At 32.4% G+C, this 72,089-nt stretch overlaps 3 protein-coding genes across 3 annotated transcripts; 1 reads left to right on the top strand and 2 right to left on the bottom strand.

Annotated features, from left to right (window-relative positions):
- The first annotated feature begins 30,879 nt into the window (after positions 1-30,879).
- On the top strand, positions 30,880-34,141 carry LOC110709421 (trihelix transcription factor PTL-like). The gene is made up of 2 exons (XM_021887646.1): positions 30,880-31,529; positions 32,362-34,141. Exons 1-2 carry the CDS (start codon positions 31,021-31,023, stop codon positions 33,749-33,751), a joined length of 1,899 nt encoding a protein of 632 aa, XP_021743338.1. The 5' UTR covers positions 30,880-31,020; the 3' UTR covers positions 33,752-34,141.
- Positions 34,142-43,569: 9,428 nt separating this feature from the next.
- Positions 43,570-46,278, bottom strand: LOC110709420 (fructose-bisphosphate aldolase, cytoplasmic isozyme-like). The gene is made up of 3 exons (XM_021887645.1): positions 46,121-46,278; positions 44,795-45,022; positions 43,570-44,676 (listed from the first exon to the last, which is right to left on the bottom strand). The coding sequence occupies exons 1-3, from the start codon at positions 46,146-46,148 to the stop codon at positions 43,859-43,861; spliced, it is 1,074 nt and encodes a 357-aa protein (XP_021743337.1). The 5' UTR covers positions 46,149-46,278; the 3' UTR covers positions 43,570-43,858.
- An 11,636-nt stretch (positions 46,279-57,914) lies between these two features.
- On the bottom strand, positions 57,915-60,676 carry LOC110709419 (laccase-4-like). The gene is made up of 6 exons (XM_021887643.1): positions 60,457-60,676; positions 60,061-60,212; positions 59,727-59,971; positions 59,514-59,642; positions 58,438-59,397; positions 57,915-58,334 (listed from the first exon to the last, which is right to left on the bottom strand). Exons 1-6 carry the CDS (start codon positions 60,589-60,591, stop codon positions 58,204-58,206), a joined length of 1,752 nt encoding a protein of 583 aa, XP_021743335.1. The 5' UTR covers positions 60,592-60,676; the 3' UTR covers positions 57,915-58,203.
- Positions 60,677-72,089: the final 11,413 nt, after the last annotated feature.

Raw genomic sequence — 72,089 nt, 5'->3', positions numbered from 1 at the left:
ATTGAAGTCCAATATTGATTTATATACTCTAGCTATCAAATATGTTATTATTGCCTCTATTAATTTTATAAGTTTTAATTGGAATTTTTAACTAATTCATGAAATATATTTATTTGACAATTTTATTTTCTACACTTCAAACCATAATTACGTGAATTCATGCGAGCTAGAATATGTACACTACAAGAAATAACATATTTTGCGACAGCCAAAATCTGTCACCAAAAAATAGCAAAAATTGTCGCAAAAAATAGTTGCGACATTCAATTGTCGTAACCCGTTTGTTGTAATCGTCGTAAACATTTTAATTTTGCGACAGTTTGACTGTCGCAAACTTTTTTTACGACGGTTTTACTAATTTTAACGACAGTTTCATTTTTGTCTCTATAATTAATCCGCAACAACTTAAAACCGTCACAAATTACGACGGCCATGAAAATTTTCGCAAAAACCAACTTTATCGACACTAGCCGTTGCAAAAAAACCGTCACAAAAAAATTTTTAAAAATTAAAAAAAAAACGAAATACCCTAACCCAGCCATATCATCCCTCCTTTAACCCTTTCATCCACAGTAGCCCAACCTCACAAGCCGTAACCACCACCAACCACCATCACAAACCACCTATCGCCGCCACACACTTTCCACCAACACCCAAAACCACCAAATGAAACCCAGAAAACACATAAACACCCACAAACAACCCTAAATCTGAAATTAAACCAAAAAAATAAAAAAAATCCAACAACTCCTCCTTACCAGTTAACACCACCACCAACAAGTCGACAACCCTCTAACCTTGCACAAAAGAAATAAAAAGATCTAAAAATTAAACCCCAACAAACTAAAAGTCAAGAAAACCCAACATAATAAAGAAAGGTGAATGAAAATATAAAACAAAAATACATATATATATAACATCAAACAAGAAATACAAATATATATCAAATAATCAAAAACCAAGAAAAATTCAAACAAAAATTAAAGTTAATGAAATAACATAAATTATCAAAAAATAGTATAAAATTCAAACAAAAATGCCACAAAAAATCAAACGAAAATAAACAACAAGGTCAAACAAGTTAAACAAAGTTAATGAAATAACATAAATTATCAAAAAATAGTATAAAATTCAAACAAAAATGCCACAAAAAATCAAACGAAAATAAACAACAAGGTCAAACAAGTTAAACAAAAATAAAACGAAGATGAACAAAACTAATTAACATACCTTCAAAAATTTCCTCTTCTTTGGGTTTTAAGGGTCAAATTCGACCATATAAACTCTAGATTTTGAATTTTATGGTCAAATTTGACTCGACATCACGAAATTGAACCTCAATACATGAATTTTGCTAGCCACCTTCGTCATTTTTATAAACGAGAAAGAGTGGAAAGAAGGAAAACGAGAAAGAGAAGAAAGAAGGATGATGAGAGAAGAAAGAAGAAGGACGAGAATGAGAGAGGAGAAAGAAAAAGAGATCAGGAAAGAGAGGAGGAGAAGAGGGGAAATAAATCTGAGAAAGAAAGAAGAGAGGAACTAAGGGAAGGTGGATCGGAGAAGAGGAGAGCAAAACAGAGAAAAAGAGAGGGGAGGAGAGGAGAGAGAAACTGAGGGAAATAGAGAGGAGAAAGAATCAGATGTGATGAAACGGCGGAAGAGGGTTTAGGGTTTGGTGTGGGCTTGTTAAATTGGGTATTCAAATACCATTATTTAAAATTTAAATAAAAATCAACTCTATGACAGCCATAAGCTGTCGCAAATTGCGATAGTTTTGAAAACCATCGTAAGTTGCGACAGTATATAGTTGTCGTAAATATTTTTACATATATATTTTTAGTATCTATTGCGACAGTTTATTGGCTAAAAATTGTCGTAACTCAACGACAATTTAAAAGATCGTCGTAATATTACAACAGTTACAAAAACCATCGTAGAATTAAAATATTACAGCAGTATTTTTAGCTGTCGTAGAAAAACTGTCCTTATTTGCCCGGATTCTAGTAGTGGATATTTTTGTTAGATATTTTGACAGCCAAATTGTAATTGAAAACGATGCAAAAGGCAAATATAAGACAAATAAAAACAACAACAAGAATATTTGAACTTCTTCTATTCCACAAATATTGCAACAAGAATGAAATTATGCATTTTAAAAACATATTTATATGTTTAATATTTTTAATTATATAAGACTAAAAATTATATAAAGTTTATATCATGAAAGTATTTTCTAAAACGAATCTAACAAGACCCCACATGATTACAGTTTACTTTACGTATAAATCATAATATGTGGTCAAACAAGCGTGATGAATAGTGTAAAAGTCCAGTTGTTGCAATATTACTAGAACGGAAGAAGTATATGTTTTCATCTTTAAAAACTCTATCAAATAAGTACTTTTCGTTCACACACTTTATTATACACTAGTATGTACCCTGGATGGCTCGGGCTCCCTATTGTAATACCCCTCATAATAGCTTTAAAGAGATTTAATATACTACTAATACTAACAAGATGCATCTTTCGTTTAGGGAGCTCATATGCTAAGATAGTTCTCAGTTAAGCATGCTTGGTTGGGATGGGTGACCTCTTGGGATGTTTTCCCACGGTGTGCATGCGTGAGGACATAACATGCCAGAAGGACTTGTGTTCGTCTGCGAGGACAACTGTTGATCCTTGATTCGCATTTTGTGACAGTAGGCCCTCCCTAATTTGTTTGGGGTCGGGAGTGTTATAGCTACTTCCCTCCATAATATTTATATTCTTATGTTTTTAAAAATCCTTACATTAATTGGCTACTTATAAAATAATTACAATGACTAATTATTTTCTCAAAGGCATTATCACTAATGTCTAAATTTATCCACGTTAATTTGAAACATTATTTGCATTAAATGGTCATAATCAGATGAGTAATATAATTTTATGTTCCAATGATATTTAATAATTTGAGTATTCCTAGTCGCTATTCAAACGCTCAGTTTGAAAGTAAGTCTTCGGCTCCTAGAGTCTTAGGATTTTATTTTTGTAAAAAAATTGCATATTGGTGGCAATGTCCGATTTGTTAATTGAATTTTTAAATAAATTTTTTATCTATACGCCAAATTCTAAAACACATCATTGATATAAACATTGTTATGTATGTAAGAGGTGTATATCCCTTTGGATTTGGGATATTTTGACGTAGAGAATATATCATAGAAACATACATTATATATATGAGAAAAAATTTTATGTTATTCGAATTTTCTACTCATGAAATAATAATCATTTAACAATCAAACTTGTGAAATAAAAAATATAGTACCAACGATCATAAAGTTATGGGTTATAATTTTTAAAGTATATCATCATAAATGGATTTATTTTGAAATACTTTTTAACATAAATAATATGATATAAAAATAACAAATTATTAAGATAATAATTATTGAAAGTTATAATTTCATTTTTTTTTAAAAGGGTTATAGTTTAATTTGTACACATTAAATATTGATATTTTATCGAAATAAAGCTCTAAATAAGCAATTTTATCCTCAAATTTATCCAAATTTTATTGAAAATAAAACTCTAAACTAAATATTTATCTTAAAAAATCTATCTAAATACGTGCCATACTAATGATTATATGTTGCCTAAGCAGCACAACAATTGTCAAAAAGTTAAAACGCCAAGTGTTGTTGTCTCTTAATCTGACTAAAAGTTTAGTTTTATATATTATTTACTAGTTTAATGCCCGGGTGATGCGTTGATGGTTCATAAAATTTTAGTATAAACCCTTTGGCTTGAATATTAAATATGGTCATATAATCCTTTTTAAATGTAGGATATTTAGACATACGATATCATATTGTTTATTTATATAATAGTATACTTTTAAAAAATATATATTTAATTTATCAAAAAGGATTTTTAAATAGTATAAAATAAGATATCTATGTCGTTATGGAACTAAAATTATTTTTATTGAACTTAAATTATTTTTCTGAAATGAAAATATTTTTACCAAACTAAATTTATTTTTACGGATTAAAACTGATTTTTACTAATTCTCTTTTAATTTTTAAAATAAATATATTATAAATAGATCTTATTTTTAAAAAAAAAATTAAAATGAATTCTATGATGGAAATAGAACTGTGTTATTGTAGGGAATATTTCAAGCGTTAAAACCTAGCTTGAACCCCACTGTGATCATACACTAAAGTACGGTGGCGTCCAAAGGGAAAGAAGATAGAGCAAAAGAGTCGCCAACAAGTTTTAGGAACTTGTGAACCGTTCACGAGGTGAAGGTTATACCCCTTAACGATCCAGGAGATCGTCAACTCCATAAGGTCTTGAACCAAATAGGGTTCGGGGATGAAGGTACAAATCTAACCTAAAAGAGATTGAACCTGCCCTAATAATGGGCCTCTACTTTATTCTGATCGTATTCATGTGCGCTTTCTGACTAACATGCAATCAATATGATTAACCCTAAACCTATTTAATCTATGTTGGTTGAATATTAATGCACAAATAAAAATATTATTTGCGATCACTTGAATTAAAATCATAATTAACCCTAAACAAGATTATTAATTATCTTATTAAGCGTGATTACAAGTACAAATTCCCTTTAAACATGCATAAAAGGCGTGATCAAGCAATAAAAAATAATAAGTATCAAGCAACATAATAATAATCATAAAAATCATAACTATAACAATTATAATCATAAAAATAATCATGTTAATAATAAAGCATAATAATAGCAAGATCCTAGGCATGATACTAACAAGATTAATAACAAACCCTAGCATGTCACTAAACAATAAAAATCAAAGCTTTAACCCTAACATGATACTAACATGCTATTAGGAAAGAATATAGGAAGCATCATAACAATCATACTTAGTATTAAATTTACCCTAGACAAGATACTAGGAATATCATAAAAATAACCTAAGCATGAACTCTATATCATAATATCAATAAAAACCATTAAAGTACTTACTTTGATGCCTCGTACCTCTTTCTAATAACAAAATACACACGTTAGTAACTTCAAGGAAAATAATAATTAAAACAATTAAGTTAAATAATGGAAAGAGAGATTTGGGACCAAACCTTCAAAAATTAAAACCTTTCACGTCTAGGGTGAAGGCAACTTCGAATATGGCTAGGTGTATCTAAATCTAATGAATGCGGAATTTTTATATTTGAGAGAAGGCTGGTTTAGAAAAGAGAGAGAGAGTAATCAAGAAAATCTTGATGAGAGTTGGTGAATGAAAACGAAGTTTTTACGACATTATTTATAGAGAAAATCAGCCAAAAAGATAAAACATCAAAACAGAGTTCTGACGCAAAAAGCCAGATTAGCGCCAAACGCTGACCTTAGCGCCTGTTAGCGCCAGGCGCTAAGGCTAGCGCCAGGGGCCAAGCGTAGCGTCTGGCGCTACAGCTGGCGTTTGGCGCTGACTCAGAAATTCACGCGTTTTCTTAAAATCAGATAGAAATTGTCGTACAGGAGGATAAAATCGTATTTTCCTCAAAAACGTTATTTGATCTTAATTAAAACTCTGAAAAGTCAACAAAAATCAATTTATCAATGCTAATTGAATTAGGAATGAAAAGAACCTTCTAGAAGAATCTAGAAGACTAAAAGCATTCCTAATTGCATTAGGAATGATAAATCCATATTAGGCCCTCCTCTAGATCATTGGGCCGCATATAAGGCTCAAACCGGGCCCAGTTCAGTAAATTGGCCATAACTTCCTCAATATTCATCGGAATTGGGCTCATAATATATCGTTGGAAAGCTCTTTCCAAGCCCCATCCAACTACACTATTATTGGACCCATATCATTGACCAACCAAACTGGATTGGATGTTTTCTTAAAATAGGTTTTCAAAAACAGAGAGAAGAGAAAAGAAATTAAAACTTTCCGCAACACTAAACTTTCCACACTTTCACTTCATTAGATTATGATTCGACGTGAAAGATACTCATCACTGGGTTTGGTTTTGGGGAGACACAAATGGGTGTCTACAGTTATAGGATATTTATTAAAATTTATAATTAATTTTGTATATATGAAATATTAGAAGTATATCGATAATAAAACTCTACACAACAATAATATCTAAAAAAATATATCAAAAACTCACTTACTTAGAATATGTATGTGTTACAATAAAACCTATTTGTCGTCTATGTGGCTCAACACATGGTGAAAAAGCAAAATACCAAGTGTCATTGTCTCGTGGCCTTGCTCCAAGATCAGACCGATTTATTTATTAATGATATGATAAGTTAAAACTACTTTTATTAATTGGAAAAAGCTAACGAACATCCGGGGGGACTTGGATAAGCTAGCTAAAAGTAGAAGAATAAAATTAAAAATTAACATTAATTACACCGATCGACGCGTGATTTTGTCAATTTTTTTCCAAATTAATACCATTTTAGGTAATATTTTAAATGCTTATCCAACGCCCCGTGGGTGTCCGTTAACAAAATCCTTATTAATTATAAGTTTCAAAAAATTAAGAAAGATTAATAAGTGAAATAAACTGTAATAAATTAAAAATATTTTCATTTTTACAAAAAATTAGATGAGAAGAATGCCACACAAATTTGTTTTATTCAATACAAGTAAATGTTTTAATTTGATTGTTTCCCCATGCTTGCAATATTCTGAGGACTTTCAATAATACCAAGGGAGCATTTATATCTTTTATACTTCCTCTGTTTTTCTTTTATTGCACCATAAGGACTTTTACACTATTCGCTTAATCTTCTTTGACCATCTTTTGTGATTTATCCATTAGGAAAAATATAGTCATGTGGGATCTAGTTACATTCGTCTCGAAATCTACTTTTTAAATATCAAATTTTTTTATAGTATTTACAAAAGTATAATTAAAGATATTAATAGCAAAAGTAATGCATTGGCAAGCGTGAAACCCCTTATGATGCAATAAAAAAAGAACGGAGGAAGTATTAAAAGTTTAAAAAAAAAAATTATCAAGTAATAATGGAGGACATAAATTTTCTATAAATTTTGTAAACTTGATAAAACAAAATTCAGTCCGAACCAGTCTATTCCGAGTTTTGGACTGATTTTTTCAGTCAGGTCCAATTATGGTCCTAGCTTAATTGGTTCGGTCTTTGGTTCTTGAAATTCAATTTTTCGATCCCCGGTCAGGTCCAGTCTTGGACCAATGAATAGCCTTAATTACACCCATTTCAGGATAAGATAGTTTTTAAGGTCAATTTTATTGTCAAAATTAATACTTTCTAGGAAAAAAAAATACATAGATAATTAGCTAATTGATCTAACTCAAAGCATAATCAAATACACTCATCAAAGCAACAACAAAAGCTGAAACTCAAAGTCGTTTAAGACCTAAGCAATTTTAACAGCTTTCAAGGGTACGGTCCTAATCTATTTAAATTTTATACACCACCTTGCATTGTTTTTCCAATACTTATCCCATGGCATTTTAAGTGGGTGCAACTCCTATTGAAATTAGGTTGTGATCTAATAATTGGAACAAATTTGAAAATACTCTCAAAGTTAAATTATCTTTTTCAATGCGCACATAATTAAAATCTCCTCTTATTTTAAATTTGTATTCAATATAATGATTTTAAAGAAGAAAACAACTCCTTTTAAACTTGGAGTTCAAATTGTGTCGAAATAATCTTTTAATGGACATACTTATAATGTTCCTTTAATTTAGTTCCTTGTTCTTTTGAGTTGTTTTGCTCTGCTCTGCTCTGCTGAAATGTGTTGTGCCTTGCTATGTCTTGCTGTTCTCTGCTTAAATCTACTCTTTTCTGCTTTATAGTGTGTTGGAAACACTGCTCTGTTTTGTCTAAATTTATTAAAATCTGCTATAATCTGCCCAGAAACTAAAAAAAAAAAGATGTATTGAGAATCAATTAACCGAAGCATTATATTGGGATAATTTATAAAGATTTGTATGTCCTAAATGAGAGGAAAAAGGGGGATTGTATTGGGCCAAGAGCAATAAAAAGAAGAAAAAAGGGGGTCCATAATACGAGAGAAGCAGCACCTGGTCAGCGTGGATTCTGGGCCGCTCGTGCAAATATCGACTGATGGAAAGGGAAAATTAATGAATTTGGTACGTAAAAAGATGCTGCATTTGCATGGATGTAACGTTTGTTGCCTCTATTTATTTATTTACTCATATAAATTATTTAGTTTGTTTTATGTTTGTGTTTTATGTGTGAAAATAAAATCGATCTACGAGTATTGAAATAAGTTAGCTACTTCCAATGCAAGACATCAGAATTTCTGTTAAGGCTATGTATAGTACGTACTGTCATCACTTCTCTGATTACCATAATATACACTCTTACATTTCCCACTTTTACTTAGTGTGCTTTTTGACCATCTTTATTGTCTATGTTATTGGGGTACTACATTCGTTTCTTGCTAAGCTACTTGCTCCATTATGTTTCTAGACGATCAGCTAGTGTAATTTGTACGGAGTAATGGTTATACCTTTTTTGTCCTTTGATTTACAATCTGCATTTTGAAAAGGAGGGTGATTTATCAATCTAATGCGATGAGAAGAGAAATAAAGAGAGCTCACCAGAATTGTTACGCATAATCAATTTTAAGATAAAAAAGACTTTTCTTATCAATTTTGTCAACAATTTGATAATTCTTAGACCTAAAATATGTTCACATTTACTTAACTAAACTGAACTAAACTAATTGGAGCTTAACTGAACTGAATTTAACTAAAATTAAGCTAAAGTGAACAGACCCTTAATTTTAGTGCAAGCTAAGTTCATATATTTTGGTGAATTATCCAAGTATAGTTGTTTACTACGGAGTATGCATATGTTCACTATTTCACAAACTATTGGGTGCGGATCAGCGGACGTCCTCACCCAACAGTTCGTGCGTCCGTACCATTTTGCCTAATCTTTCTCTCTGCTATGCTCCTTGTTTCTAGATCTAAATTAAAATTATAAATATACATAAATTGCATAAACAATTATAATTAATCCAAGGGGGTATTGTTTCCAAATTTTCTATTGAATCAAAATTGATGATAGCTCTGTTTGAAAGTAGATGACGGATGCGGAGGTGGAGGCGTTCACCGGTGGTGGTGACGTTCGCTGCCTGGGTGCAAATTGCTGGAGGTAGTGGTGTTCGCTGGTGGTGGTCACATTTAAGGAGGTGGTGTTTTTAACTAGTGGTGGTGATGTTTGCGGAGGTGGAGTTATTTGCTTGTGGTGCGAATCACTGCTGGTTTGCCTAGCTGAGCAGCTGGGCTCCAGCGTGGATGCGGCAGGAAGAAGAGAGAGTGTGGTGGTCAGTGGGAGCTGCGACAGGAAGAAGAGAGAGTGTGGTTGGTTGTGTTGGTGGTGGGTGGGGGTTGCGACAGGAAGGAGAGAGAGTGTGGTGGTGGGTGGGGGCTACAACTAGGAGAGAGAGTGTGGTGATGGTTGTGTTGGTGGTGATAGAATTTGAAGAGAGGGAAAGGAACCTTGTCTTATATAATTTCGCCCATGATTTTATGAAGAAGAGTGAGGAGTAGAAAGAAAGTGAGAAGGAAATAAATATTTCTTGTATCATATGACTATGAGCCATTAAAACGAACATATCAGCCAATCGATGTTTGATATAAATCAATATTATGGACTTATATATTAGACATTAATAAAAATGTATCATCCAACAAGAGGAACCTATAAGCCAACAAAAGATACATATCAACCAACAAGAATAATATATCAACCAATAAAAGGTACTTATCAATCAAGAGACTGAACATATCATCCAATAAAAGAAGTATCTCAGCCAACAAAAGCTTGAAATCAGCAAACAAAGGGTACTAATAAGTCAACAAAAGGAACATATCAGCCAACAATAGAAGCATATCAACCAATAAAGGGATGAAATCAGCAAATAAAAGCAACAGGTAAGCCAACAAAATAAACATATCAGCCAACAAATGAAACATTTAAGCCAACAATTAAAATAATACCTCTGTTTTATATTATTTGCTACGAATTGACATAAAGTAGAGAGAAAAATGTCTAATCGTTGCAAATAATATGAAACCGAAGTAGTATACATATTACCCAAATAAATAAATATATTAGCCAACGAAATAAACATATAAGTCAAATGATGTCTGATATGATCGGCCAACAAAAGGGATAAGAACATCAGCCAACAAAAGGAATATATTAGCTAACAAAAGGATTATATTAGCCAACACAAAAATCATATCAGCCAACAAATGAAACATACCAGCCAACACATGAAACATATCAGCCAACAAGTAAATATATCAGCCAACAAGTAAATATATCAGCCAATGCAAACCTCTCGCACCAAATTTATGTGCGGACGTCCGCACCCAATACCTTCTCTCATTGTTCTTAGGGCCTATTCTCATACGATTATTTTCACTTCAGTTCAGTTCAGTTCAGCTCTAATAAGTATATATAGTTTAGTCCAGTTCAGTTCAATTCAGTTCAACTCCTAATTTCCTTCTCTTATAAAATATTAATTTCAGTTTAGTTCAGCTCCTAATTTCCTTCTCTTATAAAAATGTTCATTTAGTTCAGTTCAGTTCAGCTCTAATAAGTTCAGTTTAGTTTAGTTCAGTTTAGTTTAGCTGAGTTCAGTCTATGAGAACACGCCCTTATTATCTATTTGCTCCTTTTTTTATTTTATTTTTTTTGAAAAAATCTATTTGCTACTTTTAATTCAATAAGCAAATCGGCTTATTCCAGTATGACCAACAATTGTTGCGGCTATACCTTTTTCGTCCTTTAATACTTATGTAGTGAATTAAGCATATTAAGATAGATTATCAATTTTTTTTGGGAGCGTGTAGCTCGTGTTAAATATGATTAATTAACATATTTTACTAAATCAAGATTTAATTGTTATTTCTCCTTTCTCTCTCCAAAACCCTAGCCTCCATTGTTAAATTTTGAAGGGGCTTCCATCGATTTTAATCGGTGGAAAGCCCCAATCCTTGTTTCTTTATTGTTTTTTAGGTTTATAATAATACTTCCTCCTTTTGGGAAGAACTTTTCTCCCTCGAAAGAAAGGGTTTCCGATTTCCTTTGAAAGACAAAGGTTTTTTGACCTCCTTCGAAAGACAAGGTTTATCTCCTCTTTTCGAGGGAGAAATTTCTTAGTTTTGAATCCATTGTAGCAGATCTAATGGATTGTCGTGAAATTATTTCGTTGGTGAAAAAGTTATCAAGTTTTCGAATACGAACAGATGAATCAGAAGGAAATCATCATCACGGCTACAAAGGATCGTTAGATTGTCTCTCCAACTAGGTTATAATTTTCAGCGATATTAGCGGGAGATGCTCCGCAGTGCAAGATCTACTCGACAATCGTAGTTTTTATGAAGGAAAATTCTATTTGATTCAATATCTTATGTATTTGTTAACGTCGAATCTCTATTGTAGATGTCGTATGACTTTTAATTAATGAAATATTTTTGCTATTAAAAAAAAACATATATTTTACTAAGAGTTAGTTTGGTAAGTGTTTCAATATATGTTCTTAAGATCCAATAATTTGCCCGTCAAAAAAAAAAAAAAAAAAAAAAGATCCAATAATTTGAGCATGGCTTTAATTACGCAATTGAGGGGTATAATACTGTATACCTAAACGTATAATCCTGCTTGTATATGAAACATAAATAATATATGAATGTAAAGACCCGTATTAGAGTAAGCTCTATCATAATCTAGACAAGTAGTAATATGAATGATGGAAATGTAATCAAAAGAGAGCTCACTACAAGCGAAAATCAAGAAGAAATTTATATAAAGATTAAAGACTATGTAATGATTAAAAAGAGAAAAAAGCTAAGTTTGCAATAAACTTTATATATGCATCATCCATATAAATGAATAGAAGTTTATTCAATCATAATAGATTAATAGTTCATGTTCATCATCATCATAAGTAAAGTTTATTCAATAAAAAATAGTTCATGTTCTTCATCCTCATTCTCAATTTGTAAATTTACAATTAATTTTGTCATTTTTGGATGATTTGAAATTTTTAGGAAAAGACAATTATTGTTTGACGTTGATATGTTTTTTGTAGAACTTGTTATTTAGGTCAGTTATAGACTATATTATTTTTCTTTTTTAACAAAAGGTAGCTATTGTAGTGGTACCTATTTTATAATGTACAATTAGTGTGCAAGTTTTTATTTTGTTATTCTTTCGTCATAATAATATGTATTAGTTAACTTTGACCTTATTTGTATATTTAAGAAGGAAAAAAAAAATCATATGAAATGAGACTTAATTTGATACAATATGATTTTGTTTTATCTATCATTTATGTTTTAAGCAAATATTTGCTTGGATTGAATAGGTTGAATTGAACATAACCTTACTGATCAAGGTAAGGATTACTACAATAATTGGAAGGGGGAGATAAAGAAGAACCATTGTACATATTACTACAACTCGTCCCTTGATGTAAACCCTCACTTTTTGCTTGTTAAACTATAGTTTTTCTAGTTATCTTTAATTCTCGACATTCTGTTAAATGCTTCAATGAATTCTTTGGTTTTTAGCAAGACGTAAAAGAAGGTAAAAAGACTTTAAATTCGAAATAAATGTATTTATAATTTGATAAATATATAAATTAAAATTGAAGAAGGGTTATATATAGGTTGGGAAATGAGCTAATTATCCTATGAAGGTTTGTATAACACTTAGGAGTAATCTATGAAAATAAAAAAAAATTATAGAAGCTAGGATTGGATCTAATACCTATGCTCTGATACCATGTTAGATAATATGAAACTCCTTCATATCCAGGTGTACCATACAACAATAAGTGTTTTGTCTCATTTTGATGATTTTTATTATTATTTAATCATCAAATGAAGAGAAAAAACTAACCTTGGGTTAGTTGGGTGTACGGTGCACCCGACCACTGGGGTGTATATAACAAATTCTACCATTGGAGTGTATTCTATTGATTCATATATATAGAGTTACAAAGATGAATTCTAATTACGTTAGGAAATCTCAAGAAATAATTACAAAATAATATTCACAAAATATCCTTTTATAATCAAATATCTACCTTATCATATAACTAATATATAAAGCTAAACTTTTAGCCACGTCACAACGATAGATATAATTCTCATCCAAATCCTAGCTTTTGACTAAGCCACTGTGGTATGTCGCAACACGTTGGATAGATTTAAATAAACTTCATAAGATAAAAAAAAGTTAATTTAGAATTCTATTTGGATAAAATTTTAAGTTTAGAATTTTATTTTCGATAAAATACCAATATTTCAGATATACAAATTGAATTATAATTCTAAAAAATTATCATATAAATTTATTTTTCATGTCATAATATTTTTTTTGGAGTGAAATAATTAGTTTAAAGCGTAAAACATCTATTTATAATATATAATAATAGGTTAAAATAATATACTTTACAACCAATAGGATTTTATTACTACATAAACCTGTCAATTAGGATCGGGTCATGAATCATCTCGGATTGAGTTCACTTTAGGTTACGAGTCAAGAAATGTTCAACCCTTGCCCAAAGATTTTGGTTCTGGTCAACCCAACGAACTTTGAACATTTATCTGATTTAATTTATTATTTGTTTTTTTAATGTATTAAATCGAACATTTCCACCAATATTATTATTAGTCATTACATGCCTACTAGATAGTAAATCGTCACAAAAGCACATCAATAAATTAATTTTTTATCAATGGTATATTTTAAAATTTGACATATAGATTAAAAAACTTATCTTTAAATTCAATAAACAACCCGGACATCGCACAGGCACAAAACTAGTATTCTATGAAAGACAAAGTAGAGGGATGCATTAATGCATTATGTTTCTCGTGGATTCAACAACTCAACTTGGGGTTTATATATTATATTCGCTAGTATTATGTGGGAAAACTTGTCTCGTAAGTTTTGTATTTATATTATATACAATTATAATTGACCTAAACCTTACCAAAAGCCAAGTCAATGATCTTTGTTATCGATAGCTTGGTCATCACCTGTCCTTCCGTTCCCATAGCATAATTACTTATTTAATTTACTTAAACTATTTAGCAATTTTGACATTATTGGCTTAAATGTACATAGTGCATTAAACAAAGAGCGTATACAGAAACAATACAAGATTTAATTAGGATTCTGTCAAAACCCTCACACAATATTTATTTTACTATATTGAGCTCTATTAGCTCTTACAAGAGTTACAACCCATTACAAACACAAAACAAAAATTGTACATTTAGTACACTTTTTGTATCTTGGCCCTCAATTGTGTGATGGAGTTTTCATGCCCATCCCATTCATGTTCCTTAAAAGTAGCCAATGAATGCTAAGAAGAGCCCGTCTAAAACTCGTGGAAAAAAAAATGTTAAAGAAAAAAAATAACAAATAAAAAGGAAGACAATCAACCAAAAGTTTGTTTTTTGACATAATATCACAATTGTCATTGTCTTGTTGTTAAACCTTGATTTGCTCATATACAAAGTATTTTTATTCCATTGTATTTTGTTGCTCTTTCTTTAACAAATCATAACCATTTAAACATGAAGTATTTTGGAACTATAAACATTATTTAGCTTGTCACTTGGTGGAGGCGACCTATCGCATTAAGCTATGTTTGGTTCACTTTATTCAAACACCTTATTTAGAATCAAATAATAAAAAATGAGTAAAAATGAGGGAAAAAAAGTTCATACCATACTTTATCTTTATATGTGAGATTATTTTTTACTTAATATCCTTGATTTCGTAGTGAAAAAATTGTGAATATTACATATTTTGAAATAACACATTAATGCAAATCTTATCATAGCTCATTTGATAAATTTATTCTTAATGAATTAGCGTACACAAAGTTTAGTCAAATTCGACTAACAAATAGAATTAGGAAAAGGAAATTCAGATTCGATCAAATCAGGAAAAAAAAAGTTCAAATTGAATTATATAAGCAAGACAAGTTGAACTAAACATAGCCTTGGTTATTTAGCTCACACGTGTATGTTTTTATTCTTATTAATGAATGATTAAAAGTATTAATGGTCAAAAGTGTGTTGTCAATTATACTACAAGTAACCTTACAAAAATAAGGGTAAAAATAATAGTTTTATTAGGTTACGTTATTTTAACATTAAAAAAAAATTAAAAAAAAAAACACCTTCATCGAGCTCGGCAGCATTTAGTTCAAGTTATGGACCCAAAAGTTAGCTTTATATATATGCACTTTTCGAGTTGGTGAGCTTCATGTACGTTGCACCATGCTTTATATTGTAAACTAGTCCAAAACAAAAACCACAGTGTAATTCCACACACATTGATAACTCATAAAGTAGTGAAACCATGCATAATTTATGTCTCATACTCTTATAAGTATTGTGGGGCAATCACAAGACAAAAAGTGTACAATGTACAACAACAGCTGCGGTTGTTAATAGCAATCTAGCTGTACATGTTAAATGAGAAATTGAACGAGGCCGACTAAGTCTATTAGTCTAAGCCCTAGCATCATTTATTTTTTTTGACATCGGCTTAATTATACATTAATCAAATATAGTTACAAGTCGTAGTATTGTACCGTGACACTACACGTTTATTAGTACCTTTTCATTTGTGTCAATCTTTAGCATGGCCTCTTACACAGGATTACCAATTTATAGCTTCATGTAGGTTCATTATCACATGGGTCGTTGGTCATATGTCATATATACACAGTGTCAAAGAAGAAGCATAAAGCTTTTGTTTTTACTTGCAATCTTAGAATTCTATCGTTTTATCATCATGTTAGAACCTCCTCAACTACCAGTTTTCATATGAATATAGTACGATTCCAATTATTGGCATTCTAAGAATATAGACATTTAGTGTTAGGTTTTGAAGGCTTAATAGAAACTGGGCCATCAGCATTGAATATATGTCGAAGTTTTTCATTAGATGCTCAAATCTTATTCAAAGAAGTTCATTAGGGGTTAGGGATATGAGATTTTAGAAATCAACAAGGTAGGGGCCGACTAAGGAGCTGCACATCATGTTCTTAGCGCACATGTACTTAACCGGCTAAACATTTTTGTTGATTGAGGGGAGGTAAGGGAATTCCCTCCCCTAATTGTCACTAGTGAGGACTGAATCTGGCTTTCAACCTTAAGGTGTAGTGGTTTCCTACCCACTAGACTAAACTTAGTTTCGTATTTGTTATAAATGATCATAGATTAATTAGAAAGTACATCATACATGCTCCATTTACATACATGAGACTAATAAGCAAGGTATTCTAGTCATAACATAATCTATTTCATTACATCTACTAGTTGGCTCTAACAAGATTGTGGTTCTAACAAACTTAAATAGAGTAATTAACATCTTGATTTCAAAGAACTAACTAATACTTTCCCTGTTCCGATCCCCTAATATGGAAACAAGGGTATATATATATATATATATATATATATATATATATATATATATAATTTAAGAATAGGAGAGATAGAGAGAAATAAAATAGAGATCCGTGTGATAAAGAGAGATCGATATACAGAGAAAGCATGTGTGTATATGGTAAAATATTACAATATTTGTGAAACTTAGTAAAATGATAATTGTTGCAATATTAGGGGAACAAAGGAAGTGTTTTATTATGAATAGTGTTAGTGGTACGTGTAGGGTTTGCTGGCATGTGTTGATGTTCATATATCGTTGTGAGGTTATGAGCTTAGCTTCCTCTAGTACCCTTATTGATACATTGTGCACAGATATTCCACCCTTGAAGTTAAAAATTGAGGTTCAATTGTTCCAAAACTTGGAAGAGTTTAGAATGATGAGGGCCGGGTAAAAGAGGCTTCGTAACGACATTGGTTCATTGCTCTGTGATAGGCATGTAAGGCCCAGTTCTTTTGAGCTTTTGGGCAGGGCAGAGTAGAGCAGATTGAAGCAGAGCAGAGTCTGCAGAGCCTAGCCGAGCCGAGCAGAGCAGATTTCATTATTATTATTATTATTATTATTATTAAATATTTTTAATATTATTTTTAATATTAAATATTATTTAATTATTATTTTTGTTTTTATTATTAAAAATTAATAATTAGTATTATATTTAAATATTAGTTATTATCTTTAAATATAAATTTTTGTTATAAAAAATCTATTATTATTATTATTATTATTATTATTACTATTATTAAGTATTATTATAACTATTATTATCATTATTTTTTTGAGAAAATATTATTATTATTATTATTATTATTACTATTACTATTACTATTACTATTATTATTATTATTATTATTATTAAATATTATTAATATTATAATTATTAAATATTATTTATAATAATTATTATTAATATGATAATTTTTAAATATTAATTATAATAATAATTATTAATAATAAATATTAATTATTTATTATTATTATTAAATATTAATTTTAAATAATAATATTATTATTAATATTAATTATTATTATTATTATTATTATTATAAAATATTAATTTTTCTTCTTATTATTATTTAACATTAATTTTTTATTATTGTTATTATTAAATATAAATTATTATTATAATAATTCAATATTAATTATTATTATTATTAAATATGAATATTATTATTATTATAATAATTCAATATTAAATATTGTTATTATTATTATTATTTAATATTAATTATTTATTTTAATTATTAAATATTAATTATTATTATAATAATTCAATATTAAGTACTTCATCCATTCTTTTATTATTGCACAACTTGCCTTTTTAGGAAGTTTCACAAATATTGCACCATTTCCTCTTTAGGAAAAAAATTATTTGTGTTCACACTATAAATACCCAACATACCCAACAATATTTGTGAAACTTAGTAAAATGATAATTGTTGCAATATTAGGGGAACAAAGGAAGTGTTTTATTATGAATAGTGTTAGTAGTGTAGGGTTTGCTGGCAGTGTTGATGTTCATATATCGCTGTGAGGTTATGAGCTTAGCTTCTTCTAGTACCCTTATTGATACATTGTGCACAGATATTCCACCCTTGAAGTTAAAAATTGAGGTTCAATTGTCCCAAAACTTGGAAATGAGTTTAGAATGATGAGGGCCGGGTAAAAGAGGCTTCGTAACGACATTGGTTCATTGCTCTGTGATAGGCATGTAAGGCTCAGTTCTTTTGAGCTTTTGGGCAGGGCAGAGCAGAGCAGATTGAAGCATAGCAGAGTCTGCAGAGCCGAGCCAAGCCGAGCAGAGCAGATTATTATTATTATTAAATATTTTTAATAATTATTTTTAATATTAAATATTATTTCATTATTATTTTTGTTTTTATTATTAAAAATTAATAATTAGTATTATATTTAAATATTAGTTATTACCTTTAAATATAAATTTTTGTTATAAAAATTCTATTATTATTATTATTATTATTATTACTATTATTAAGTATTATTATAACTATTATTATCAATATTTTTTTGAGAAAATGTTATTATTATTATTATTATTACTATTACATTATTATTATTATTATGATTATTATTATTATTATTATTTTTAAATATTAATATTATTATAATTATTAAATATTAAATATTATTTATAATAATTAATATTAATATGATAATTATTAAATATTAATTATAATAATTATTATTATTAATAAATATTAATTATTTATTATTATTATTATTATTATTAAATATTAATTTTAAATAATAATATTATTATTAATATTAATTATTATTATTATTATTATTAAATATTAATTTTTCTTATTATTATTATTATTTAACATTAATTTTTTATTATTATTGTTATTATTAAATATAAATTATTATTATAATAATTCAATATTAATTATTATTATTATTAAATATGAATTATTATTATTATTATAATAATTCAATATTAATTATTGTTATTATTATTATTATTTAATATTAATTATTTATTTTTATTATTAAATATTAATTATTATTATAATAATTCAATATTAAGTACTTCATCCGTTATTTTATTATTGCACAACTTGCCTTTTTAGGAAGTTTCACAAATATTGCACCATTTCCTCTTTAGGAAAAAAATTATTTGTGTTCACACTATAAATACCCAACATACCCTTGCTTTTTCACACTTACTTTTTAATTTATCAATATGTTACATGGGCAATTTTGTATTTTTACCTTTCTCTCTCTTACTTTTTTCCACTACCAAAATATTTGTCTCCAACCCCTATGGTGCAATAATAAAAAAAACAGGGGAAGTATTATTTTTAAGCAGAATAGAACAGAGCAGAGCAAGGCAGAGCAGAGCAGATTGAAGCAAAGAAGATTAAATCAGAGCACATTTCAGCAGAGCAGAGCACATTTCACCAAAGCACGACAGAGCAAATCTAAAGAACAGGGCCTAACTAAGCTATTAAAAAAACCTTTCAATAATTTTCCCTAGTTATTCAATGCGACAATTCAATTCAAATTGTTCTTTCATGAAACTATGGTTTCTTGCCAATGCGAAAAACACTTTGATTGCCACAATATAGTCACAAGGTTTAAATTTGTAATTATATGACAATCCATTTGAATTCTGAAGATGCAATCCTCGTGGTTGTATGCTTTGTTACAATTGAAGACTAAGAGACGGTAGACTGATTCTTAGATATTTAGGACATTTTTGAATTGTCCAACAACAATGTTAGGTAGTCAATTCAAGTCTCACATGGAAAGATTAAAGGATGATCTTTAGAAGTGAAGGCATATTTCATAGTATGAGACCTTTCGACAAGGAGCCTAGGAAAAATATATGTGGGTTCAACCTAAAGTGAGCAATATCATATTAGTGTGGAATGAAAGTGTGCATGTTACAAATAAGTTGGGTAATTTGGCCTATATATATATAGGCCTGGTAGAAGGTTCATTGGTTAGGATGGGACTACACATACAACATGAAACCCAATGGCTAATTTGGTGCATGCTTGAATGCAAGGGTGTACTGGTGTAGAGTGGTGTGGCTCAATGACAAGAGTATAAGTCTTTGTCAGTGTTTTGTGCCAGACCCTCAATGTGACCTCGCAATTGTTAGGTGGCAAGTCTTATGGGTGATAACAGCGGTGCAAGATGTATGGTTTTTCTTGAAGCACAAATGATAAGTGAATTTCACTTCACATAACATATTTTCACACTAATTATTTGTAGAGATCAAAATGAACTTTGACCCTAAAAATGCTCATCAATGGCCCGATATGCTAGCTCAATCTAATACATCGATCAAACAATTTGAAGTATGGCTTAGGTGCACTAAGCACCCTAAACTTTGCATAGTAGCCAAAACACCACCAAGAACTAGTAGAAAAATAGCATTAGGCACCCCCCATATGGCACCGGTTCAGGCCAAACCGGTGCCAAAAATCGGCCCAAAATTGGGCGGGTTTTTAAACAAAGGGAAAAGGCATCGGTTCAACTCAAACCGGTGCCAAAAACATAAAGGCCACCGGTTTGAACCGGTGCCTTTGTGAACCGAATCTTTTAATTATTAAAAAAAACCGGCCTTATATCTCCCTTTAATTAAAACCCTAAAATCTAAGCTTGCTCCTTCTCTCTCTTCTCAGTCCGCCTCTTTCACTCTCTCCTCTCCCTTCTCTCTCTACTCTCCCTTCTCTCTCCTCAGCTCTTCTGGCCTTCTCGATCTCTCCGTCCCAATCACTTCTCTTTCTCTACAACAACAACAACACCACCGCAACAACAACAACACCACCACCGCAACAACAACACCACCACCGCAACAACAACAACACCACCACCGCAACAACAACAACAACAACAACACCACCACCGTAACAACAACAACAACAACATTAAGGGTTTTTTGTTTCAATTTTTTTGCGTTTCTGGGTTTCAACATTAAAGGTTTTTTGTTTCAATTTTTTTGCGTTTCTCGGTTTTTGTTTCACTTCTCTTTCAATTTTTTTTGTTTTCTGGGTTTTTGTCGATTAAAATCCAAGTAGTAAGGGTTTTGTTCGATTTCAGTTTTTGTTTTCAGATTGGGTTTCTGGATTTTTGTTTTCATATTGGGTTTTTGTTTTTGCGTTTCTAGGTTGTTGTTTTCAGATTGGGTTTTTCACATTTGGGTTTTTTTGCGTTTCTGGGTTTTTGTTTTCAGATTGGGTTTTTGTTTTTGTGTTTATGGGTTTCTAAGTTTCGATTTCAGTTTTTTTGCGTTTTAATTTTTTTTCAATTTTTGGGATTAAATTCTGGGTTTTTTTTTTCGAAGCTTAATTGTATTAATGTTTTTTTATTTTTTTATTTTTTATAATTGGTGCAGATATGTTATTCAGATATGAAATCGAAGAAGCAAGATACAAGAATGAATGGTGTTTTTGTTTTTTATTTTTTTGATTAACAACATCGTAATTTTTTTTTTAAAATTTATATTGTAATTTTTTTTTGTATTTATATGTTGTAATTTTTTTTTGATTATGTATTGCAAATTTTCAATGATATTGATGTTGCAAATTTTCGATGATATTGATGTTGTTTTAATCGATATTCGATTTATGTTACGTTTTGATGTTGCTATGTATTTTAGACTATTTAATTTTTAAATGAAAAAAAAATGGCACTTTTGGCACCGGTTAACCGGTGCCAAAACAACAAAATTATTATTTTTGGCCATTTTTGGCACCGGTTAACCGGTGCCAATTCCGAGATTTGGCACCGATGTGAACCGGTGCCTTTTTAAACCCTTTTTGGCACCCCCCACATTGGCACCGGTTCAAACCGGTGCCTTAGGCCGGGTTTGAACCGGTGCCAAATTCATTTTTTCACGTAGTGAAGTATGATTTTAGGTGCAACTTTTGCCTTAAATGAAAATTTTCGGCACTTATTTCACCGAGAGGAGGTGAATCTTCACTATCTAGAACGATTATGTATTCTTCCATCTACTTAGCACACATGGATTTACCTCCTCCGATGAAATAAGTGGCCGAAAATTTTCATTTAAGGTATGCATCGCACTTAACACTATAGTTGGTGGTGTTTTGGCTACTAAGCATAGTTCAGGATGCTCATTGCACCTAAGCCATACTTAGGGTGTTGTGGCCAATTTTGCCTATAATTTATATCTTAATCTGAAAAAAATAATTTGATATTAACACAACAACAATTTAAAATACTTTATGTCTGTAAGAAATTACATGTGATTAGAGGTATTATATATATAAATAGTGTAAAATTTCATTAAAGAAAAAACCTTGGAGATGGGGTATATAAAACTTGTAGCTATATATGGGGATGGATCAGTCGTCGTTGAGGAGCAATAATGGAATTGGTTAGTAAGTAAGAGTGAGCTTTGTGCGGGTGCTAAATTTGTGCAAGTGAGTTTAGTGAGATTTTGTGAGTTTGAGAAATGCAAGAGAGAGAACTCAAATAATCTCATTTAATTTGTGGCTTCCAGTGAATGTATTTAATACTTCATCCGTTTATTTTTTTATATATATGTATAGTTGCAATAGTTTGACTTTTACATTGTTCATGTGTGTCACTTTAATTTGATTAGCTTTAACGATTTATACTCAAGTAAAAATATAGTTATATGGGATCTTGTTAGATTCATATTGATTTATAAAATTTTAATATCAAATGTTTATAATTTTTACGTATTGGTAATTAAAGATATAAAAGATTGAAAACATGCATCGACATTCGTGAAAAGAGAAGTGTTGTAAGTACAAAAAAAAAAAAAACAGAGGAAGTAATTTGTAACCTACATCCTAACATGTTGTTCACTATCAAGTGAAGAAATTAAACTATATTAGTGAGCATTCGATTTATGTAAATCATGGTAGTAGCCTACACCTCTATCTGCAGCCTTTGCTATCAGCTTGTTTACATACTGTAAATATCGACTGGTGGAGTAACTATAGTACTAAGTATTTCCACCATTAATTAGTTGGCCATACAACAACGAAACATTATTGTAGGGAACATTTCAAACATCAACTTTGAGCCTCACTGTGATCATGCTTTAGGCTTGGTGGCGTCCAAATGGAAGTAAGCTAGAGATGGAGTTGCCAACAAGTTTTAAGAACTTGTGGGGTGTGAAAGTTACACCTCATTAACGATCATGAAGATCGCTAACTCCATAGTGGTCCGAAACCATGACTAGATATTCGGAGATGATGGTACGAATCCAACCTAAAAGAGATTGAACCCGCCCTATATCAGCCTCTACTTAATTCTTATGATATTCATGTGCACTTTTCGATCAACATACATACAATAAATTAGTCCTAAGCATATTTTTAATCTATGTTGGTTGATTATTATTAATACACAAATAAATCTATTATTGGTGATCACTTGAATTAAAATTATATTAGTCTAAATCAAATTATTAATTATCTTATTAAGAATGATTTCAGGTACAAATTCTCTTTACACCTACAAGAAGGGCCGTGATCAAGCAATAAGAATAAATCATGAATAATCAAGCAATGTATAATTATTGACATAACAATCATCATCATTAATATTAGGAAATTTTGAATTTTGGTACCTCGAAAATAAACCCAATTGAATTTTCATACCGTTTAAAATTTATTTATTTTAGTACCCATCAAAATCACAAAATATAGGTTTTGGTACATCCGTCCAATTTCTGTTAAACTTTCCATTAGTGGGGCCCATTAGTTAATTATTTAATAATTTAATATATTAAAAAAAACTTTAGAAAAACTTTGAAAAGAAAAAAAAATAGCCACTGCCATCCCTCCCTGTTAGCCACCCTTCCCCCTCCCCATATGTCGGCTGCCAATGCCAAAACATTCCCCCGGCGCCGGCGAGCCTACTTCCTCCCTTTCCCTCCTCCGATATCAGACGCAATAGCCCACTTCCTCCCTTTTCCCTCCTTCGATCTCAGCTGCAACAGCCCTCCAACACAACCACCGCTCGCTGAAACAACCCCCCTCTCCTGTTCTCCGGCCCCCTCCCTCCCTGAAACAACCACCCCCCCTTTTTGCGCAGCCCTTGAAACCCTAAAATCCACTTGAAACAACCTGTAAAACCAAACCCGTTTAGGGGTTTTAAAAAACCCAGAAAACGGGTGATTTTCTGTGTTGTTTCAGGTGGGTTTCCAGCTATTGTAATCCCCCATAATTTCAACATAATTATAATGTATTAGTTTATTATTTATACAAATATTTCTATTTTTTATTTTATAACCATGAATTATTTTGAGGTAAAGTAATGAGATTTTAATTATTTTCAAATTAAAACTACTAAGTTTTTATTAAAATTATAACCCTTTCCTTAACTTAGTGGCCCAATTATTTAATTCCTACCCAAAACCCACTCCTAATAAAACTAGGAGAATAAAACCCAAATAAAATAAAACCCTCATACATTCTCCTCTCTTTCACGTGAAATTGGAAAAAAAAAACAAACAAACAAAACAAAACCCTCTTCTCTCTTTTCCTCCTCCTTGTTTCACGTACAAGAAGAAAAAAAATCTCAAACCCTTGCTTCCACCGCCTGACCGCCGCGCCACCGACTGACAGTCGCGCCACCCCTGCACCGCCAGCCACCCCAGCAGTTCGCCCCTCCTCTCTTCTCCTTCCTCTTGTTTTCTCTTCCTTTACTTTTGTTATTTTGATTAAAGCTTCAATTTTTGTTTGATTTCAATTATAAAGTTATTGTTATTAGGCTTTAATAGTATGTTTAAATTACAAAAGATTATAAATTTATGGGTTTAGTATGTCTAAGTTATTAAATAAAATTTCAGATTATGTATTTTGTATATTTTAGGGTTTAAACCTTAATTTTTTTCATGTTTTAGGGCTTGAAAACGTGTTAATCAAGTTATCTAATTATACTATGCTTAAATTTTGTTAAAGTATAATTATTTTGATCATATATAAATTTTCAGATTATTAAAGTTTCAATTTTTATGAGCAAGTTATGTTAGTTTCATGTTTTTATGCTTCTAAACCTATAAAATAATTATTGTGGCTATGTTATGATTAAAAAAGCTTTGAACTTTAAATTCTAATTTTAAAAATAATTTTCAGATTTAATACTTTTTATTTTGAAGCCTCTAATTGCATTGAATTGATATATTTTTTTTCGGTTTTTAACACACTAACTTGCTATATAATGATTATTTCAAGTAATTATGCTTATGGGGTTATTTTATATACTTAAAACAAATTTTCAGATTTATTTACTTACTTTAAAGTTGCTGTAATTTGATATTAAACACTATATTTTCATAATTCTAACATATGAACTTATAGTTGGGATGTTATATTATTAACTTTGACTATTGGGGAAAATTTAAAGGCTTTATTTGATGATTTAAGAGGTTTTAAAGTAGTTTAGTATTGCTGTAAATTTATTTGCTTTGGTATTGATTTATTGCTAATTGTTTGGTTTAGGAGAGGACTTTGTAGAAGGCGACTTCTAGTTTTAAAGTGGCCAGCCGGATTGTTTACAAGGTACGTACAAGTTACGAAACCTTACTTGTAGGTGCATGTTTAAGGACGGATCGAGAACTTAGTATCATGTATAGGATTGACTGGGTTAAATTGTTTGGTTATACATTGTGAATTTCAAATGATGTGCACTAGTTTTAATGCAAGTATTATTTGTGCTCTAATTATGCAAGGTGCGCTTAAAGGCAAAGGTATGTGATTGGTGTAAGGATTAAATTATTACTCATTCATGATTATGCAAACAGGATGCAATGAGTAAAGGAGAAATTCAAGTCTTGTAAGACGAGGTTAAGGTTTTTGGGTGTCTTATGCACTCAAGGTGTTAATACACCGAGGTAGTAAAGGAATAATTAATAAATGTTGTTTGTCGCTAATAAATCAAGAATTTAAATTGGGAATTTGCCATGTTTGGTTGAATTGTGTTTGGAATGTTTGTATTGTAATGTATACGAGTCATCGCCAAGTCTAAACCTGTAAATCACGTAAAGTGCAAGATGGATCAGCAATAAAACTCTGGATCGGTGCACATCTAGAGTAATGACAATCAGGGGTTGGGGTACATGGGGTATTAGTCGTGTACTTTTATCGAGGTCGTCTAATCTACGAGTCTCCTATTTCAATTATTATTTTTAAAACTAGGAGTTAGGTGAGATCTCATACTAACTACGGTCACGGAGTCGCGACCGTGGTCGTTGGATGTTTATTGATGTTTCCGAAAGGAGGCATGGGGTTTTTCTTTTATTGATGTTCCAAATGGGACATGGGTTGGACAGCCTTGTCTATTGCTAAATCCAATTAAATAAATAAATGAGTCAGTTAATATCAATTAGTGAGGTCTTAATAAATTTGATAATTGAGTCATGAATTGAGTCTGTATTTAATGATGCTTATGCTTGATTATTAGTAGCATGTTAGGTATTTTCTTAATTTATTTCGCAGCTTGTATGTACTCAGCTTTGCTGATTTCGTGCTTTTGTGTGTGTCTTTCTTAGGTCATGGCCTTCGCCTTTCAATGACCATGTGATGATCCAATTTTTACACTTGTAATATTGGGGAGCAGAATAACCACAGGTTCTTACACATGCAGCATTCATCTTGTGGGATCTTGAGTAGGGAATTGGTTGTTTGCAGTTTATTTCTTTTGCAAGTTTGAATTTATTTTAATTCGATTTTATTCGACACTATTTCTTTGGGTTTGAATTTATTTGAACACTGGATTTAATCACTTACTACTTTTATTGGGTTTTGAATAAGGGCCTTAATGGTTCCAACTTGTAATACTTATTTTGAATTAATTCTTTTGTTTTGAAGTTTATTTATAACTGTTTCAGTTTTCCGCTGCTAATTTCTGAGATAGCCTTAACGTTTGAACACGTGGCGGTAGCACGCCAGTAATTCTCTTGACATTGTTCAGGTTTCTCACAGATTTTTAAGAGAGAATTATTGGGGTGTTACAATTGTGTGTGGCGGTGGAGGAAATGGTCGGTGATGATGGTTGTTTTGTGGGGGATGGCTGGTGCGTTTGTGAAAGGGGGTAGTTTTGGTGGTGGTGGTGTGAGGGAGTGGCACTAGTGCGAATGGGAGGTGCTGGTGGTGTGATGGAGCGCGAATTGTGTGTGCAAGGGAGTAGTTTTGGAGGTGGTGGTGTGGTGGCGAGACGAGGTGGCTGCGTGCCTAGTTGCTACGTGGCTAAGGGGTGGCTAGAAGGTGGCTAAGGGGTGGCTGGAAGGTAGAGGAACCCCACTAACGGAAAATTTAACGGAACATGGTCGGAGGTACCAAAACCTATATTTTTTATATTTGATGGGTACCAAAAAAAAATGTTTTTAACGGGTGTTAAAATTCAACCGGGTCTATTTTCAAGGTACTAAAATTCAAAATTTTCCTTAATATTATCAAAACATAATTAGCAAGATCTTAGGCATGATACTAAACGGATTAATAACAAATCCTAGCATGTCACTAATAATAAAGATCCAAGCATTATCCTAAACATGATATTAGAAACATGATTTTAGAAATATTAGAGATCATTAAAACATCCTAAAATGATACTAGGAATTAAAATAATATTATAATCCTGAATTCTATATCAAAAGAAAAAATAAGTAATCGAATTATTTACTTTGATGGCTCGTATCTCTTTCTATCAATACAATACACACGTTAGTAAACTTCAAGAAAGATTATATCAAACAAATAAATTAAATAAGAATTAAAATATAGATTTGGGACCAAACCCTCAAAATTATCAACTTTTCACGTCGAGGTCGAAGACAACTTCAAGAAGGGCTTGGAGTATTCAAGTCTCGTGATGGAGGCATGGTGTTTATTTAAGAAAAGTATCAAAGGATGTGTGTTTAGAATGCGTGTGATGTGTGTTTAGGATAAAGCTAGACTAAGAAAATAAGACAGAAGTGAGAATAAGCTTTAGCTTAGAGAGGAGATTAGATAATGATTGTTGGTGAATGAAAACGGAAGAAAATTAATGACCTCTATTTACAAGAAAAAATAGAGGTCGAAGATCAAAAAAGACCCATAATCTTACTCAAAGTAAAATAGATTCTATCGCGATACGATATGTGTATCGCATCGCGGAAGATAGAATCCGTACGGAATCCAACTTCCAACCAATTTGGGTTAATCAAATTTTTGTACGTATTCTAATTTTATTAGTATTAAAAAATTGAAAAACAAGTATTTTATCCGATATAAAGTTTTAAGTCTTTATCTTTTTAAAAACATGATAAATTAGAACTTTAAAGAAGATTCTACAAGCTAATAATAGAACTTAAAACAACATTCTAGAGGATTCTAGAAGCTTGTAATAAATCCTAATTGGTCTAGGAATGAGGTTAAGGTTAAGGTTAATAGACCCTCCACATAGTCATTGGGCTGCAGGAAAGCCTCGATTTGGGCTTGATTTAGTATTTTTGGTCATAACTCCTTCATTATAACAGATTTGGGCTTATAATATATCATTGGAAAGTGTTTTTAAAGCCGTTTCGAACTACATAATTATTGGATTCTAATTATAGACCAAAATAGAATGGTTTGAACGTTTTTATATAGAGGACACAAAATGAATAATTTTAAGGACACGAAATAAATTATTTTGGATTAAAACATTTTAGGAAAGGTTAGTAATGATCAAGGCTAAAGGAAAATTACGAGACTTTTCAACTCTTTACCTAAATCGATAATCAAATACGTGAAAGATATTCATCACTTGATTTGGATTTAGAAAGACACAATCAGGTGTCTATAGTTATATTAAAGGATGTATTAAAAAGAATAACTAAAGTGGAAAAAAAAAAAACAAAACAAAAATATAAAGAGCATACCAACTAATAAGTACAAAGCAAATAAGACTAAAATTTTGTAAAAACCAAAAGGAATATTAGTGATTAAAGGGAATAAACTAAAGAGAGAAATTTCATGATGATGATGATGATCATGTTTAAAATGGGATATAAGATGGAAAATGCCGAATTTAGAGAACATCATTAATATGGGCGACAGTGGGAGTGTGAAGCGACTCAAGAAAGAGAAATACTAGTACGGGTCAAAAAGACAGGATCCTAAGCACTGTACACGCGTCATCACCTCACTAACTCACTATTTCCACTTCTTCGTCTTATTTCCTGCCATTTGTCGATCCCTCATTGGCTATCCTCCATTCCTATGTTTTGCACCCTTATTTTCTCTCTCCTCCTAAACTACAGTTCCAAGTTTCCAACACCATAATGATAGCGAAAACTCCTTATGAGTTACAGTAATTGCTCCAATTTTCTTTAAACTTTTATACTTCCTCCGTTTATAAATATTCAGTATACGGAGTAGTATTGTTGCACGTATTTTAAAGTCGAGATTATATCAATGCTAAAATTAATCAAAATAATTTTTACTTAGGGTCTGTCCTGATTTACTAAACTGAGCTAAATTGAATTGAATCAAAATAAACATAACTGAACTGAATTGAATATTTTATTAGAGAAGGAAATTAAGAACAGAACAAAACTAAATTGAACTGAAAATTAGCTGAAGATATAATAGGCGCTAAGAGTATATAACCCTTCTCTAGTCCTAGTGTTACCATCATTTTGAAAAAAATTGTTCATTCATTACTTTCACCAATCAACCTCATAATACTGTGTGCCTAAACAATGTGTGCAAGTAAAAGAAAACGAAGGAAGTACTATGTAATTTAATGTTATTCATATTTACAAATTTTATTTTAATTGGATTTTGTGATTCATATGTAAAATAAAACATAGTTATGTCACTGACGTAGAATCTCGTTTTAATTTTTTTTTTTAACTTTTAATATTGTCTGTATTTTTTTGTTTTTTAAGTGAAACGTTTTCACCTTTTGCATTATTCATTTAATTCACTTTAAACAATACTCCTTCCATCCCTTTTTGATAGTTCCTTATGGGCATTTTTCACGGGAATTAATTAACACAAATAAGAATACTTAAAGTACATTGAAAAAATAAATTGACATTGAGTATGCAAAAAAATAGAGAAAGAAAGTATTTAAAGTACATTGGGAAATAAAATTTACATAAAAAATTTAAATTTGCACAAGTATTGTTGCAAATTGGAGGGAATTTTGGTAAAAAAAATTAATATTAATGTTTGTTGGAAAAAAACAAATGGGGTGAACAATTTGGGACTAAAATTTTTCCATAAGGACCATCAAAAGGAGATGGAAGGAATATTAGTAATAATAGTCAAATTGTTACTACTCTATCCGTCCCCGAAAGAACGACTCATTTGGCCTAAATTTAGTCCCAAAAAGAATGACTCATTAGCATTAAAATACCCACTTATTTGCAACAATATTTATGCAAAATTAGCTTCCCCATGTAAAATTTTTGTTTTTCCATATACTTTTATTACTATCTCTTTCTACTTTTTTGTAAACCCCATTAAAATTTATCTTACCAATATACTTTTACTTTTTTTTTATTAACTTTATTAATACCCGCGAAATCAACTCAAAAGTGTCGTTCTTTTGGGGACGAAGGGAGTAATTTTTACTAATTGCTAATTAAAGTTATCAATGGATTAAAACTTTGCATCGAATTACGTACACAAGAGTAACATTTTACTTTTAAAAAAATTGAATTCAAAGGAGTACTCGTACGGTACAACATTAAGACGATCAATTATAAATTATTGAGAGGAATAAAACTATGGAGATAATTTAATTTGTGCGGATTTTACTTATTGAAATTTGGATTAGTCGTCGGCTCGTCGCGTTAACTTTGTTCGTTGGCAAACATCAACTAAACAAATGAAGCATTAACCAACAAATTAAAGGAGAAAAAAGAGGGTCCCACCGTCCTTTCTCTCTTAAGTCCCACCACCACCACAAGGGTCCATAACCCTTCAAGTGAAGGACATGATCCGCTACTCTCGCTTATTATTTCTCTAAATTTCATTGTTTTCTCTCTCATAAAAATCAAAGATCCATGGAAATGGAAGACCAATATGGTATATCAGATCTACGCCAGTTTATTAGCCGAGCAACGGTCACTCAATTCCCGCCTTTTCCAGTACAACAACCACCTCCATCGCTTCCTCCTTCCTCCGACCTCTTTTCGGCCCATCACAACCATCGGGGTCTATCGCCCCCTATTACTGCTGTTGCTGCTGCTGCTCAACACCACACTCCTCAGCAGCAGCATCAGCAGTACGAGATGGTGGTGATGGGCCGAAGCATGTCAGACATGCTGCACCAGAATAATAATAATAATAATAATAATACTCATCATCATCATCCCGGACACTTTAATTCCGAGTCTACTACTACTGCTGCTACTGCTGCTGCTAATCATTTGGGTGGATTCGATGTCGGTGATGGTGGTGCTGCGAGGTGGCCGAGACAAGAAACATTAACACTTCTCGAGATCCGATCTCGCCTTGATCATAAGTTTAAGGAAGCTAATCAGAAAGGCCCTCTTTGGGATGAAGTTGCTAGGTATAGTAACAACCCTCTTCTTTTTTTTCTTTTCTTTTTTTTTTAATAATCAAATATTAATATTTATAAAAAAAAGAAAAAAATACTTTCTACAATAGTACTATTTGATTTTACTTATATTTGCAAAGCAGCTGGCTTTATATACTCAAGCTAATAACAAGCTTATTTTCAAGCTTAAATATTTGCCAAATTTTTGCTAAATTTTTTGAAATTCATTTTTCAGTGTTTACTTGCTGTTTTTAGTAGAACTGATTTTCTATGAAAATGACAAGTAAAATTTATCAAACAGAATTTTTTGAATAAAATTGTGGTCCTTAAAAACTAATTTAAATAATAGTAATGAGTAGAATTCGTCAGTAAACTAGGCTGTTAAGTTGATTTCATCCCCCTTTCATTTTTGTCAATTTATATCTCAAAAATCAAAGCTAGGGTTTCTCACATTCCCCAAATTATTCTTTATTGTACTTACAAAAACAAAATCATTATATTATTTAGTTGTATGTATTTGGTCTGTCACTTATACTACACATTTCACCTAATAAAACATTCCCATCAAAAAATATTTTAAAATCTTTAGTTCAATACTTCAATTTCTCCCCTTTTTAATTAAACACCGACTATATATTACGACCTCTATTTAGATTTAATTGTCACGTTGCTATTCAGTTCATCTTACACTGTCGTCAATGTTACAATTAATTCTTGATAGAGGTATATAGAAATTTTACTTGATTTTACTATTAGGCGATTCATATAATAACATGCTTTTATTTTGCTAATGATATACAACAATGGATAAATAATCATTTGGATTTTTGAATGATTGTTGTAGGATTATGTCCGAGGAGCATGGATACCAAAGGACGGGGAAGAAATGCAGGGAAAAGTTCGAGAATTTGTACAAGTATTACAAGAAGACTAAGGAAGGGAAAGCCGGTAGACAAGACGGTAAACACTATAGATTTTTCCGGCAACTCGAGGCGCTCTATGGTGAGCACAATTCTCAGCATCATCATCGTCATCCAATGACTTCAACTCCGGACACGCATCATCATATAGCCGGAAACATGGTCCCTCACTTCAACACCACTCAGGAGACTTTAGTCCCATCATCGAAACTACACCGGCCTACTACGAGTGTAAGCCTCTCGAACTCCTCGGACTATGAGACCTCATCCTCGGATAATGAGGTAGGGGGTTCGATAGAAAGTGATGAATCTAAGAAGAAGAAGAGAGGGAAGCGGAATTGGAAGGCGAAAGTGAAGGAGTTTATTGACTATCAAATGAGGAAGATAATGGAGAAGCAAGAAGCTTGGCTCGAGAAGATGATGAAAACATTGGATAGTAGAGAAAGAGAGAGGATGGAAAGGGAGGAAGAGTGGAGGAAGCAAGAAGCTGAAAGAATGGAGAGGGAACATAAGTTTTGGGCTAGTGAACGGGCTTGGATCGAGGCCCGGGATTCAGCCCTTATGACCGCCTTAGAGAAGTTGACAAACAGTAGGGAGAAAGAAGTTGTTAGTGATATTGATCATCGTAACCACCACCACCACCATCGCGGCAATGAACATCATTGCCGCGTAGGGATCCATGATAACACCCATCATCAATGGCTAGAGACGGAGGTGACGAGGCTTATACAACTTCGAACGAGCATGGAATCGAGGTTTCAACAATGTGGGTTCTCAGAGGAGGTTTTGTGGGAAGATATTGCTGCAAAGATGGCTTATTTGGGGTATGATAGGAGTGCAAGTGTATGCAAAGAAAAATGGGATAGTCTTAACAAGTATTTTCAAGAGAAGGACAACAACATTATTATTAGGGATGATGGTAACAAGAAAAGGAAGGAGAATTATGGAGAGGTTAGTAATCATAAAAACAACACTAGTACTAATAATAATACTAATAATAGTAATTGTAATCATAATGGTGGTGGAATATTATACATGAATCACATGGGATTAGGAGGTTTTAGTAATAATTGTGAGATTAATGAGCCTAGGCTTCAACTTAATGAGGGATCAACATCGTCGCCTTCGTCTCATAACTCCAATGCTAATGCTAATGTTAATGTTAATGCTAGTAGTAGTACTGTTGGTGCTGGTGGTGGTGTGATGAATGATAGCTGCCTGAGGTTTTTTCTCAGCGACGGCGAGGGCAGCCTTGGTTGGGATAGTTCTAATTATGGGTTGAAGCTCAATCAGGGTGGAAATCAGTGTGCTTAAATCTTTCCCTTAATTTTGAGTGATTAATTAATTAGCTAGCTAGGCAGAGTTTGAGATGGGGATGAAGATGACTAGTATTTTTTTTTTCTTTCTTTTTTTCTTTTTCTTTTTAAAATTATGAAATTTTCTAATTTGATTTGTAGGAAAGTTGAGAGTGGTAGCTAGCTAGCTAGAGAGGCAATGGGATTTGAGCAATACCATTTGGAAGGACAACATCATCAGTTTGGGTATGCAAGTAATTAGTCTTTTTTTTTTGAAGCAAATGCAAGTAATTAGTCTAACTTAAGCTTTTATTTATTAATTAATTAGTGTATGTATATTATTTGAATGTTGTTTGATTATAATGTGCTTATTAATGATTACTCAGAAGTCATCATTTTTAGTAGGAAATTATTGGTTTTTATCTAGACTTTTTTTTGTTTGATTTTGTGCATATCTTATATCCATCATTAAACCGGAAATATGGCTATGATTTAGGGATAATCTCAATGATTAAGGTGTAGAATTAAAGATCAAGGTGGTTGTCATCTTTATTTTATTTTATTTTATTTTTGGTTTAATTATTATATCATAATATAAAAGTATTTTGTTTTAATTCTATTTCTGTTTATATGTAAAGTGTTTAGCTTATAGAAGTTGTGACCTGCATATTTAGTTACTCCATCTGGAAAACTATTGAATGTTTAGACAAGCAAAACAGTTCTGCTTTCTCCAACACATGATGTTGACTACTGATAAGATAACAAATTTGACTGTTGTTTTTTTAAAAAAAAATTATGTTTCATGTGCAATTTTGGAGCAAGCATGCATGTTATCTAACTTGATAGGCTATCTTTTAAAAATAATCACTTATATCACTAAGAACTCATACAAGTATTAGTCATAAATAGTGATATCGATCTTCAAATTATATATCTTGAAATGGCATACACTATTTCTATGTGTCTTTTAGGCATACTTCTACTACTCCTAATTAATTAACTGTCGCCTTCACTTTTTAAAATATTAAGTTTAAGCAACAACAACTTTAATTATACAGAATATCAGTAATGAAATTGATTGTAACATTATGAGACAAATGATGAATGTATAATTTTTTATAATTGTTTATAATAGTACTTCTCTTCTATTATATTTATATATTTTGTGAAATAATAGCAAATTTTTGAAAAAAATTATTTACTATTTTTACATAAAGACAATTATATATCTATTTTAAGATACATTTAATTTGCAATAGAAAAAAAATGGTAAGTGTTAATTTTAAAGAAATTTTTACTTTTCAATACTAATTTATATTTCTACTTAACACCATATTCAAAATATTAAGTATTACTCTCTCAATTTCTTAATAGTGCTCTTTTGGATTTTGCACTATTCACATGCACAATTTTAACTAACATTGGTGCTTTATACATAAATTAAACATACTTATACGTACGGTTAGTGTTACAATAATCGTCTCAAGGTACATATAGTTTAAACAATTATTTTATTTTTTTTAATAATATGTAATTATTGATAAATTAAATAAAGATATCATTGGTTAAATTTTAGTACTGTCATATGTGTCGTTCAAGTTAGGCACTTAAAATAGAGGGTAAAGAGAACTTAGATTATATAAGAACCAATGAATCTTCAATCAATGGGAATTTGCTTGTTTATGTCCAAGTTATGATATTATTTATTCAAGTTAGGTGTACTAAGGTACATGAAGTGCCCTTGACCTGTCTCACTTGGGGTCCAAATCCTCTTTGTTTCTCACTTGGGTACTCTATGACTAACCAAGAGTCCTTGATTTTAAGGAATTCTATTGAATGGTGATGTATTAAAAGGGTAGTTTGTATGTTGAATCGAGAAAATTCAAGTTTATCACAGTAATAAATTTTTGTTAATCACAGGGATAAAAGTGTAAATTTTGCGATTAAAATGGGTAACACTGCTATTTGAATTAACAGTTTATCCCTAAAGTCTTAAAACCGCTACTTAAAATAGAAATATATCCCAAAATCACTACTTTTCTTTTGCCCGTGATAAATAAAGTTGTTTATCACGGAGATTAATTGGCGCGTCCTATGCTATATTGGCCGCATTTTGTCCAAATCTATAGCTTGCACCGGATTTTGAGAAAAAGATTATTATGAAGTGTTTTTTTCCAACCCTATTAAAAATGAAGGTTGATATCTCTACAAATTTAAGTTTAGTTTAGTTCTTGAATCCATTACTCTCCAAGGCTTAAAATAATTGGTTCATTTGACTTTTTTCACTATTTATACACGAAATATTAACTTTGACTATATTTTAATGTAATAATAAAATAATGATGGAGTATGCTGTTAAATAGGCATATTTATAAAGTTGTATGATATAAACTTTTTTTATAACTCTTATTTCTTACTAATATACGGAGTATATTTTTCTACATATTTATAAATGTCAAAGTAGTGCATTGACATGTGTACCAAGTTTGACCATATCAATTATTCTAATACGAAGTGAATAGTCTATTTCTATTCAAAAAAAAAAGTGAATAGTCTTTTCATTAAAATAAATTAATAAAGATTATTTATTTTAGCTTAGTTCATTGAATTAGAATTTATCTTTAATCATAAAATAGGTCCTTTCATCTCAAAAAGATGAAGACAAATTAAGTATTGCATGAAAGGAGAACAAGCCCAAGACAATAAAGATATCTTCTTGCTTTCTTAAGAAAAGAACATAGTAACATCTGTTAACGTTTTGTACATGACAATGATATCTCAAGTGCAATTCCCAATATATGGTTCTCTTCTTTAGATTATTTTCATTAATTTTATTTTTTAAAATTTTTTTAATTGACCCTTTAGATTATGTATGGACAAACTGTTGGGATTTAAGTCCTTAAATAATATGGAAATAATAAGATCTTAGAAAATAAAGGAATTGAAGTAAATAAGAACCCTAGCATGCCAAATAGAATGCACTGATGTTTATGTTTTATGAGTTCATAGATCCATGTATAGTCAAGCTTATCTCCAAGATAATTTTAAACAAATTAAAATATTTAAAGGAGGAAGTCTGAATTGTATATGTTTAAAAAAATGGTTTATAAATTAGTACTCCATATAATAAACTTGTTAGTTGTTACTACATCATATAAATTAAACTGTGCTATACTTGAGTATCTAACTTAAAGTATCACAATCAAACTCTAACTATTAGAATATACATGATCTATTTTCGATCCAAGACAAAATTGTTCCTAATTAAACCAACCTGGTATGACAACCATCTTATTATATTGTATTTTTTTTTTTTTTTTTACTAAACTAATTGACAATACACCCTGAACCAAACTGAATTAAAAGCAAATCAAATGACTAATCTCTTTGTCAAATTAACCGGTTCATTTGTTACCTCTACTAGTTATAATTCAACGAATAAAACACCCAAAGATATTGAGGTAGGTACTCCATAATTTAATTTATATTTCCATGACTTGACACATCATCTAGAATCTGATCTCAACCCTAGACACACATATCAAATCAAATGACCATTTGATAATAAGTACTAACAAATTAAAAGAGCAATAATATAATAATCATAAATTTTTGACAGAAATGTTTAGAACAAGCTAGCTAATGAAGGCATGATGCACAAAGAGGATAAGAAGATTCTTTACTGAATCAGAACTAAGTGTTATGTTAAGTCTTCATTCAAACACACAAAACAAAAATAAAAAACATTTATGTTATTGTTTGTTGTACACGACTCTATCTATGATATTTATTTTATCTGCAAACTTTAAATAAAATAAAAGAGAGAATAAATGCATGATGTTACATTATAATATAATAATGCATGCATGCATGGATATGTATACTATATGATATGATATGATGGCACATCATAAACAAACAAACAAACATTAATATGCAAAGTAAGTAAAAGAGAAGCTATTGAACTTGGAGTTATGTCTGAAGCTTTTTTTACTTACACTTTAATGGTGAATCAAACTGATATAGGAAAATATGTCATGCTTATGTTTTTTTTTTTTTTTTTTTTTTTGACTGACAAATAAAGAAATAAAAACAAAAGAAATATAAGAAAATGACACTGCAAAAATCTCAGTATAAGTATCAGTTTCAGTCTCAGTCTCTCCCTTGGGAAGGAAGTCAGTAAGTAAAAGAGAAAATATTTTGAACTTGAGTCTCACTCTCTTAACACAAACTGAATTATATATATGAGGAGACATCTACAGTTAAGTACACACAGATCCCCATGATTTTTCTTCTATTTTTTTTTTAATTTGTTAATATATGTACATTTAAGTGTTTTACAGGAATTATTTGAGCTAATGTTTTATAATTGCTTGATGATTAATAAAAATAAATAAAAAATAATACTCTATATGGAGTATTTCCTTTGTTTTTTTTATTTGCATTGATCGGTACACTTGTCGAGACGCAAATTTGACCATTAATATCTTTAATTGTTAATTAGTAAAAATTATGACATAATTATGTTATGAAACTAGACATTATGACGAATCTAATGATATATTATATAAAAACAATTATTTATTTTATAAAGTTGAAAAAATTAAGTCAACCATGATATGTAAATAGTGTAAAAATCAAAGTGATGCATTACAGAGGGAGTATTCATTTTGTATAGCGGTTTCATGCTATTAGGTGTTCAAGTCAATTCTGTTCATATTTTATAAGTCATGTCGAGCTAGTTAGTTAATTTGATTGTACTATTACCTTTACCGCACCTTGTTTTATGAATTTAATCTGGTTGGAATCAGATTAACAATTTATTTTTTTTTATTTTTTATTTTGGTATTATGGAATAATTTGTAGCAAATAATTATTAAAATCAAATGTATGCACATTGAGACAAATATATTGAATCTAACAAGATCTTGCAAATAATAATACAAACTAAGCCCACTTATTCACTTAAACAAGAAGATCAAACCAAATATGACATTAGGTAGATTTTTGACAAAATCATATTAGATCTTCCTTGTATTAAATTTAGACAAAACTACGTAGATTTAGCCATGTTGAATGAAATAATATAAGACGGGTCAGGTTTTTATCCAGCAATTAGTAAATAATTAGAATTAGAGATGAAAAAAAGACCTCATATGTTATGTCAACTTATCTCAAACAAGTGAACACTTATCATAAAGACATAAATCTATATACACCTTTACGACTATACCTAAATGTATCCAACGTTATACTTTTGCTCATTTGTTAGTTTCACTTTGTCTAGGGATTTTTTCGGGTCCATATAAAATTTTCACAAACAAGTATTCCATAGTTACCTAAAAGGGAATGTATAGCATAATCAGTCACCAAAATGAAAATGACATTTTTAAAGGATTATAATTTGTCCATTATAGCTTAATATCCTAAACCTGATATTTTTCTTAAGGCAAATGACTAAATGTTACAACTTGGTTATTTTATTATAGGAATATTCTTCAATTTAGTAGCAAGAGCCTTGTCTTTTTTTAGCTCTAATGTTTGGTTACATCAAAAATGTCTTCCAATGTCTTCCATTAGTTTCAAAATCGGGCAATTTTACAATATACACACACTTTAGATTCATTTTATATCAACTCATATTTTTCCTTTGGTCTAATCAAGAAAAAAGCCTAATCAAACTTTTGTTTTTTACTTTTTTAATTACAAACTTTAATGCACTAAATGTTATTTCGTGCTATTTACATTGATTAAATGAATGAATTTTCGTGTGCTTCAACTATCATTGTATCTTGGTCCACTCTTTGTATTAACTCTTCCATCAAATATAAGTTTGAAGGATTGGCTACATACAATTTAGCCACCGTTAGATTCGCCACACATTATCATTGTAGGTTAGAAGTAAACAATAAACGTCCTAATTAATTTCCAATGACATATAGGTGTTTACAAACCTAATTACGAGAAACCTAATTACACAAGATATATATAGATGTTTACAAACCTAATTACGAGAAACCTAATTACACAAGATATATTTTTACAGAATATTAACAAGATAATATTAACCTATTATCTATCAATATTAACATAAACATAGCTAATAGTCATACTATAATTATGATCTAAATTATATTTGACGGTTAATATCGAATACAACATAGGTCTTAGATAGTAGATCGACCACAAAAAAAATTACTCCGTATTAGTCGACCAAAAAACAAACCCGTGTCATACTTCAATGCATATAGATAGACCTTACAATAAACTCAAGCTTGGTAGATGACAAGATGCATATGAACATACAAAAATAATACAAGTAAATATATAAAACTGTAAATTAGTTAATTAATGAGAGGTGAGGTGACGCAAGTTATGAAATGACAAGTAACTGAGGAAAGAAAATAGAAAGAAGAGAGTAGAGTGTTGTGTTGATGCCCATAACTTGGACTCTTCAAAGTAGCCTTAAATTGGAAACTCTGTGTCAGCTTGTCTTACTCTTAAGCTTATTAACTTTATGTTTTTTTTTTTTGGTTGTTGTAAATATCAAATTGCTGCTTTACTGCTTCTTCACTTGTTGATCAGTCTCCTTCAATTCATTACTTCACTGCTTATATTATGACAAAGAGATATAGTGTTATTTATGTATGTGTTGTATGTTCATTTTTTGTTTCCCCTTTTTTATATTTAATCTTCTGCAACCTTTTTTGTTGTTCCCAAATGATGATGACCTTTTTCCATTTATGTACGTATGTAATAGTTTTGTGCGCTTTTTGTTGACCGGATTATGCTCAATATTATATTACTTATTTATTTACAATAATCTTAATTCTATAAAATTTGTATCAGAAAAAGTAAGTTTAAATTGTTCTACAAGATTAATAGGCCGTAAACATATTCTTAAAATAAGTTTAGATAGAGCTACAACATTAATGGAGACTAAACATATGTTTAGTCTTATAATTATTTGGAAAATTGACTAAGGTTCCTTGAATTAAGGCCCTAGTATTTTTTTAAAATTTTTTATTTACAAAGAGTTCTATAAATGAAAAGCATGATTACAATCTAAACTAAGTAAAAAAAGCATGATTAAGGCCCTAGTTGTGGTAATTGGTTTAACCAATTAGTTACATAAGATGATTTTAATAACTTTTGAAATATTTTTTTTAGCTCCAAAAACAGTTGATGGTTTTGTGATAAAAGCATCTACAATCTCTACAATCATTTATGTACTATATATACAAGGCTAAATGATAGTTTTTACTCTTGAACTCACTCCTAACAAATATTTTCTCTGTTTTTTTTATTTAACATGTTTTTTTTTATCACGCTTGTCGATGCACAACTTTAACCATCAATAACTTTAATTCTCTATAAGTAAATTTTTTAAAATTTATATATTGTGATAGTACTAAACGATTCTAACAAGATATCACATGAATATGTTTTTCCTTACGTATAATTCATAAAAGACGGTCAAAGGTGGGGTGGTGAATCGTGTAAAAGTCAAAGCGGGTCAAGTAAAAAATAATAGAGGAAGTATATAATAAGATATGATGAAAAATTACCATAGCCTTTTGTTGTTCTCACTCCATTTATCACTTATTTCAAATTTTATTAGTGTCAATAAAATATGATGATAATGGTAAGATATATTACCGAAAACTAATTTAGATTTCAACGCCGTCTAATAAGTTGAGGGTTCATAAGTTCAAAAAAGGAAGATGATATGAATTCCAGGTTTTAAGGGGATATATATCTTATACTTGTAGTTTCCTTAACATGTAAATTATATCTTGTGCGTATCATTTAGCAATTTGATATCAAAATCCATATATGTCAATATTAAGGGCTTAAGGCACAAAAAAAAAAGTTTTAAATTCAAATACTTCCTCCGTTCTTTTTTTATTGCACCATGAGGAATTCCACGTTTGTCAATGCATTACTTTAGCTATAAATATCTTCAATTATACTTTTGTAAAAATTATAAAAATTTGATATTTGAAAAGAAAATTTCCATATGAATCTAACTAGATCCCACATAACTATATTTTTCCTAATAGATAAATCACAAATGGTGGTCAAAGAGGATGAAGTGAATAGTGTAAAAGTTCTAATGGTGCAATAAAATAAAAACGGAGGAATTGAAGTATATAAGATAAGTTATGATTAATAAGATAAATTTCATCAAAATACTACTTCCTCCGTTCTTTATTACTTGACCCACTTTGACTTTTACACTATTCACTACCTCTCCTTTGACCGTCTTTTGTAAATAATATATAAGGAAAAATATATTCATGTATGATCTTTTTATATTCGTCTCAATAATTACTATCATAATACATAACTTTTATAATTTTTACTTATGGGGAATTTAAATTATTGATCGTTAAATTTTTGCATTGACAAGCGTGATAAAAGAAACAGGTCAAGTAAAAAAAGAACAGAGGAAGTATAGAATAACAAATAATGGTCTACATGTAGAATAGAATCCCCATTGATAATTACCATTTGGTTAAGAAGATTTTGTATGATAATGGGCAATTCGTTAAAAAGATTTTGTATGATATTGAGCAAGGTGGGCATCTCATCTTCAAGGGCTCCATTAGATGACAAAGGCCTCCACATGTTGGGCCATGGACCAGCCACCCAGAGATTTGTATGCCCACCATTAATTGACCTTATCAGCTTATCTTTGAATTTCAAGTTTTTCACTTGTGTTGTAGTTAGGGATCTCAATGTTGTGGGGCTGGTTATTCCGTACAACCGTACCACCACCACAGTTGTCACTAAATAATATGCAGCCCACTAGAGATACTAGATTAATTTGAATTTGGTTGGAATGAGGTTAGTTAAGAACTATGATCATTTAGTTTTGTTGGTTAAAGTATTAACAGTGACATCGAAATTTAGAGTATAATCTTAATTATATTGTGTCTATTGTGATTATCAGAACTAAAAATTAATAATTTACTAAAATCTAAAAAATAATTTACTTTAGCAAGTAATTGGGTTGGAGTATGTATCAGACATTCAGAAAATAAATTAAAAGTTCTTGCCTATAGGTGGTCAATGGTGGCGATTATGATGCATTCTATTTACATGATTTTTACCCTTTATCACATCTTATCTAAATTTATTTTTTCCGAACTTATCTTATCTGAACTTATTACCTCTGAAATAAGTAGAAATAAGGTGAACAGGGCCTAAAAGAAAATTTGAAGCCATACATTCACGCTACCTAGAGTACCTTACAATGGAAATGGGAGTGAGGTGGGTGTAACTGAGTCCATGCTCTCTCAGTACTCACGACAGGCACCACTTTACCTAATACCAACTATCACGTCCACACCCATTATCAATGACATCAATGACACCCTTGCGGCCTTGCCGGTTTGGCTCTCCTACCCTGAACCACCAGCTCTATTAGAGTATTAGTAGTAGTGAGAGGGTTATTGGTTAATATGAAGAGATAAGAAAATGCTCCATTCGTAAAATGCAGAATCAGCTTTACTAGACAAACTAGGGATTAAATGATAATTCCGGGGGTAAATGACTTACTGAGAATTGCTGATGTATGAGATTTTCTCTCCTATGGTATCACCAAATAAATCTAGAGACGGTATGTACTAGACGAACTGTTTTCAAATACAAGTACAAAATAATAAGTACCACTTAATAATAGTACCAGATAACAGCATAGAACAAGTAAAATTGCAGCTGCATCAATTCATCCTTCCTGAAATCACCAAGCTGCTGCATAAACAAACATCCTCAAAGCGACTAAAATTGGAGAGGTTAGAAAGCGACCCAAATTTATAATGAAACAGCAAATGAAAGGAAGCACAAAATCGAAAAAGATGTGAAGTCACTTTGTTTTGTATAGTGAACACTTTTAACCAATCTCAAAAACAATAAGATCCTCTTTTCACAAGGATAAATCTACTGCATAAATTTTTTATTTTTATAGCCATCAAAACTAAAAACCAAGTGAAATCGAAAAATAAGTCACTAAAGACAGCAACACACCGCTTCTAAGATTAGGGCGCCCTTCACAGGGAGTAAAAAAAAAAACTCGAAATTTACTGCAGAAACGATGGCAGGACAACGAACAAAACTTGGCTTAGTATTTGTAGTCCTTGACGTGAAGGCTCTCAGAGGCATCAGCTCCTCCAGCACCACCCTGGTATTTACCAAGAGTAGCCTCGGAGTTGGCCTTAGCCCTAGCGAGGAAGACCTCCTGGGCCTTTGGCACATTCTCTTCCTTGCCTGACCATGCCTTCAAGGTACTCTGCTGAAGTGCACGTCCGTATGAGAAAGATAGAGTCCATGGCTTCTTGGTTTGAAGCTTGTTCATGGCGTTGAGGTTGAGGGTTGCTTCCTCCTCACTCTGTCCACCAGACAAGAACATGACTCCGGGAACAGCTGGGGGAACAGTCCTCTGCAGGGTACGGACGGTGTACTCAGCAATCACCTCAGGGGCAACCTTCTTACTCTCTGATCCAGGGGTAACCATGTTTGGCTTCAAGAGGGTACCCTCAAGGAGAACATGGTGGTCATTGAGGGCCTTGTAGCAAGCTGCAAGAACACGCTCAGAAACCTCAGCACATCTGTCGATGTCATGGGTTCCATCAACCAAGATCTCAGGCTCGACAATGGGGACCAATCCATTCTCCTGGCAGATGATGGCATATCTGGCAAGACCGTTGGCGTTCTCCAAGATAGCAAGGGGAGATGGCTCAGTTGGGCCGATCTTGAGGACAGCACGCCATTTAGCGAAACGAGCACCAGCAGCGTAGTACTGAGCACATCGTTGGCCAAGACCATCAAGACCCTGAGTGGTTGTCTCACCATTGGTTCCAGCAAGCTCAACGGTACCCTTGTCAACCTTAATTCCGGGAAGGACACCACCTTCCTTCATGACATCAACGAAGGGCTTGCCTGGGAACACAATTATACATGTTAGCAATAGAATCAATTGAATGAGAAAAAAAATGCATCAAATAACTAGTTAACATACAACAAGTACAATACATTGTGAATGTATCAAAAAAATTACCATCAGCAGTCTTCTGGTAGAGAGTTTCCTCGAAAAGGATGACTCCACTAAGGTATGTAAGGGCAGTAGGGGTGGTAAAGAGAAGCTCACGGAGAGCTCTCCTGTTGCTCTCAACATTCTCAACATTGATACTGGCAAAACGCTTTCCAATGGTGCCGGTTGACTCATCAGCGGCAAGAATACCCTTTCCGGGGGTGGCAATGTAGGCAGCGTTGGTGATGAGCTCATCTGAAACAGAATAAAAAGTTTTCAGATTTTGAACATTCTTTTATAGCCTTTCAAACATTTCAAAGAGAAACATATAATACTTCACAAAGACAATATAATAGTGGAAACAAAGACTAACAGAGGGCAGGAGACATTGTAAAACATTTAAGTACGTAAAAAAATTAAATTATCAAACACAATAGAATATGAACTCTTAAACACCCTATAACATCATCAGATCAAATTGTATGACCCTCTGAAACATATTCAACTAATCATATCTCAAATTTCTTCCTAATGGTGTTACAAACCTAGAACGCTTCTATCTCAAGACAACACAAAATAAATTCAAAATCAATACTCAATGCTCGAAAACGAATAAGACGAACATTAATTCCATCAAAATCACCACAGAATTAAGAAAAATAAAAAACTAGACATGTAAGTGGCAATAATGAGGCCTCAAATCATCCAAATTAACACAGAACAAACTTCGGAACAACTTCAAACCTTAAATAATTCAAGATTCCAGAATACAAACCCAGTATTCTGTTATACATCTGAAACACAAATCTCTAATGCAAACAAAACAAATATCAACAAACTGCGAGAAGCTTCGCATACAAAATTTTAAAAAACATTTAACTGGCTTGTTGTAATCATTCAAAATGAATCTAAAGCATAAGATCAACCAAAAACTTACGTCAAATTTGTAGATATTCAGATGCATAGATCTAAGCAATTTGAGGCAAATTAAGCTTAAAAAAAATTGAAAAAAACTGTACTTTCAAAAAAGTTCCATTAAAAACAGCAGCAAATCACAACAACAAAGCACAACTACAAACATCTAATAACCTAACATTTATGACGAATTAATAACAAAAAAATCGCAAATATTTTGCAACTAAACACAACAGAACCAGGATTCTAGCGTCGATCTAAACCGAAAACATCAAAACTTGAAGAAAATCATAGAAATCTATCCAAAACAGACATAAACAAATCACAGATCAGATCTAATTCCAAAGCAAACTAAACAAATTTATCAAATCGAAACAAAAAATAAAAAAAAAACGAAGCAATGACAAGCTGATAGATCTACATAAGAGAGAAAGATACCAGCGTATTTGCCTCTGTAAGCAGTCATGGTTGCGAGAGAATTCTAGAGAGAGAAAATGAGTTTTGTTTTAGAGAGAGAAAGGTTGAAACAGAGAGAGAAATGGAGACGAAGGAAGAAGAAAGGAGAAAGGTGGGATTTATATAAGGGAGCTTTTGGTTAAACGAAAATCGACGCAGATGCCTCGAGAATATCGGTATAACCCGAATATTTGACCCGTTTTTGAATTGTTCCTCAAGAAACTGTTTGTTGGGTGTGGATGACCCGTTTTGTGTTTGACCCGTATTTGAATTCTTCTCCACGAAATTAATTTCTGTGTATTTTAAGGCGGCTATTATTTTAATTGTACCCAAAAGTGTCCTCTCACTTTAATTTTTGACTTATTTTCTTTAATTATTTTAGGGGTTGGTGAGGTACACTCTCTATGTTTAGGGGTTTGCATAGCATATTTTTGGAGGAAATCTAATTATTTAGATGAAAAAGGATTTACTAGAGTTAGGTGAGAATTTGAGGTTTGGTGATATTTTAAGCTTTGATTCCTAAAAATATTTAACTCTTCATTTTTATTAGGACATATTTAGTTTATACGAACACCTCGATTATTTATCTTATTTTTGTTGAACTGAAATTATTTTAAAAAACTTTTGTAAACACCCGGTTTACATTAATATTAGTGTACATCGAGTCATCGAGCAGTGTAAGAGTAACTTTAAAATCTTACAATTTTTATTTGTATTGGGTTACTTTTATGCACATTAGGGTAACTTTTGAACACTTTAGGCTATCTTTATAATGGATATATAATAATTATTGTACACCCGATTTTTTTTAAAGTTTGTGAATTGTTTTTACTGAATTAAAATTATTTTTACTAAACTAAAATTAATATAAACTAAATTTAGCATACAAAAATATTTATCTGGTAATGTTTATCTTTTCTTATTTGAATGTGGTTAAAGATTTTAATTGAGAAATAGAATGCACAATTGCACAAGTAAGATTGTGAAATAAGTGAAGGTTAACGTTGTTGTCGTTGGTTTGGTGACAATAAGGATAGTAAACTTATCTCAGCAATAATTATCTAATGACAATTTATAGTTAAATATCTTTATTTCTGGTAATATACAAAGTTACAGTATAAAAATTTCGTATTTGTAAAGCACATATTAATATGAATCTGATGATCGTAGAGGTGTTAAATCGGGTATCCAGATGGAGTTTGGGTTGACCCACGATGGATTGGGACGTTTGGGTCGGGTAATGATGGTCATTTTAATCTTACAAACCAAATCAAATCGGGTTGAGCTTCATCAGATTCGGGTTATAGTTGAGTTCAAATATGGTCGGATACAAATTGAATTGGGTCGAGTCAAATTCAAGTCGTGCCATATCGAGTTAAGATGAACTCATATCCGGATTTTATTGGGTTTATTTGGGTCAAAGTGAATTTATTTGACTTTGGATCGTGTCATTTTGAATTCAGTTAGATCTTGGTTCAAATCACTTCAGTTCCAGTTAAAATTTGAATGTGGTTGCTTCGATTATTAGCTCATTCTCACTTATAAAACTTTAGTTTCGATATTGGGTCGAATAATATGAATTTGGGAAATCTAATCTAATATCATATAACTAATATATAAAGTTAAACTTTTAGTCAGGCCACGAGACGCCGACACTTAGCATTCGAACTTTTTGCCGACGACACTTAGCATTCGAACTTTTCGCCAAGTGTCGCGTCACGTTGGATATATTTAAATAGACTTCATAGGATGAAAAAAATTAGTTTATAATTCTATTTTCAATCAAATTTGGATAGAATTTTAGGATAAAATTGTTAGTTAAGAGTTTTGTTTTCGATAAAGATACCAATATTTCATATGTATAAATTGAATTATAATTTTATTCAAAAAAAATTAGATTATAACTCTAAAAAATACCAATATTATTATTAACCATTTACATGCCTATTACATAGTTTAAACTGTCACAAAACAACATCAATTCCTAACTTATTTTGTATTAGAGATAAATTTTGAAATTTGACATATACATTAAAAATTTATCTCAAAATTTAATAAACAACCCGGGCATCGCACGGGCACAAAACTAGTATATATATAAAGGGGAGTTTTTCCCCGAGTTTTTAGAGAGCCACGTAGGATTATTTTTTTTAGCGCGCCATGTAGGATTTTGAATTTAAGTTGTAGCCAATTAAATAAGAAATTATTAATTTATTTTACAATTAAATAATTCAAATGCCACGTTAGCAAAATTGGCGAATGAAATTTTAAAGTTTAAATTAATTAAATACAAAATATTATCTTTTGAGATTAGAAATTTTATCTAATATTTTAAAGCTAATATAATAAAAAAAAAATCACATAAATATGAAAAATATTTTTTTAAAAAAATACTAATAAATCGTTCATCGCACGGGCTTCATCTAGTTAGGAGCTGAATTCAAATGAACTGAACTGATTAGAGTTGAACTAAACTGATTGGAGTTGAATTGAAATGAACTGAAATTAATTTGAAGTGAGCAGGCCCTAAGTTCAGATCGATAATATCATATAATTTTAGATAAGTTTATACAAATTCATATTAGTTCAGATAAATTCACATTAGTTTAAATAAATTCATATAAGTTCGAATAATTTCATATACATTAAGATAAATTAATATATGTTCACATTATTTCATATAATTATGATATTTTCATATAAATTCAAATGATTTCAGCTAACTTCAATAAATTCAAATAGTTTCAAATTGATACGGAGTATGAGTTTAGATAATTTTAGATACGTTTGTATAAATTCAAATAAATTTAGAATTGTTTTATATAAATTTAGAAGTTCAATTAAGCTGAAATAAATACATATTCGTCAAAATCAGATGAATATAACACACCTAATCACATTAATATATCATATATACATATTTATATTATAAATTTCAAATTTTATACATTTTTGGAAGTATATTTTATGGTATATAATGATAATATAGGATATTTTTTACTTTAGAGTCTTAAAATCATGGATTAATTCACTAATACATCGACCAATGTACTATTCCTATAATGTTGACTCGATTCAAACATATTCTTATTGCTTTGCCTTACTTTTGTGGTATCTCAATTGTTACTATTTATTTATTTATGTATTACCATTTTATTATAGTACTCCGCATCAATTAATCGATTATTATTCCTTTCTATGACTCCCTTCTTTGTTCTCTCTACAAATTCTACAATTCACAACTTGAATGTTGACTTTAGAAAGATTTCATCAAACAACGTAACTCAAATGTAAGGATATATGATTCCAAGGTTGAGCCGTCAATCATTCTCTACCACGAATGTATAGTGGTAAAGAATTTGATTTCAGGATAGAATAAAAAGTTATGTTTAGAAACAAGTTGGGTTTAATTGAATTATGAGTAATTTCAGGTCGGTTTTAATTGGGTCATGGTAAGTTTCAAATCGGATAATTAAAGGTCGGGTAAAAATTGGTATTTTTTCGGGTCTAAATGGTTTCAGGTAGATTTCATTTCGGCTAGATCGAATTCAGATCTTATATTATCGAGTCTTATTGGTTTCGGTTTAAATATGAGTTGATTTCAAATTGGGTTTGGATCATAAATTACCAGGTGGAAACGGTTTCGAGATAACGTCGAGTCGACTCCAGATCAGATTCAGATAAAAAATACCCGGGTCCAACCAGTTCGAAAACAGTTCGGTTTCAACTTTCAAGTAAACCTTTCGGGTCGGGTATGTTTTTGACAACCCTAGATGTCCCTACTCATTTGATAATTTTTTATTCAACTAATTATTGTACAAATCAGGTCGTACAAATCAAATTTAGAAATCAGATTGATAAGAACAAATTATATTAGATCAAATCGTGTGAACTAAACATAGCCATTTGTGGTGATAAAGAATATATGGTAGACAGGTGTTTGAAAATTTATTTAGAATATGCAGTGTCATTTTTTTTCAAGCTAAGGTATTTTACTAGACTAAAGGGTCGTTTGGTTGGGGTTTAATCAAAGAGAAAGGAAATGAACATGCCTCATTCCCTTTGTTAATGTTTGTTTGTCACTTCTTTCATTTCCTTTACCCATTTTATTTTTTACTTCACCGAAAACCATTCTACATTGATTCCCCACCCCTAGCCTTTTCCACTCACTTTCCTAAGCTACCACTACACACACCAGCCACTTCCTTACCCAGTTACCCCCACTAAATTGAACAACCACCTTGTCGGAACTCGCCGCACCTCCCCCACTCCTCGCCTGAAACCGTCGCACCTCCCTCTATCCCCCAGCTCAACGAAACTCGTCACACCTCCCCCTCCCCTTGAAAATACCTCCCGCTCTTGGAAAACCTTTCCCTGCCCACGAAAAACCCTAGAAAACCATGCTCTTCCTCTTAAAACCATCCAACGTCCCTTTCCCTACCCTCGAAATTAAACCAAGGTTTCGAGGATAGGGGAAGGTACAACTGACGGTTTTCTAGGGGTTTTCGTGGACGAGGGAAGGTTTTCAGAGGACGAAAGGGGCGGGGGAGGTTTGAAGACGGGTGGCGAGAGTTGGTGAGGCCATGGCTATGCGGTGGAGTGGCTAGAGAAGTAGGAATGAGGGGTTGTGTGGTGGTGGTGGTGGTGATTCTCTTTGTTTTTTTTTAAAACAAACAATATACTACATGGAAAGGGTTCATTCCATTCTCTTTGATTATCTTTGTTTATCCCATTTCGTTTACCCCATGCAAACCAAACGACCCCTGGCCAAATAGTTATGGAAAAATAAATTTTTAAAATGGTTGATAAGGATAATTTTATTTATAATTTAATTAATTTCATATTTGAATAATTAGGTGACTTGAACATTTGAAGATGTTCTTCCTAAGAGGAAAAGTGAATTGCTAAACACCGCCGGCCGAAATAATCACCACCGCCATCATTTGGTGTAAATGGACAACCATGCCCTTACTACTACACCACCCCTTATACTCCCTGGCAAACCACCATCCCTTCCGACCGGCAAAGACCACCACCACCCTGACCGGCAACCCACCACATACATCACCCTTTATAACGACCCATCACATCCCCCTCTATGAAGATCCACCACTTTCCCTCGCTCGCGGAAAGGTGGAAATTTTTATTATTTTCGGCAACTGCGATAACCGGTTTCCATTGTAGCCGGATCCCAAAATCGATTACTGTGGCCAGTAACCGGTTTTGGGCTCCGATTGGTACGATTGCTGAAAGTAAAAAAAAAAAATACCACCACCTTGTCGCCGACGAGGGAAGGTGGTGGGTCGTCATTGAGGGGATGGTGGTGGTCGTCGCTGGTCAGAGTGGTGGTCGTCGTCGCCGGTGAGTGTGGTGGTGGTGGTCATCGCCGATTAGGGTGGTGGAGTCAAGGTGTTAGTGATTGGTGACAAGAGGAAAGATAGTGGTGAAATACTAAGGACATGGTTGTCCATTCACAATAAATATTGACGGTTTTAATCCTTTTGTTGGCGGTATTTAACACCCCTAACAAATAAAACTAAGATTTGTTGGCTTTGAATAAGTACTTCAAATTTTATGTACATCTTTTTCAAAAGTAATATCCTTCTTATTTTACCATTCATATATCTTTGGATAGCATACTATTGATAATTCAGTTTTTAAAAAACAATTTACTTCATATTTATTTATTATTCATATTAAAATTATTTTGTACTTTTTTTGAAACCTTTTATTTGTTAAATTATTAAATAAATTATGAACTAAAAGATTTGAGTATCTTATATAGAAGTAGTTGAGTGGAAACTATTCTAGAAATGCATACCTCATGTATTCTTGCATGAAATACACTTCTTCCATCCATTTGTCTTAAATACATCACTTTTATTTTCATATTTGTCCAATACATTTTTTAAATGGCCAATAAAAAATCGTGGAGCATTAAAATTTAATATTAGAATTGAAAAGTATAATATGAAACAAAACTAACTAACACGATCTTACATGTCAATGTTTCTTAGGAATAATATATGATGAACTATATTTTAATATATAAAAAAAAAAGTAGAAAAAATGCATACACGTATTTTATTTATACGAGTTACATCATTTTGGTTCAATTTGCATCAAAATCATGACATCTAATTTTAGAACAACTTGGATCTAGATAGATTTATCTAAATTGGATTTATATTACAAGGTCCAAAATAATGGGTGAAGCGTCCAAATTTTTTTTGGATAAAACTAGGTGATTGAATTTTGTCCCCTCAAATTTCATGTACAATCTATAATCATCCTTTAAGGTCCCATCAAAAAAATCACAAAATATCAAAATATTAGAGGTTATTAAAAGAATTTAAGGTTATCAACTTATCTAGATTTGCACCACTAAAACAAAAGATATTTGCGACTAACCAGCCACCAAAAAAATAGCTAGAAACCAAAGTGGGTTGAACCCAAATCCTGTGGGAGAGTGAGCCCATTGAAAATTGGTGGTTGGGAAATTACGCCAAAATATGAATGAAAGCGAAAACGGTGGGTTAGGTCGTAGTTTTTGGTTTTTTCTAGTCTCAACTCTCAACTCTCAAATTGGTGTGCTTTTAGCTTTTCTTCAGCTGTTTTGTTTTTCTATTCTTCCTTTCACCTTTTACACTTTAGTTAGGTATTTTCGCTTTAGAAAAGGGATGACAATAATCACATTGAAATTGACTGTAGAGTCACTAGTACGGTGGTGGCAATTAGATAGGAGTACTTTACAAATTGTATAAATTACAATAGACTTGATTGGAGTCACATATGCTCAGGTGTCACCCGACCCAACCCGATTCGAAACCGATCTAAAAAATATCCGATTTAGATTTGGACTCGCGTGGACATAACAATTTAGTATGATTTAACTTTAAAAATTTAGCCGACCTGGCCCGATCATATCAGACCCAATCCGATTATTCGAATTGACACCCATAGTCAGTGGTTAGTTTTTATTAACAAAGCACGAGTTAACATAACAATCTATGTTATTTAGTTTTGAACTATGTAATAATACTTTGGCCCTGTTTGGTAGTAAGCTTATTGGGGGTATATTAGCTTATTTGACTAACTATAGCTGATTGACTAGTCAAACAAGCTAATACAAGTGTTTGGTAATAAGCTTATTGAAAGGGTTTATTCCACTAAATAAGCTCTTTTTGAAAAAGCTCATTTTAGGAGCTTTTTCAATTAGCTTATTCATTAATTATTGTGAAATGACACTTATAACCTCATTTAATTTAAAATCCTATCTAAACTACCTACCCCACAATTAGCTTATTGGTCATTTCATATACTCAATCACCTTTAAGCTATCAGCTATTTACCAAACACTTTTATATAATCAGTTAATACAATAAGTTAGTCAAATCAGTTAATAAAATCAGCTAGTCAAAATCAGCTAACTCAATCAGTTTCAGCTTTCAGCTAGCTTTCAGTTAGCCCTTTCAATAAGCTTACTACCAAACACTTGTATTAGCTTGTTTGACTAGTCAATCAGCTAAAGTTAGTCAAATAAACTAATATACCCCCAATAACCTTACTACCAAACAGGGCCAAAGGATTTATATTCATTCGCTCTTACTCTTATAGTCTTATGTTCTTCTAAGTATTTCAACTACATGTTCATTTTTGCTTTTAGGATTTATATTCATTCGTTCTTACTCTTATGTTCTTCTAAGTATTATGTTTAGTTGTTAAAGAGCATGTTTGGTAATTTTTTATTTTTTAGAAAATTTTGCAAAAAACCACATTTTAAATCTTATTTTTTTGCATATAACCACCTTTTAAAAAATATGTTGCAAAAGACCACCAATTTAAAAATTTTTGTTGCAAATTACCACCATTTCAATGTAAAATAATTGATAAATTTGGCTTAAAAAGTGGTATTTTGCAACAAAAATTTTAAAATTGGTGGTCTTTTGCAACATTTTTTTTAAAAGGTGGTTATATGCAAAAAAATATATTTAAAAGGTGATTTTAAGCAAAATATTCTTTTTTTTTAATACAGAGTAAATTTGAATATGGCTTCAATTAAGTCATTATCGTTATCAAATATTTGGTTAAAAGGTTTGGATAATAATTACCATTATCTAAGGGTAATGGTTTACATCTATTTGTTACCTCTCTAAAGTCTAAAGTAATAAATACCCTTATTCTCCTCAAGTCAAACAAAAAGAAAAAAAAAAGTTAGATAACGTAATTTCTTTTTATGGTTAAACCATGTAAACAAATGAAAAGGTAATAGATAAATAATTCCTTTCTACCCTTTTATTTGTTTCCTTTTCATTTCGGTTATGTTATTCATACTAATCGCTCCCTAAAAGTTTATATTATTTAAAAGGCAAAAGCTAACGAACGCCCCTGGGGCGTTGGATAAGCTAGCTAAAAGTAGAAGGATTAAATTAAAAATGAACATTAATTACACCGATCGACGCTTGATTTTGTCATGCTTTTCGCCAAATTAATACCACTTTAAGTAATATTTTAAATGCTTATCCAATGCCCCAAAAGACGTTCATTAGCAAGATCCTATTTAAAATTAGCCTTAATGTTAATCGTGTATACCGTTGTACAAAAAACTTATTTGATCTTTTTAAATGAGTTTTTGGGCTCAAAATGCACTTTTCAAAAAAGCTCATAATAAGAGCTTTTTGATGTTACCATTTTGGTTATTATCTAGTTCATACATTGAAACAATTAATACAGAGTTATTATTAACAACAACTTCATAGTTACCAAACTAGTTAATGCAACATGCTACCTTAGTCAAATCAGTTTATACAACCAACTAATTACCAAGTAGGGTTAATTATGAATTATCAATTGCTAATGAATATATATATACACCTAGTTTGTAGGAAGTATCACTTATAATCGATTGTGTTAGAGATACAAGATATCGGAAAATATATTCTACGGAGTAGGGCTTTTCATCGGTCCAAGACCGGACCGACCCGGATTGGACCGAAGATCGAAAATTAGAATTTAAAGAACCGAAGATCGGATCGATTAAAGTCAGGTCCGATATGGGTTCTGTCCGGGGTGGTCCGGTCCATTTTTTCGGTCCGGACCAATTTATGAACATCCCTATATCTTTAGTGGAATTTGACTAAGCCACTAAAATTAGTTTAATCATCCATCTTCATTCTACATCACAATTTCAAATGTACTCCGTATGTTGTAAGAAATCTTACGAGTTAACCCAATAACCGAGGGTCCGAGACATGCATGTGACGGATCTTGCTTAAAACAAAAGGATTTTTTTTTTTTTTGAACGGAAAAACAAAAGGAAAATTGAAATTCCGAGTTACTTATCTCGAGTGAAGTTGGGATACGTACTCTTCCCATAACAAGACGATGACGACAATTTTTCTAGCATTATCACGCTCTTTTTCCTGCTTATAAAAAACTCCATCAAATTATTGATAATATATTATTAGTGGTGGACTTATTTTTATCGCTATCACTCATATAATAAACATTATTCTAAATAAAAAAGCGGCAACTTCTCAATGCAACTAAAGGCTGCAAACTAGTAATTGGTCAATAAATTGACAGTTTGAATATAAATAAATTGATGAAAGGTCTTAAAAATGGCAGGATTTTAGTATAATTAATTGGAATAATGAAGTCAGTGAAGAAGTTGCCTCAGCTGTTGCCTGGTGGTCTGGTACATGCTTCTTGTTGCATAACAATATTAATTCATGCTAATTATTGTGGCTAAATAAGTAAATAATCATAACTTAGAATATGCTTTTGCGTAACCACGCATGTGACTACACGTAATAGTGGAATCATTCCCATTTTCTATCTTTTTTCTTTCAACTTGATCAGTTAGTTGATTGATCCTAACATTTAGGATAAATTACTGGACTATACACTCAATAATTGAAACTATACCTTTTTCCTTTTATTTCTTCCTTTTATTAGAAAATAATTAAATCAAAGATAATAAAGATGGCATAGGTCATTCCCTGATGCCAAGCATTAGGTCCGGTTCTTTTTTACTTAATTAAATTTAGGGATAATTTTCAAAAAACCACCCAAAAATGTGTTGAATTTCTAACTAACCACCCAAAAAAAATTTATTTTAAAATACCACCCATTAAATTAATTTTTTGCTCAGATTCCCACCCAATTTGAAAATCCGGTGGTTTTTTTAGCTTGTGGGGCCCACATAACGGCTAGTTTATGCTTTTATTTGTTTTCTTCCCCCGATTTTTCCTATAAAAGTGTATTCCTTATTCAATTTTTGCTCCTAAACAAAATTTTTCCCCAAATTACACAAAATTAAGCTTGCTTCTAATTGCAAAAATTGAATAAGGAATACACTTTTATAGGAAAAATCGGGGGAAGAAAACAAATAAAAGCATAAACTAGCCGTTATGTGGGCCCCACAAGCTAAAAACCACCGAATTTTCAAATTGGGTGGGAATCTGAGCAAAAAATTAATTTAATGGGTGGTATTTTAAAATAAATTTTTTTTTGGGTGGTTAGTTAGAAATTCAACACATTTTTTGGGTGGTTTTTTGAAAATTATCCTAAATTTAGTAAACCAAATTGAAAATTAATCCAATTGGACTTAAAAAAAAAAAGAAATTGAATTGAATAAAACTGAAGTTAATCAAACTAAATTAAACTAAACTAACTGAAATGCGATAATCCTTATAAACTAACAAGAACAGAGCTAAACAGAACTGAACATAATTTAAATGAACTGAACCGAAAATAATTGAGATCAATTGAAACTAAGGACCTCATCTGTTCAGCTTAATTTCAGTTCAGTTCAGTTCAGTTCCTAATTTACTTCTCTCATAAACAATTCGTTTACAGAGGTTTTTCAGTGCGGCAAGCCACATGGTGCGACACGATTACTTGTATTTTAGGGTTACTTGTATTCTGGGGTTACTTGTATTATGAGGTTACTTGTATTTGATACTTGTGTCGTGGGGTTACTTGTATGTGTTATTTGTATTCTGAGTAACTCCACACCAAAATCTCATACCAAACCAGTAACACCCTACAAGTAACCCCTGATCAAAACCAATAACAGCCATACAAGTAAACCTAGAATACAAGTAACACCTGACAAAACCAGTAACACCCTACAAGTAACCCCGACCAAACCAGTAACACCCATACAAGTAACCCCAGAATACAAGTAACCCCTGACAAAACCAGTAACACCCTATAAGTAACCTCGACCAAAACCAGTAACACTCATACAAGTAACCCCAGAATACAAGTAACCCCTGACAAAACCAGTAACACCCTACAAGTAACCCTTGCTGCACCATGTGACCAGCCACATACAAAAATTTGTAATTCGTTTAAGCTCTATTCAATTCAGTTCAGTTCAGTTCAATTCCTAATTTCTTTTTCTCATAAACAATTCATTTCACCTCTATTCAGTTCAATTCAATTCAATTCAATTAAGTTGTTTTCAATAAATCGGAATAGACCCTAAATCTAAAAGATAATGACCATGGTTGATCGGTCACTCACAAACTGGATGACCCACGACATTGACAGCCCAATATGTGCTTTTGGGCCCACATTAGGCTGGTAGCTACAGGCCATGCATGGAAATTGCTTATCAATTACATACAAGATACGAATACATGTAATCAGGACATTAGTGTGGGATCCTAGGACATAAGATGTACACCTAAAGGGTCCAAGTCCAAGGACTTTTAAATGAACTTGTTCTTCATCACTGGCCCAATTTAAATTAGCTTACTCCTTCAGTTCATTGTAACTTTTTGGATGCTAATTTCACATTAGAATTGAGAAAAATCATACAGTTACAAATTTTCCTGTTGGTGCTGTAATTTGAATTACAAACTTACACTATCAACTTTATAAATCGTTCAAAAATTGATTTAATCATATATTCAAAAAATGATTTAACAACATTTTCTAGCTGCATAACTGCTCACTAGTACTAAAGATCTGCCCTGTGTCGTTGCCTCTTTAGGCTTCACATATCTATGCTGAAAATAAGCATCCTAGCACAACATTAATATGAAAGTTCACAATCAACATTTAGGGAGATCCGAAGGCGGTGGCGGCAATTTTTGGTTCTTCTCCGTTCCATCCTGTACAATCCATGCCATCTTCAGTCCCCAACTCGTGTGAACTTCCAAATGACAATGCATAAACCAAGCACCTGTTCATAATCATGTCATCATATGTTAAACTAAGTATATGATTTTTTTATTTTTTTTTTTCACTAAATTAGGACTTATATTGCCTAGGAACTTTTGCATTACCTGGATTGTCTGCACGAAATCTGATAGCAACCCATCCACCAGACGGTACACCAACCGTGTTTCTCTCAATAGGATCGACGAGGTTAAACTTTGCAGGATCATTCTTGGAATCAAAGTTACCAACCCCTTGACCTACGACGAAGAAGTTAAAACCATGAAGGTGAAGAGGGTGACTTTCAGCCCCAATTATGCTAGTGTCCTGTAATACTAGCTCAACACTTGTGTTAAATGGTAAGACAATTGTTTTAGTCCCGCGGCTAAGCATAAGATTTTTGGGGGGTGTGCCAGTGTAGTTAAATTTGAAGGGTGGATTTTTAGGAAAATCAGTAGTAAACACTCCATTTGTTTGGAAGAAATGGGATTGAAGTAATGCAATTTTAGGCTGTACATACGAAACATTATTGACCGCGGCTGCTATCATTGTGTTGTTGGGTCCTTGACAGGTTTGATGCTTAGGGCAGGGGAGTAATCCGAGACCAACAGTGAATAAGAAACGTCTGTCAATCTTTTTAGGTACATTGGCAGGAAAGTTTGAATTTGCAAGGCTTCTTAACTTGCTGTTAAACTTAGCCGCGAATGAGATGTCATTAAAGAAAGGGAGTTTTGGTTTGAGTTGTGGAAGTTTAGTGTGTTCGTGTTTCTGAGAAGGGTTACGAGCGTACACGAGTATGGCAGCTGTAGTTGTATTGTCAAATGTTGCAGGTCCTGTCGCATAAGGCCGCGCTGCCATGAGGAAGGAGGCATTAGGATGGTGGTTCTTGGCAGTCAGAAGAACATTGGTAGTTTGTCCAGGAGTTATGAGAATAGTGTTGGTTGTGAATGGCTTGGTATAGATGGCGTCTGCTTCGACGACTGTGAGTGTATGGTTAGCGACACTGAAGAAAAGCTCGTCGTTAAGTGCAGCATTGATCAGACGAAGAAGGTAAGTCTTGCCCGGCTTTACCTTGAGCTTGAACGCATCTACAAAATGCATGATTAGTGTAGTAATTAGATTATAGGTACTGCTAGAAAGTCATGGTAATTAGTACTAGTTTGTGTTGTTTAGATAATTAGATGTATGTTTTATTGTTTTATACCTTTTGTTGAGCAATTGTACAAGGGTCCAGGAAGGCCGTTGACAGTGAACGCGTCCGAAAGATTAGGGGCTGATCCTGTTTTCATTGCTTGATTAATCACTAACTCAGTGTCTGCTTTCCACCATTCCCCTGTTTATGAAATTCATTAGAAATTGACATTATAATTGCTTTATTAAAAATTTACTTAATAGACACAAAATTACGGAAAATTACCGAAAACGATTGGAACTTCCTTGTAAGGCTGAGGGAAAGGATAAGGAACACCATGCTTTGGTAGAATAATAATGGGACCGTAAAGAGTAGCCCTAAGCCATGAAATATGAGCATGCCAAAACAAGGTTCCTCTTTGGCCTGTGACTCTAAATCTATACACATATTTTTGACCAGTTTGAATTGGGCATTGTGTCACATAAGCCGGTCCATCAGCCCATCCACTCCTCAGTTGTCTAATGCCATGCCTGTTCCGCGATATTAAATGATACATTTAGGTTTATGTTATGTTAAATGTATACGAATATTTGTTTTTTCGTGCAAAATTGTTACTTACCAGTGAATTGTAACGTTGTACTTAACGTTGTTCACCACAGTAATTTCAAGCCTATCACCTTCTCTAGTGACAATTTTTGGCCCTGGGAACTGCCCATTAATGGTTACAATGCTCTTTGTTTGACATAATCTCGTCACACTTTGCATCTTGACCTGTGTGCATGATGAAAATAATAAGATCGAAATATCATAACTAGTAAGGCAACTAATAAGGTAACTAGTCAGAGTACACCAAAGAGAAAACAAGTCTGTCTTCGTAACTAGTAAGGCAACTAATAAGGTCGAAATATCATAAAATTTCTTTTGTACGTTAATAAGGCTACCAGCATTTCGCCTTAAGTAAGTGTAAAACAATTAGCTGTATACTTATACTACACCAAAGAGTACTTTTTCATACCTCAAAATTATAGCGCCGAGTTATGCCAGTATGCTTAGCCACAACAAGCTTAGAGCTAACCAAGCAAGTACAAAGTAGTAGGAAGAGTGTAGTGTATAAGTAAGATGATGAATGTGTAAGCCAAATGTACCCCATTTTAGCTTCTCAAAATTTGTTTTGAGCTAAAGGTGAATTGCTTTGGAACTCGAAAAGCCGAAACCAATGTAAGATGATTAAGGTGAGTGGTGTATGTAACACAAAGAAAATGAGGTGATTTATAACAATAGGAAGAATAGATAGTGAAAGAGATTGAGTAAATGTGATGGTTAAGTTTGGTGATTAAGTGGATAATTAAGCAAGTAATAGACATATAGATGTGGCTTTCAACCAAATGAACCGTTAAGCCAACCAGCTGCTGGTTGATTTTTTGGGTTAAGTGGGATGTCCAACTCAATTTGCATATTATTCAGGATATTGGAGGAAAGATGTGTATGTAGGTGTTAAGGTGTATTTGATTTGACTTATTACTGGAAAGTCAGCGTTTAAAATAATGGAAAATTTTAAATAAAAAAAAAATGGCTACAATTATCTAACGTAAAAGTGTTTGATCAAGCTTGTGTTTCACACAAAATTCATCATCATGACTGTTGTCTAGTAGCAAATCAAACAAGAATACTACATGATGTAGGTATATTTTATTAGTAGGGTTTTGTCGGATTCGTTATATTGAATATTTATTAATATCAAGGTTTTATACTTTTTACATATATATACTCCCTTTGTATCTAAATACATTTTTATTTCTAAATTAACATTGAAATTAAGGAATTTGGAGTAACCATAAAACCCATTATAAGAAAATACAATGGGAATTATAAGGTATTTATTGTTGTCTTTGAACAAAACAAAACATAATGATATTAGATGTCTGTACATGTCATCAATCCTTTGAAAAGAAAAAGGATCAATCACATTTGTTAATTAAAAAAATAAAAGGATCAATCAAATTCATTTATTGTGCAGTTGTGCTACACATCGATTGCAATTATTCACATGGACCAATCAAATTATGGTTTCTGTACAACCATTAATTGCCAAACGGAAAAGTAATTAAATTAATATCACATCACAGTGATTTAGGGATAATTTGGGGGCATTTTATGGAATAAAGTTGGAGAATAAGGATAATTTGAAAAAAATTCACTTATTGAAAAAAAAAGTAGGAATCTAATTTTAAAACCTCAAAAAGGAAAATAGGAATGTAATTTGAGATGGGGGAGTACATTTAAGATGCGCCTTAGAGACTGTAAAAAGTCAAATAGGCAAAAAAAAAAACAAAAAAAAAGAAAGAGTACTATTGTAGGGAATAATTTCAAGCCTTTAAATCCCACTAGCTTGAACCCCACTGTGATCATACACTAAAGTACGGTGGCGTCCAAAAAGGGAAGAAGATAGAGCAAAAGAGTCGCCAACAAGTTTTTTAGGAACTTGTAAACCGTTCACGAGGTGAAGGTTACACCCCTTAACGATCCAAGAGATCGTCAACTCCATAAGGTCTAGAACCAAATAAGGGTTCGGGGATGAAGGTACAAATCCAACCTAAAAGAGATTGAATCTGCCCTAATAATAGGCCTCTACTTTATTCTGATCGTATTCATGTGCGCTTTCTGACTAACAAGCAATCAATAGGATTACCCTAAACCAGTTTATCTATGTTGGTTGAATTTAATGCACAAATAAACTATTATTGGCGATCACTTGAATTTATAATCACAATTAACCCTAAACAAGATTATTAAATATCTTATTAAGCGTGATTACAAGTACCAAAATTCCCTTTAAACATGCAATAAAAGGTGTGATCAAGCAATAAATATAAATATAATCAAGCAACATAATAAATCATCAATATCATGAATAATAATTATAATAATAATAATAACAAAAATCATAATCATCATCATAATAATAATTATAATCATAATCATGTTCATGTTAATATTAAAGCATAATAACAGCAAGGTCTTAGGCATGATACTAACAAGATTAATAACAAACCCTAGCATGTCACTAAGCAATAAAAATCAAATCTTTAACCCTAACATGATACTAACAATCATAAATATTAGGAAGAAAATAGGAAGCATCGGGGGAATCATAATAAGCATATTTGATATTATAACCTTTTCCCTAAACATGATACTAGGAATATCATAATAACAATATAAACATGATATCTACATCATAATATCAATAAAAACCATTAAAGCACTTACTTCGATGCCTCTTACCTCTTTCTAATAACAAAATACACACGTTAGTAACTTCAAGGAAAATAATAAATAAAACAATTAAATTAAATAATTGAAAGAGAGATTTGGGACCAAACCCTCAGAAATTAAAACCTTTCACGTCTAGGGCGAAGGCAACTTCGAATATGGCTAGGTGTTTCTAGGTCTTGTGAATGCGGAATTTTGTATGTGAAAACAAAGTTTAGAGGAAAAAGAGAAAGAATTGAAAGATTTAAGAATGCTAATTAAAACTGATTGGAGATGAATGATCGTGAGAATCGATGAATGAAAAAGGAGTTTTTAATACGATATTTATGGAGAAAATCAGCCAAAAAAGATAAATTAACAAAACAGATTCTGAAGCTCAGGAAACAGAGCTGGCGCCAACCCTGGCTAGCTAGTGCCAGACACCAACACTAGCGCCAGGCGCCAGGCCTGGTTCCAGGCGCCAAGGCCTGGGGTTAGGCGCCAAGCCTGATTTTAACGCGTTTTCAAAAATCCGATAAGTTTGCCGTACTAGAGGATAAAATCATATAATTTCCTCAAAAATGATATTTGATTTTGATTAAAACTCTGAAAAGTCAACTAAAGTCAATTTATCAATGCTAATTGAATTAGGAATGAAAAGAACCTTCTAGATGAATCTAGAAGGCTAAAACCATTCCTAATTGCATTAGGAATGATAAATCATATTAGGCCCTCCCCTAGATCATTGGGCCGTACATAAAGCTCAAATCGGGCCCAGTTTGGTAAATTGGCCATAACTTCCTCAATATTCATCGGAATTGGGCTTATAATATATCGTTGGAAAGGTCTTTGCAAGCCCCATCCAACTACACTACCATTGGACCCATATCATGGACCAACCAAACTGGATTGACTGTTTTCTTAAAATAAGTTTTCAAAAACAGAAAGAAGAGAAAATAAATAAAAACTTTCCGCAACACTAGACCTTTCCACACTTTCGTTTCATTCGATTATGATTCGACGTGAAAGGTAATTATCACTGGGTTTGGTTTTTGGGAGACACAAATGGGTGTCTACAGAAGCCCCCACTTTGACTGAGTTTGGAGAAACGCAAGTTTCGAAAACAAAAGTCAAAGTAGCGATAGGGACGGAGAATGATTCAGAACGTTCTGCGATCCTAAATCACTCTTGTAACGCCGATTTCTGCAAAACTAGCGTTAGTTAAACAGATAAAAGAGTTAAGAAACGCGTATCTTGCACCGTCGAGCACACGTCTCTGAAAGTAACCGATTTGTTTTGATGACCTCCTGCAAGCTAGAGAATGCCATCCCGCTTGAAAACCGCTACGCCTGTAACTGCTTCCAAATTAGGAAGACCATTTCGCCTGAAACGATCCTCTTCCGCTTTGATAATATTCCACATCTTAGGGAACACCATCGAAGATTATTTCTCTTGAAATAATCCTCATCCGCAATGATAATATTCCACATCCTAGGGAATACTATCGAAGATTATGTCTCTTGAAACAATCTCCATCCGCATTGATAATATTCCACATCCTAGGGAATACCATCGAAGATAACTTCGCCCGAAATTACCTCCAGTTGTTTGTGACAACTTTTCGCAAGCTAGGGAATGCCACCTTGCTGCTTTGACGTTCTGAACAAAGAGCTTCTTTTTCCTGCTGTGATAGTCTTCGAAAAGATCACTGCTTTTTAATATTTGCTATGTGTTGATGTTTAAAGGTTTTGATGATGAGGAACTTGAGTTACAGCAAACTCATCTCATAAAGACTTTTCAAGTGTTTGTGCAGCCTAGGTGAAATTGATCTTGGAGATGGAAGAAGTAACTAAAGCTGAGAAGACTTGAAGGAGTTATTTAATCAAGAAAGTTATTCAATATAAAAGAAGAGTTCCCTAACAGGAACTGAGTTCCCTCACAGGAACGTTCTTTCACAGGAACTTGAAGATTGCTGAATAAGATCTTTGGAGGAACTTAGTAAGCGTGAAGTCCAAGTAAACCTGCCAGAACAAGAATACAGCGCAACAATGTTTTAGTTAAGATTTTATCTTCTAGATTCATTGTTAAATATGTTAAGTAGGATATACATGAAACTTATTAGAAGCTTGACAGTTAGCTTGGCAAATAAATTAAAATCGGAAAAGATAAAAGATAGAAATCGGAAAAAGATTTTCTTTAAATATTTATCTTTTAAAATCAGTTTGTTAAAAAGATATTATGCTTTTTAATTCAATATTTCTATCTTATTTTCTGAAAAGATTTTCTTCAAAGGATTTAATTAAAAAACCGTGTTTTAAGATAAGTTAAGTTTTACTTATTTATCTTTATGTAAACCTACTGTTTATACAGGTAATACTCGTATAAATAGTAGAGAATAATATGAGCCTAGGTTTTTGTGAGTTTTATGCGTGAAGACTTTACAGAGCTATAGTTGCGTAAGTTTGCCAAGCTTATCATACTGTCATATTAGTTTCGAGTTTCATGCATAGCTTGCCTATCATATACTAGGTGTTAATTCTTGTATTTGGTTTCGGGTTTATCAGGGTAAGAGTGTTTTTATCATTGTATACAGAGAGAGCTTCTGGTGAGAAGGGGAAAGATCTGTACTTAGGGAGTACGAGTGAGTTTGAGTGTGGGACTCAAACTGGGTAGAACAAGGTGTTGTTCTGTAGCAAGTTCATTCTCGAACTTGAGAGTAGAGGCTGAATTATAATAGGTTGTAACTTGGTGTTTGCCCTATTATAGTGGAATTGTTTGAGTTTGAAATCCCTAAGGTAGGGTCGAGGTTTTACTTCTAGTTGGGCACTAGAAGGTTTCCTCGTAAAATCTGTGTGCATCGCAAGTTCCTATTCTGTTCTGTTTTATATTTGCAAAATTATTATTTAGGAACTCAACTACAATTCACCCCCCCTCTTGTAGTGTTCATCTCAGTTAACACTATGCCAGTACGTCGGCGCTTTGCTGCTTGTGAACCAGTATGTCGGTGCTTTTGCTGTGATGACAATCCTCTTTTCTTTGGGAATAGTTGCCAACACAACTCTCGTGTATGATGTATGACAATCCGATTTAGGGAAATTTGTCAATGCCACGTAACAATCCATCCTTGGAAATGTTGCCACGATGAAGCGACAATCCGTACCTCGGAAAATTTGCCAAAATCCAATCTTTGGAAAAGTTGCTACGATCGACAATCCACATCTTGGAATATAACTCTTGAAAGCAATCCACCTTGGAAATTTGCCAAACGCTATGCGACAATCCTTTTGGGGAAATATCGCCACTATTGACAATCCGCGTCTTGGAACATTTGCAAAAAAGAGTCGACCGACAATCCTCTTTGGGAAAATTTGCCACTTATTGAAATGAATGACAATCCACGTTGAGGAACCTTTGCCGAAATTTATGATGAATAGAAACCTACAACAATCCTTTGGGAAATTTTGTCGTAGGGAACTGGGTGCATGACAATCCAATCTCGGAAAACTTGCCAACGATCTATGAATGTATGACAATCCGAACTTGGAAAAACTTTCCAAACAAAGAAGGAGCACAACAATCCACGCTTGGAAACTTTGCCAGAGATGACAATCCAATCTTGGAAAAATTGTCGTTGAAGAAGATGCACGACAATCCATTTTTGGAAATATTGTCAGTTGGGGATGACAATCCAATTTTTGGAAACATTGTCGGTTAATAAGAATGCGCGACAATCCATATTTGGGAAACATTGTCGTTTAAGTGCTTGCTTTTGAACCGATGCTTTGGTGCTTGTAATGAGCCAATACTTAGGCGCTTAAGCTAAGTGAGACGATCTTTCATTAGTCAATCACTTATTGCGATTGTAATCAAACTGACTACTTAATCATGTCAAATTTCTTATAGGGGCTAACTGGCGTACCAAGGAACCCGAAATCGTTGTATAAGGTCGAAATCACCTTTCTGAGAGGCTTCGAGCTCTATCGCTGCTGAGATATCTCTGGAGCCAAGAATTGGGGTAGGGTCTTCCCTATTCTGCTGCACCTGTAATTATTTTTGGCTATAGAACTTTGCCAATTTCTTTAATCATCTCAGGGTTGACCTAAGGTTTAGCATTGCTTGACTCATCGACTTGACACGACTCAAGGTATAAACTTGACTCGCTGTGATTGACTGACTCGAGGTTGACTCGAATCAAACTGTTTGACACATGTGTTAGACTCAAATCAAAGTGATATGATACAACATGACTCAATGTGTACATGACTCGTGTGTGCATTGTAATGTGATCGTGCAACTCGAAAAATGCAAAAAAGCAAAAATTTTCCATCGTCAATTTTGTGGAGGGTACCGACTTTCTCCCGAAGAAGAAAGACGTGAAAAAGAAAATCAAAAGTTTGAAGATGCATGTTGAATGAGCTTAGTCAAATGTTGTTTGATACTATCTCTCAAGGTTCAAGGATTAATTCATCCTAGGCTATCTCAATTGTTGACTCCATGATGAAAGTATTTGGGTAACTTAGGCACGGAGGCTAAGCACTTCATACTTCGTGATGCAATGACGATTATGATTGATGAGTGATGTTGATATGACAAGGCATGCTTCAATGTTGTGTTAAGATTTCATGACAAAGGGTTCCTAAGGGAAGTATATTTGGTCATGTATCTGTGATGTGTGTGAAAGTGATACTAAATTTAGACCGCAAGAGCTAAATATGTAGAGAAAATATTATTTTTAGAAGAGTCAAATGATGGTGACTCTTAGACTAGGTAAGATAATGATGTAGGGATCAAGCCCCCAAGTCTAGCTCTAAATGGATAGGGATGAGCATAGGGAATCCCTTGATATGATCATGGTGCAAGTGTGTGAATGTGAATATGAATGCATGTTTATTACGGCCGCACCTCGATGTGAGGTTGCCTACGTATCCGTTAGGAATCAGCCCGAACGTAGCTCTAGCCGAACCTCGCACAAGTGTGTGTATACCTCAAAAAGGTCTTTTAAGGGTTGTAACGTGGTTAGGCTAAAGGTTTGAAGAAGAAGGGGATTATGGCTCAAGACCCTAGATAAGCCCCCAAGGTGTGCAACCTCGCTTTTGAATATTTGTATTTTTATGCTTGAGGTTTCCTACTCTTTTTTAGCTCTTTCTTTTGCTTTAGCATTTATTTCATTTTTAATAAGTGTGGGCAATCCCGATCATGCGGTCTATCACTCACTTGGCATTCATATTTCTCAGGCACGGTACCGAGCACTTGATAAGAGACGCAATCTGAGACGTGTTCTTGTCGAAAATACTTTTAAATCAAAGGCATTGGAACACTTGCCCTTTTGTACACTTTTATTTATTTTTTTGCTATTTTAATCTTTTGAATTTACTCAAGCCTTCTTTAGAATTGCATAAGTTACACACCATCCAATCCCAAGGTTAGGTAGATGTAGGTTGAAAAAAGAAAGGTCTATCGTCAGACGAGGCTCAAAGTGGTTTATGAAAAAAGGATTGCATATTCGAAAGGTGAAAGGAGATATGATGTGGCTACAAGGGGTGCCTCAAATCATTGGTATACCTTGTGCTTAATTTGACATTTTTTTTATGATGCAATGTAATGAAATGATCATATACAAGGAAATAAATGCTCATTTTTATTAAAAGAAAAGGAAAAAAAGACTACAAAATTAATCTAAAGGAAAAGAAAAGGTGCCTATGCTAGACTTATTGAGGAAAGGAAAAAATGAAAAAGAAATAGAAAAAGAGGTCATGAAATCTTGTCGTTGAAGCTCGCCTCTTGTCTTGTGTTGTTTCATCATCACCCTCATTTTTTGTTTGTCAATCATATGACTCAAACTCGATTCAACACACATGGATGGAAGAAGTGAAGAAAGATTGGAATAGAATGCGAAAGAAGATTTAGATGGAGGAATATGAATAATTAGGAATAGAATTTACCCCCCAACTCAAATGACGGAAAAGACGGACTCATGCATGAACCTAAGACATGGTCATGGTGATGTGCACTCAAAGTGTGTGCTAAGACTAGTGAGTGTAGGTGGCATGTTAAGACTCGTGCCATGACCATGTGGCTAGACTATGTGACTAAGACACGATTAATGACTCGACAAGGTGTTATTGACAGCAAGATTAATCGAATTAAACAGAAGACTGATTAATTAGACCCTAAGTGATGACTCGACCAATAATCCGAACTGTCGGCCAAGCGACAGGACTGGCGTCACATCGTAGAGCTTGGCGCCAGAGGACAGAGCTGCCGTCAGGCGCTACACTCCATAATGTGGCGCTACAGCTCAGACCTTGGCGCCAATATTGGAGCTTCGATCTGGGACTGTTTTCGGTGTTATTAGTCAATTGAGGTATGCCTAAAGTCGTACTAGGTCAATTCCGATTAAAATATTAGACTTTAATGACTCAAATTAATTAATTGATTAATTAGGCAAAGTTCTTTAAGTCATTAATTTATTTAATCTCAACACAAGTCATCAAACGGTTAAGAGAAACATAGAATATATATGCACAACAAATAATGCACAATTAGTAAAGTAGGCACAATATGATGCAATGAGTTCGCAACCTAACCATGGCTCTAGTTCTCTAAATTTCGGGATATGGTTTAGTCAAAGAGGGTCCATGGTTAATTGTCCGGATGCACCGCGCGGAAGCCTAACCGTGAAGGGTTGGCGCGAGTGGATGGGACACCGCGAGTTTTAGAAAAAACTCGCTTCCATGGTTTGGTGAATTCAACATCTCGGATGTACCCTTTGTTGCACGGAGCGTTCAATCGGGTAGATGGAGCATGAATTCCCAGAGGGTTATATCCATATGTAGAACACATATGGGTTTCAGAAAAGTGAGAAAAAATTCAATTAGGATGTAGGATCAAGCAAACAATACGAAAAATCGGACGAAATTAGAACGCATATTTCTGGCTCGGTATTGGGGGAAATTGGCGCCAGCAATCAGAGACTGGCGCCAGTTTTTAACTGTAGCGCCTGGCGCCAATACTGGCGTTTGGCGCTACGGCTAAAAGTTTGGCGCCAAGCTCTGGCCCCTGACGCTACTTCCCACATGCCTCAGCAGCTTTCTGTGCTCGATAAAATTTTCCAGTTTCGCACGGTGTTATTTCGGTCCTAGTTGTGAAAGATATTTCTAAAATTTCCTACGTGTAAAATCCTATGTTTTTAACTCATTACGGATGGTCTTTCCAATAAGTTCTTTTTTATGCATATGACAATAATATTAATCAAAATTACGCACATGAAATACTTAGAACTTTTCGAGTCTCATCCACTCATTCTAAATCATTGCCGAAACAAATTCAGGAATTAAAATAGAAATCCTCCCCAGTGGAGTCGCGAAAAACTGTAGGGAATAATTTCAAGCCTTTAAATCCCACTAGCTTAAACCCCACTGTGATCATACACTAAAGTACGGTGGCGTCCAAAAAGGGAAGAAGATAGAGCGAAAGAGTCGCCAACAAGTTTTTTAGGAACTTGTAAACCGTTCACGAGGTGAAGGTTACACCCCTTAACGATCCAAGAGATCGTCAACTCCATAAGGTCTAGAACCAAATAAGGGTTCGGGGATGAAGGTACTAATCCAACCTAAAAGAGATTGAATCTGCCCTAATAATAGGCCTCTACTTTATTCTGATCGTATTCATGTGCGCTTTCTGACTAACATGCAATCAATAGGATTACCCTAAACCTGTTTATCTATGTTGGTTGAATTTAATGCACAAATAAACTATTATTGGCGATCACTTGAATTTATAATCACAATTAACCCTAAACAAGATTATTAAATATCTTATTAAGCGTGATTACAAGTACCAAAATTCCCTTTAAACATGCAATAAAAGGTGTGATCAAGCAATAAATATAAATATAATCAAGCAACAAAATAAATCATCAATATCATGAATAATAATTATAATAACAATAATCATAACCATCATAATAACAATAATTATAATCATATTCATGTTCATGTTAATATTAAAGCATAATAACATCAAGATCCTAGGCATGATACTAACAAGATTAATAACAAACCCTAGCATGTCACTAAGCAATAAAAATCAAATCTTTAACCTTAACATGATACTAACAATCATAAATATTAGGAAGAAAATAGGAAGCATCGCGGGAATCATAATAAGCATATTTGATATTATAACCTTTTCCCTAAACATGATACTAGGAATATCATAATAACAATATAAACATGATATCTACATCATAATATCAATAAAAACCATTAAAGCACTTACTTCGATGCCTCGTACCTCTTTCTAATAACAAAATACACACGTTAGTAACTTCAAGGAAAATAATAAATAAAACAATTAAATTAAATAATTGAAAGAGAGATTTGGGACCAAACCCTCAGAAATTAAAACCTTTCACGTCTAGGGCAAAGGCAACTTCGAATATGGCTAGGTGTTTCTAGGTCTTGTGAATGCGGAATTTTATATGTGAAAACAAAGTTTAGAGGAAAAAGAGAAAGAATTGAAAGATTAAAGAATGCTAATTAAAACTGATTGTAGATGAATGATCGTGAGAATCGATGAATGAAAACGGAGTTTTTAATACGATATTTATAGAGAAAATCAGCCAAAAAAGATAAATTAACAAAACAGAGTCTGAAGCTCAGGAAATAGAGCTGGCGCCAACCCTAGCTAGCTGGCGCCAGACACCAACACTAGCGCCAGGCCTGGTTCCAGGTGCCAAGGCCTGGGGTTAGGCGCCAAGCCTGATTTTAACGCGTTTTCGAAAATCCGATAAGTTTGCCGTACTGGAGGATAAAATCATATAATTTCCTCAAAAATGCTATTTGATTTTGTTAAAACTCTGAAAAGTCAACAAAAGTCAATTTATCAATGCTAATTGAATTAGGAATGAAAAGAACCTTCTAGAAGAATCTAGAAAACTAAAAACATTCCTAATTACATTAGGAATGATAAATCATATTAGGCCCTCCCCTAGATCATTGAGCCGTACATAAAGCTCAAACCGGGCCCAGTTTGGTAAATTGGCCATAACTTCCTCAATATTCATCGGAATTGGGCTTATAATATATCGTTGGAAAGGTCTTTGCAAGCCCCATCCAACTACACTACCATTGGACCCATATCATGGACCAACCAAACTGGATTGGCTGTTTTCTTAAAATAAGTTTTCAAAAACAGAAAGAAGAGAAAAGAAATAAAAACTTTCCGCAACACTAGACCTTTCCACACTTTCGTTTCATTCGACTATGATTCGACGTGAAAGGTACTCATCACTGGGTTTGGTTTTGGGGAGACACAAATGGGTGTCTACAACTATGCATATGACTATACCCTCAATCTTATTATTATTATTATTATTATTATTATTATTATTAT

Source organism: Chenopodium quinoa, unplaced genomic scaffold (assembly GCF_001683475.1).
Source record: "Chenopodium quinoa cultivar QQ74 unplaced genomic scaffold, ASM168347v1, whole genome shotgun sequence".
Classification (NCBI taxonomy): Eukaryota; Viridiplantae; Streptophyta; class Magnoliopsida; order Caryophyllales; family Amaranthaceae; genus Chenopodium; species Chenopodium quinoa.
Note: the sequence above shows the minus strand (reverse complement) of the source record. Positions and strands in the feature narration are given on the sequence as shown.

Coding starts and splice junctions, on each gene's coding strand:
- LOC110709421 (XM_021887646.1), top strand. CDS start 31,021: ATGGAAATGGAAGACCAATATGGTATATCAGATCTACGCCAGTTTATT. Junction 31,530..32,361: donor CTTTGGGATGAAGTTGCTAG/GTATAGTAACAA, acceptor TGATTGTTGTAG/GATTATGTCCGAGGAGCATG.
- LOC110709420 (XM_021887645.1), bottom strand. CDS start 46,148: ATGACTGCTTACAGAGGCAAATACGCTG. Junction 45,023..46,120: donor TTACAGAGGCAAATACGCTG/GTATCTTTCTCT, acceptor ATTCTGTTTCAG/ATGAGCTCATCACCAACGCT. Junction 44,677..44,794: donor CTACCAGAAGACTGCTGATG/GTAATTTTTTTG, acceptor TTGTGTTCCCAG/GCAAGCCCTTCGTTGATGTC.
- LOC110709419 (XM_021887643.1), bottom strand. CDS start 60,591: ATGGGGTACATTTGGCTTACACATTCATCATCTTACTTATACACTACA. Junction 59,398..59,513: donor GTACAATTGCTCAACAAAAG/GTATAAAACAAT, acceptor TGCATTTTGTAG/ATGCGTTCAAGCTCAAGGTA. Junction 58,335..58,437: donor ATTTCGTGCAGACAATCCAG/GTAATGCAAAAG, acceptor GATTATGAACAG/GTGCTTGGTTTATGCATTGT.